Source organism: Budorcas taxicolor, chromosome 11 (assembly GCF_023091745.1).
Source record: "Budorcas taxicolor isolate Tak-1 chromosome 11, Takin1.1, whole genome shotgun sequence".
Classification (NCBI taxonomy): domain Eukaryota; kingdom Metazoa; phylum Chordata; class Mammalia; order Artiodactyla; family Bovidae; genus Budorcas; species Budorcas taxicolor.
Window position 1 is genome coordinate 152,787,281 of NC_068920.1, and position 72,089 is coordinate 152,859,369.

Sequence of the window (72,089 nt, forward strand, 5' to 3'; positions counted from 1 at the left end):
TATGCAGGGTGTGTAACACAGATGTACTTTTTCATATTTTTTGGTTGTGTTGACAATCTTCTTCTTGCAGTGATGGCCTGTCACCCTCTCCACTACACCACCATCATGTGAGGAAACCTGTGTATTTCACTAGTGGCTGTGTCCTGGATCTTCTCCTGTAGCAGTGCAATGTCCCACACTCTCAGCCTGGCCTGGCTGTCCTTCTGTGCTGATAACACAATCCCTCATTTCTTTTGTGATCTTGCTGCCCTGCTTGCTCCCCTGCTCAGACACCTCCCTCAATGAGTTGGTCATCTTCACTGTGGGGGCACTGGGAATCATCATACCACTAACTGGCATCCTAGTCTCATGTCCACATCGGGGTCTCCATCCTGAGAGTCCCCTCAACCAAAGGGATTCACAAAGCCTTGTCCACCTGTGGCTCCCACCTCTCTGTGGTTTTCCTATTCTATGGGACAATTATGGTTCTGTACATTTTCCCATCATCAAACAACTCCAATGACAAAGACATAATTGCTTCAGTGATGTACACAGTGGTCACGCCCATGCTGAACCCTTTCATCTATAGTCTGAGGCACAGAGACATGAAGGGGGCTCTTGGGAGATTTTCCAGGAGGGAGATCTTCTTCTCCAAGTAACAATACCTCACCTTCTCAGTTTCTCATTCTGAAGAACAAAATGGCACCAGTGTCAGAGATTCCCCTTTGGAAATCTGTGCCAAAGACCTTGCCTGTTGCTGGAACCCACCACACTTCCCTGTTTCCAGCCACTTGCTTTGCTTGTCTTTTTTTCTGTTTGCTTTTCCTGAAACCAGTGAGTTCCAGGCATGGACACAGCAAGTGCTATTTGTTGTAACCATCTGTGTTTTTTGAGCAAGCTTCTTTTTGCTTTAGCTTTATTTTATGTCTCTGTTTCATAAGCCTTGGGATTTGGTAATACACCAGAGGACCATCATCTTAGTTGTCTTCAAAGAGTCAAATGTCTCTTAAGTCATGAGTAGGAAGTATCATCTTTTACAATTACGCTATTGACTTATAGTTATGAATAGGCAGAAAGATCCCTTACTTTGATACATATGTTTCCTCTTTAAAGAAAAAGAAATTTTCACTGCAAATTTATTTGTTCTTTGAATGTATTAGAGCAAATAACAATTTTTGAATTTTATTTTTTGAATTTAATTTTTTATTTTAATTGGAGGCTAATTGGTTTTGCCATACATTAACATGAATCTGCCACGGGTGTACATGTGTTCCCCATCCTGAATCCCCCTCCCACCTCCCTCCCTGTACCATCCCTCTGGGTCATCCCAGTGCACCAGCCCCAAGCATCCTGTATCCTGCATTGAACCTGGACTGGCAATTCATTTCTTATATGATATTACACATGTTTCAATTCCATTCTCCCAAATCATCCCACCCTCTCCCTCTCCCACAGAGTCCAAAAGACTCTTCTATACATCTGTGTCTCTTTTGCTGTCTCGCATACAGGGTTATCGTTACCATCTTTCTAAATTTCATATATATGCATTAGTATACTGTATTGGTGTTTTTCTTTCTGGCTTACTTCACTCTGTATAATAGGCTCCAGTTTCATCCACCTCCTTAGAACTGATTCAAATGTATTCTTTTTAACGGCTGAGTAATACTCCATTGTGTATATGTACCACAGTTTTCTTATCCATTCATCTGCTGATGGACATCTAGGTTGCTTCCATGTGCTGGCTATTATAAACAGTGCTGCAATGAACACTGGGGTACATGTGTCTCTTTCAATTCTGGTTTCCTCGGTGTTTATGCCTAGCAGTGGGATTGCTGGGTCATAAGGCAGTTCTATTTCCAGTTTTTTAAGGAATCTCCACACTGTTCTCCATAGTGGCTGTACTAGTTTGCATTCCCACCAACAGTGTAAGAGGGTTCCCTTTTCTCCACACCCTCTCCAGCACTTATTGCTTGTAGACTTTTGGATCACAGCCATTCTGACTGGCGTGAAATGGTACCTCATTGTGGTATTGATTTACATTTCTCTTATAATGAGTGATGTTGAGCATCTTTTCATGTGTTTGTTAGCCGTCTGTGTGTCTTCTTTGGAGAAATGTCTATTTAGTTCTTTGGCCCATTTTTTGATTGGGTTGTTTATTTTTCTGGAATTGAGCTTCAGGAGTTGCTTATATATTTTTGAGATTAGTTGTTTGTCAGTTGTTTCATTTGCTATTATTTTCTCCCATTCCGAAGGCTGTCTTTTCACCTTGCTTATAGTTTTCTTTGTTGTGCAGAAGCTCTTAATTTTAATTAGGTCCCATTTGTAGATCTCAATTACAGGAGAAAAATTATTAAAAATTCCAACATATGGAGGCTGAACAACACGCTGCTGAATAACCAACAAATCACAGAAGAAATCAAAAAAGAAATCAAAATATGCATAGAAACGAATGTAAATGAAAACAACAACCCAAAACCAGTGGGACACTGTAAAAGCGGTGCTAAGGGGAAGGTTCATAGCAATACAGGCATACCTCAAGAAACAAGAAAAAAGTCAAATCAATAACCTAACTCTACACCTAAAGCAACTAGAAAAGGAAGAAATGAAGAACCCCAGGGTTAGTAGAAGGAAAGAAATCTTAAAAATTAGGGCAGAAATAAATGCAAAACAAAAACAAAAACAAAAAAAACACAAAAGAGACCATAGCAAAAATCAACAAAGCCAAAAGCTGGTTCTTTGAAAGGATAAATAAAATTGACAAACCATTAGCCAGACTCATCAAGAAACAAAGGGAGAAAAATCAAATCCATAGAATTAGAAATGAAAATGGTGAGATCACAACAGACAACACAGAAATACAAAGGATCAAAAGAGACTACTATCAGCAATTATATGCCAATAAAATGGACAATGTGGAAGAAATGGACAAATTCCTAGAAAAGTACAACTTTCTAAAACTGAACCAGGAAGAAATAGAAAATCTTAACAGACCCATCACAAGCACGGAAATTGAAACTGTCATCAGAAATCTTCCAGCAAACAAAAGCCCAGGTCCAGACGGCTTCACAGCTGAATTCTACCAAAAACTTAGAGAAGAGCTAACACCTATCCTATTCAAACTATTCCAGAAAATTGCAGAGGAAGGTAAACTTCCAAACTCATTCTATGAGGCCACTATCACCCTAATACCAAAACCTCACAAAGATGCCACAAAAAAAGAAAACTACAGGCCAATATCACTGATGAACATAGATGCAAAAATCCTTAACAAAATTCAAGCAATCAGAATCCAAGAACACACTAAAAAGATCATACACCATGACCAAGTGGGCTTTATCCCATGGATGCAAGTATTCTTCAATATCCACAAATCAATCAATGTAATACACCACATTAACAAATTGAAAAATAAAAGCCATATGATTATCTCAATAGATGCAGAGAAAGCCTTTGACAAAATTCAACATCCATTTATGACAAAAACTCTCCAGAAAGCCGGAATAGAAGGAACATACGTCAACATAATAAAAGCTATATATGACAAACCCACAGCAAACATTATCCTCAATGGTGAAAGATTGAAAGCATTTCCCCTAAAGTCAGGAACAAGACAAGGGTGCCTACTTTCACTGCTACTATTCAGCATAGTTTTGAAAGTTTTGGTCACAGCAATGAGAGCAAAAAAAGAAATAAAAGGAATCCAAATTGGAAAAGTAGTAAAACTCTCACTGTTTGCAGATGACATGATCCTCTACATAGAAAACCTTAAAGTCTCCACCAGAAAATTACTAGAGCTAATCAATGAATATACTAAAGTTACAGGATATAAAATCAACACACAGAGATTGCTTGCATTCCTATATACTAATACTTTGGAAGGAATGATGCTAAAGCTGAAACTTCAGTACTTTGGCCACCTCATGAGAAGAGTTGACTCATTGGAAAAGACTCTGATGCTGGGAGGGATTGGGGGCAGGAGGAGAAGGGGACGACCAAGGATGAGATGGCTGGATGGCATCACTGACTCAATGGACGTGAATCTGAGTGAACTCCGGGAGTTGGTGATGGACAGGGAGGCCTGGCATGCTGGAATTCATGGGGTCACAAAGAGTCGGACACGACTGAGTGACTGAACTGAACTGAACTGAATAATGAGAAAATAGAAAGAGAAATTAAGGAAACAATTCCATTCACCATTGCAATGAAAAAAATAAAATACTTAGGAATATATCTACCTAAAGAAACTGCTGCTGCTGCTGCTAAGTCGCTTCAGTTGGTGTCCGACTCTGTGCGACCCCATAGATGGCAGCCCATCAGGCTTCCCCCATCCCTGGGATTCTCCAGACAAGAACACTGGAGTGGGTTGCCATTTCCTTCTCCAGTGAAAGAAAGTGAAAAGTGAAAGTTATGTTGCTCAGTTGTGTCCAACTTTTAGCGACCCCATGGACTGCAGCCTACCAGGCTCCTCTGTACATAGGATTTTCCAGGCAAGAGTACTGAAGTGGGATGCCATTGCCTTCTCCACCTAAAAAAACTAAAGACCTATATATAGGAAACTATAAAACACTGGTGAGAGAAATAAAAGAGGACACTAATAGATGGAGAAATATGCCATGTTCATGGACCCAAAGAATCAATATAGTGAAAATGAGTACTACCCAAAGCAATCTATAGATTCAATGCAATTCCTATCAAGTATTTTTCACAGAGCTAGAACAAATAATTTCACAATTTGTATGGAAATCCAAAAACCTTGTATAGCCAAAGCAATCTTGAGAAAGAAGAATGGAACTGGAGGAATCAACCTGCCTGACTTCAGACTCTACTACAGTTTTTGAATTTTAGTTATTTTTTTAAATAATTTTTAAAGCTGTATCTTCTCAAAGTTTCTGATGCATATATCAAAAATACTAAAAATGTCAGAACTGGACAAAAGTACTAGAATGGCTTTATAGTTAGTAATAATATGTATTTTAGCCATCACTCCTTAGTTTCACTCTCAATATTTATAATAATTTTTTTCTAGAACTATAAATCCCAACTTCAAAGTTTAAGGTAAGGACATTCAAAATGCTGGCTAATCTAATGGAGAAGATGACAGAGAAATGCTTCTTATGGTTTTTCAAAATCTCAACACAATACCACACTTTTGGCAACTTATTCTAATGCACAGCCAAGACTGATGACACTTGGACTAAAGTGATTAAGAAAAGCACAGGGAACCGAATCAAGATACATATTCTAAAAATAAATGCTTGCAATTACACTGGGAATTCTATAGAGAATTTATATGGTAGAATCCAGAAGGAAATTTTTGCCAAAGTTTTGCCACAGTTGAAAGAACATCTTATCCTTGGGAGCCTTGTAGATAATGAAATGTGGACCAAAACCAAACACAAAGAATAACCGCTTGATGAGACATTACAATACAGCAGATATAACTGAACTCTTTAGATAGTTCAGTTCAGTTCAGTCGCTCAGTCATGTTCAACTTTTTGTGGCCCCATGGACTGCAGCACACCAGGCTTCCCTGTCCATTACCAACTCCCAGAGTTTACTCAAACTCATATCCATTGAGTCGGTGATGCCATCCAACCATCTCATCCTCTGTCGTCCCCTTCTCCTGCCCTCAATCCCTCCCAGCATCAGGATCTTTTCCAGTGAGTCAGTTCTTCGCATCGGGTGGCCAAAGTATTGGAGTTTCAGCTTCAGCATCAGTCCTTTCAATGAATATTCAGGAGTGATTTCCTTTAGGATGGACCGCTTGGATCTCCTTGCAGTCCAAGGGACTCTTAAGAGTCTTCTCCAACATCAGTTCTTCAGCGCTCAGCTTTCTTTATGGTCCAGCTCTCACATCCATACACGACTACTGGGAAAACCATAGCTTTGACTAGATGGCTGAGTGCAAAAGACAGGCTTCCAAAAGAATCTGCTTTGAGAAATGAAGATGGAAAAAAATACATTTCCATGTTTAATATTTTTGTATAATGTCTTTGTGGGGAAAGTATTCCCTACTGAGAAAATTATGTTAATTAAGATAATGGCAGGGGGAGTTCTCATTGGAAAATATTTCTGTTGTCTGGGGACTCTGGCTTATTTCTTATTTCTTCATTTTCATTTACAGTTTTATTGGGGTGTAATTGACATATAGTTTTTAAAAGTTCAATTGAAGATACTTTAACATACACATGAACAGATGGCACCTTGATCTTTTACTTCCTAGCCTTTAGACCTGTGACAAAGAGGGGTCTACCAAAGTGGCTGTACCAATTTGTGTTCCTACTAGCATTGAACCAGGGTTCTTGCTGTTTCACATCCTCACTGGCATTTAGCATTGTCAGTGTTTTGGATTTTGTCTTAGCTTTGTTACTCCTTTGTCTGTACAAAGGGAACTGATCTACTGATTATAACAACTACTGAGACCCTTCTATGTGGGCAGGCCTGTGTTAGGCAGCTGGACAAAGAAAAAACATCAACCAAAGGGTCTTTGGCATAAATACAACTTTTTATGGTCAGAATAAATGAACCTCATCCTATTTGAAGGCAAATATGTGTGCCTCAAGGCTGATGATTTGGGAAGCTTCTTAAATTGATACACAGCCTGATCAGGACCTAGAAAATAATGCATTTTTGAGAGATGGAGAACACTGGAGGCAGCCATCCCAACAATTATGTTGGTGGCAACGGTGACTGTGGGTTAATTGAGAATGGCAAGGCAAAATGTAGATTTAGTATATTAGTCTATTCTCTACAGATTTAATAAATTATTTGTTGGAGTGTGAAGTTTCCTCCTCAGAAAGAAGTTTCCTCTTCCTTTCCTTAAAGGTTATGAAAACATTCTCATTTGAATCAACTATTTTTTGTTCATATCTAACTTTCTCAGGACACCTACTCTGACCACTTTGCTTAAGTGTATTTATAGTCACTTCTCATATCCCTATCCTGATCTGTTAACACCATGATGCTTTTTACCAACTGCCAAGTCATAGACTGTACTATTTTGATTTTTTGTGTTATTGTTTTACTGTGTAGACTTGTTTTGTTTTGAGTTTTTGTTTGTTTTCTCCCCTTAAACTGTAAGCTATACCAGGTAACATGGACTTCCCTGGTGGCTCAGGTGGTAAAGAATCTGCCTGCAGTGCAGGAGACCTGTGTTCGATCCCTAGGTTGGGAAGATCCTCTGGAGATGGGAAAGGTTACCCACTCCAGTATGTTTGTATTTTATTCACTCTGTGTTCCACAGCCTAGCTTGTCACCTTTATAAAGTCTTTAGTCAATATGTATCAGAAAGAAGAAGTGAATACATGAAGTTGATTAAATGTCCTGAGATTTAAAAATTATTGCTGATATCCCCTAACAGTTACTACACATTTTCATGTACCAGGCTCTGCAATAAGAATGCTAATGTGTATTATCTCATTTTAATCTTCACAACAACCTCTTGAGGAAGGTATGATTCATAACCCCAAGTTACATTTCAGACTCAATACTGTAGAACTGAATTATATTGTTTAGGAGCTCACAGTAAGTGGCAGAGTCCAAAATCAATTCCAACAGTGTCTTTGTCATGACCTATGGGGTCCATTCGTCTGTTCAATCTTCTGAGCTAGGCTCAGCCCTTGCTCTATAGGAGCCTCTCCAGGCAGTGGAGACACCAGTGAACTCTAGGCATGGCTTGTGTCAGAGGTCCAGGAGCCTTGCTCTGACATGAGAGCAGGCTTACTTTATCTCCATGAATACTTATGAGGCCCAAGACTGACTTTGGTCCCTTTGCCACCTACCTGAAATAAGCAGATCAGACAGAAAGGAGACCAAGGTATCACTAGCATCAGAAACACTGTCCCTAGGGACTCCAGGGTTTCAGCCCCTCTGGCCCCTGCACAGGCTCCTCCCCTAGAGGCCAGCAGGAATGTTGTTCAATTAGCCCACACTGACTGTTTCTTTATTGATGATCCTGGGTGTTTTCCCCTCGTGTCTTCCTTCTGCTATAAAATAAAAGCCTCCTGCCAGTTGTTCTGTTACTGATAAACAGACATGCAAGTCTGTGACAGTCCCTGAACCACAGAGACTGTATCTTGTCCTTTGGCTCCTGGGTCTGTTGGAAAGAAAGCGAGGACTAAGGTAATATCCCAGAGCAGAAGGTATTTGAGCGTATTGATAACAAACATAGGTCAGAAGGGGCTCGTGTAAACTGATGTGTGTATGTGATTATGAGACTGGGTGTGCATGTTCTGTGTTTTCTATATGTGTGTTGCTGACTCATGTATGGAAAATCTCCACCTGGGATGTGCATTGACCAAGCATGGCTAGAAATCTATGAGCAGTATATGTGCTTTAGTGGTTAAGTCTGTGTTGCCTGTGTAGTGTTTGTGTGACTCTCTGTGTTGTTGTGATTTGAATATTTATGATTGTCTGGGAGTGCCTGTACATATGCATTTCTATTACATGTTTTTGGTCAGTTCTTTGTGGGACTCTTTGTATGTTATGTGTGCTTTGCCTCTATGAGAGAATGCTTATTTATGAACTTTCTGTGAAACAGATTTGGACCCTGATCATCTTCATCTATGGCATGCATATGTCAGAGAGAATACGAAATTATCATTTAACAGTATGTGTGTTTTGAAGTATATGTGTGGGAGAAAGAGAGAAATTACAGGTGTAGAGGTGTCTGTACTATATTTAACAAATTCACATCTCTACTAAATTCACCTAGAAGTGATAGGGGAAATGTGAGGGCTTAAATTCTAATAAAGCTGTGTGTGCGTGTGTGTAGATGTGTTTGTGTATACATGCACATGTGTGCCTGTGTATAGGACAGTCTTTCCAGTGTTCCTCTTGACTCAGACCAGAACCCACCAAGCCACTTTCAAATTGAATCCTCCTCAAGACCTATTGCTGCCATTGGACTTGGTGAGTTGACTTTTCCTATAATGTACCCAGAGCCCTAAACATGTCCCACTCTGGCCTTCCATAGTGTTCATATTGACACTTTAGAAGCGTGGTAACCTGGTTCAGTGTCCAGGTTCTGGTGCCCTAGGAATCTGGTGGTGCCATGCAATAGTTTTCTGGGCTTACATTTGATCTCTCTGAGGTCCAGAGCCTTAAGTGCAAAATAAGGTAATAATATGCTATGAAATATTGTCTGAATGTCAGGCATATAGTAAGACCTAGCCAGCTGTATATTATTTCCCAAATGGAGGCGAATGTCCCTGACTCTTCTTCAGGTAACTCTAACATGAGAGAATATGTCATGTCAGTTAAAACAGAAAGTTCATGCAAAGATCCTCTCCCAAACGTTAGGTTACAGCTTCAGTCCTGAGTATCTCTCACATTGCCATTTAAACACATGATGAACGCTTCCTTTCTTCTAGTTCACCTCTTGAGTCAGCTCTGTGCCTACTTCAGGCTTCCTGGTCACCCCATCCCTCACACTCCCTTCCAGAGAAGCCAGAGCTCTTGGTTGAGGTTTCACCCCAAAATTGTCAATAAGCATCCAGGCCCCATAGAGTGGGAGGTCACCTCCTTCCTCCTAGTGTCCTTGTGTTCCTGAGAATCACCTTGGTCTGAAATAAGAATCTACTACTATCAGATATGCAGTCCTGTGTGTTAATGTCACTTTCCTATTCTAGGCATGCATCATGCATGCTAAGTTGCAAAATGCATCAAGTTAAGTTCTGTCAGGAAATTAACCACAGGGTCTAGGGTGTGTATGCCCTGCATCTCCCTTGGGGCATTGGGAGACCATGTAGATTAACACAGCTTTGAGATCAGCTACCTGGTCTCCTCTCATTCCTGGTGTAATGAATGGGTTTCTGAAGATTAATTCAGGATGTATCTGGATACTCACACTGGTGTGAAGATATTAAATGACATATCTGTGCCCTTACTATGTTGTTCTAATATCATAACTCAAATTGAATCATTTAATTCTTCTACAATCCCTATGTGTAGGTGTTACTGTGAGTATTGGTAGAAGTTCAGAATGAAGCTGGGAGAGAGTAAGTTGATGCAAATAACTAGAAAGACTTGGAGTCAGAACCCACTAGAAGTCTCGTCACAAATATGACGAACTGAGCACGTTTCTGAAGAGGCTACTCCTGAGGATATGAACTCCCTGAAGGAAGGGTCTTTCTCTGTCTTTGGTTTCTCCAGCAAAGAGTACAGTGTCTCTCATATTGTTAAACGAGTAAATAAGTTTTCCCTGGTTTACACTGAAGGACAATTTTTGCTCATTGGAGTTTTGATAACTTCCTCCTGCTCCACTGGGGGAGGGTGGGGATTGAGGTGATAGCATGTGAGGAATATCCTGAGGAATTCCTCAGTGGAAAGTAGATAGTCCTACAGTGATTGTCATTATCATGATTTATCATCTGGGACATTTCTAATCTAAGCAGAGAGACAAGAAGCATGAGGAGAGAGAACCAGAGCAGCGTTTCTGAATTCCTCCTCCTGGGGCTCCCCATCTGGCCAGAACAGCAGGGTGTGTTCTTTGCCCTGTTCCTGGGCATGTACCTGACCACAGTGCTGGGCAACCTGCTCATCATCCTGCTCATCAGGCTGGACCCTCGCCTCCACACCCCCATGTACTTCTTCCTCAGCCACTTGGCCTTCACTGATGTCTCCTTCTCATCTGTCACCGTCCCTAAGATGCTCATCAACATGCAGACTCAGCATCAATCCATCTCCTATGTAGGGTGTGTAATACAGACATATTTCTTCCTCTTTTTTACTGATCTGGATGATTTCCTGCTCACCTCGATGGCCTATGATCGGTATGTGGCCATCTGCCACCCTCTCCACTACAGCACCGTCATGGGACAGGGGCTGTGCACCTTACTAGTAACTGCGTCCTGGATTCTCTCCTGTGCCAGTGCCCTGTGTCACACCCTCCTCCTGACCCGGCTGTCCTTTTGTGCTGACCACAGCATCCCCCATTTCTTCTGTGACCTTGATGCCCTGCTGAAGCTCTCCTGCTCAGACACATCTCTCAATGAGCTGGCCATTTTCACAGCAGGAGTGGCCGTCATCGTCCTCCCACTAGTATGCATCCTGATCTCTTATGGACGCATTGGGGCCACCATCCTGAAGGTCCCCTCCACCAAGGGGATCTGCAAAGCATTGTCCACATGTGGCTCCCACCTCTCTGTGGTTTTCCTATTTTATGGAACAATTATTGGACTGTATACTTTACCCTCATCCAGCACCGCTAATGACAAGAACATAATAGCTTCAGTGATGTACACAGTGGTCACACCCATGCTGAACCCTTTCATCTACAGCCTGAGGAACAGAGACATGAAAGGAGCTCTCAGGAGACTTTCCAGGAGAGAGATCTTCTCCAAGTAGCAGTACCTCACCGTGTCAGTTCTTCCTTCAACGAATGGCACCAGTGTCAGACATTCCTCCATGGAAAACCATGCCGAAGACCATCTCTGTTGCTGGTATCCACCCCGTTTCCCTGTTTCCAGCCACTTGCTTTGCTTTTTCTTTTCTGTTTGCTCCTCCTGAAACCAGTGAATTCCAGGAATAGACACACCAAGTGCTATTTGTTGTAATCATCTGTGTTCTTTGGAACCAACTTCTTTTTGTTTTAACTTTATTTTATGTCTCTATTTCATAAGCCTTGGGATCTGGCAACACTAGAGCACCATCATCTTAGTTGTCTTCAAAGAACCAAATGTCTTTTAAGTCATGAGTAGAAAATGTCATCCTTTACAACTACACTATTGACTTATAGTTATGGATAGACCAAAAAAATCCCTACTTCGATACATATGTTTCCTCTTTAAAGAAAAAGAAATTTTTGCCTGCTAATTTATCTGCTATTTAGATTTGTTAGGCATTTTAAATAGCTGTGTCTTCTGATTCTTTAAGTTTCTGATGCCTATGTTGAGAATATTAGAAATGTCAAATGTGCTGTGGTTGGAAATGGTTATCTTTTGTAGTGCTTATGTGAATCTCTTATATGAGTTTGTATCAATGTTTGTGAAACTTAGTCGTGTTGGTAATTAGATCACTCTTAAAATGGCTGTATAAAATTAATAATAATCTATATTTTAGCAATCAGTTCCTTAGTTTCACTCAATTTTTATCATATTTTTTTCTACAGCTGTCTCAACTTAACTTCAAAGTTTAAGAACATTCAAAGGTAAGAACATTCAAAATGCTGGTTTAGCTAAAGGATCAGCTGATCAATTAAATGCTTCTTATGGGTTTTCAAAGTCTAAACACAATACTAAACTTCTGGCAGTTGATTATAATGCACAGTAGAGGTTGAGGACACTTGGACTAAATGACTAAGAGAAGCACATAAAACTAAGTCAAGATTCATGTCTTAAAAACACCTGTACCTACACTGGACTTTCCTGGTGGCTCAGATGGTAAAGAATCTGCCTGCAATGCCAGAGACCTAGTTATGATCCCTGTGTCAGGAAGATTCCCTGGAGAAGGAAATGGCAACCCACTCCAGTATTCTTTTACATATATATATTTATATATATATTTAATTGGAGGCTAATTACTTTACAATATTGTGTTGGTTTTGCCATACATTGACATGAATCCACCACAGGTGTACATGTGTTCCCCATCTTGAACCCCTCTCCCACCTCCCCCCCCCCCCCCATCCCATCCCTCTGGGTCCTCCCAGTGCACCAGCCCTGAGCACCCTGTATCATGCATCAAACCTGGACTGACCAGTATTCTTGTCTGGAGAATTCCATGGACAGAGGATCCTGGTGGGCTACAGTTCATGGGGTCACAAAGAGTCAGACACGACTGAGCAACTAACACTTTCACTTTTGTACCTATACTTGGAACTGCTATAGAGAATGTATATGGTAGAACATGAGAGTAAAATTTTGCCAAAGTTTTGCAATTATCCTTGGGAGCCTTGTAGATAATGAAATGTGGACTGCCGGGGTCCAGCCCCAGTGGATCCAGGGTAATTCGAAGGTGGGGACGGAATCGGCGTCCTGGAAAAAACTTATTTAATTACAGATATAGAGGGAGATTAGAAACAGATAGTGTAGTAGGAGAATTAGTGGAGAAAAGAGGCTGAATAACTGGTTTACATGGAATACCAGTCACCACCTATGTAGGCCACAGGCGTCTTTCCATTCTCCCAAAGGAGAGGAGGCACTGAGGCCTCCCTGGTCTGATCTCAGAAGCCCAGGCAGAATTAGCAGGCTTGGTGAGTACCCACATTTCAGATGGGAATTCAGCCAGGAAAGCGGGGAGCAAGAAAGAAACGACACCGGGGAATCAGTCTTTCCAGAAACTGATCTGATTTTTTTATTTTTCAGGTTTGTTTATATACCTTTTTGTTATACATAGGGATGAATACAGAGTCACGTGGGGGTCAGCAGATCCGACCCTTGTCACAATCAGGTGCTTCATATAAAATTATACAAAGGTCTTATGAGTTTCATCATCTTCTGGCCATGAGGTCTGCTGACATTTTATGGCCCTTTCTGATATCGGTCAGTTAACCAGAAAACTTATTTTTCCAGGGGTGATTTTTTTTCTTAAATCAGGCACCACTCTCCAAACAAAGTTGCATTCCTATAGGGTGAGGGTGTAGTGAGTTACAATCAAGAAAGGAATTTACTTAACCTAAGGTTTAACATGATTAATCTTAAAGGTTAATACTTATTTCTCCTATATGCTGATTATATTCATTATAAGGGCAGGAATATGGAGATTTAGCAGCAAATATTGGCTCAACAAATGTAAACCCTTCACCAATGTTTCCCCTTAAGATCTATTTTGTCTTAAGATAGTGATAAAGCTACATTTTTGCATAGCAAGGATACAGTGATTTATAACAAAGTTTAGTGATCTATAACAAAAGAGAAAATTCATTAACTCAAAAAGTCTAGTATTGCTAACATCAAAAAACTACTATATTTCCTTTTCTATATTGCAAATACATTGATTAATATATTCCCAGGTGCCTAAGGATATGGAGGCCTGATGGCAATCATTGACTCATCAATGAAAAAAGCCCTATGCTAATACTCCAAACTCTCTGTGCTGTTTATGATTGAGAGGTTGTCACACAAGCTAGTCTGTCAACAGAGAGGTTTGACCTGAGACATCCTTGTCACACCCAGGGCAGGGAATTAGGAGTAATTATTGGCACGGCAAGTGAAGAAAAAACCCTTCACCAATATAGTTCCTAATCGACCCACTAATACTATACAAGTATTAGTGCATAGTGATCTTCTAACTTCTCAAAAGAGTCTGTATTTAGAAAGTTTTAAAACATCCCGTGCCTCTCACAGTTGGGAGGCTGTAAACAATCACATACGGCTGGACAAGCCTGATCAGGCAGGCCAGAGAACCTTCAGAGTTCGTAAGTTGAAACACTTTTGTCACGCCCAGGAATTTTTATTAACTTGGAGCTGCAAGTTAACTCCTTCTCTGAGAGAAATGGTTATGGGGGAGAGCTCCCCGTAAAGTACTCTGATTTTGGGGGTAGATGTTCGGGAACAGGGGGTTTCCTGAGGCTTGATCACGCCTTTGCATATGCCAAGCTTCCTTCCTCATGACCTTTGCCATGGGCAGAGTTCCTCACGCTGGCTCCCAACAGTGGACCAAAACCAAACACAAAGAATCATCCCTTGATGAGACATTACAATATGGCAGATGTAACTCTGATCTCCCATCCTTTAGACAGTTAGCTGGATGGAAAAAAAAAGCTTATTTTTTCCAAAGGAATCTTCTTGGAAAATGAAGATGAAGAAAAAGATATTTCCATGTTAATTTTTTTGTGAAACACATTTGTGTGAAAGTATTCCCTGATATGAAAATTGTGTTAATTAAAATAATGGGAGAGGGGGGTCTCAATGTAAAATTTCTCTGTTGTCCAAATAAGACTCCTGCATGTCTTATTTTTTCATTTTCATTTACAGTTTTATTGGGGTGTAATTGACATATAGTTTTTAAATGTTCAACTGAAGGTATCTTGACATCCACATGTGAAACAATTATCATAATCAAGATAACGATCCTATCTATAATCCTCAAAGGTCATCCTGAACAGTTTCCTCACATGCTTTTGTAAGCCTGCCCTCCCTTCACTTATACTTAATATTTTAATTTGTATCTTTTTTCTTAATCAGCTTGGTTGACAAACTATTATTTTCTTCAAAGAACCAATTTTTGGTTTTATTGTATTGTATATTGCCTTTTCTGTTTTCTCTTTCACATATTTCTGCTTTTTTATTATCATTTTCTTTGTTTTGCCTACTTTGGGTTTTGGATTCACAAAAGACCCTGAATAGGTGAAGTAATCTTGAAGGAAGAAAAACACTTGAAGCAGCACATATCATGATTTCTAACTATATTACAAAGGTATAGTAATCAAAACAGTATGACATTAGCTTAAAACAGATGCATAGATTAGTGAAACAGAATAGAGAGACTGGAAGTATTTATAAACTGACATGTATATGGTCAATTAAATTTACCAAAAAAGTACCAATAATATACAATGGGGAAGGGACAGTCTCTTCAATAAATAGTGTTAGGAAAACTGGACAGCCTCATGAAAAAGTGAAACTGGGCTAGTATCTTATACTCCTAAAACAAGTACAAAAATTAACTCAAAATGGATTAAAGACTTGAACATAGACTTGAAACCATAAAAATCCTAGAAAAAGACATAAGCAACAATCTCCTAGACACTGGTTTTGGTGGTGATTTTTAAAAAATTTTGACACCAAACGCAAAGGCAACCAAAGCAAAAGTAAGCAAGCAGTACTACATAAATGTATAAAGCTTCTGCACAGCAAAGGAAACCTCCACAAAATGAAAAGGCAACCTAACAATGGGAGAAAATATTTGCAAATAATGTATCTGATAAGGGATTAATATCCCCCCAAATTATAAAGAATTTATACAACTCGATGACAAACAATCAGACAATCCAATAAAAAAAATGAGCAGAGGATATGAAATGGATATTTTTCCAAAGAAGACATACAGGTGGCCAATAGGCACATGAAATGATGCTCAACATCACTAATCATTGGTTTCTTTGCTAAGTAGTGTCCAACTCTTGTGACCCCATGGACTGTAGCCCACCAGGATCCTCTGTCCATGGGATTTCCCAGGCAAGAATATTGGAGTGGGTTTCCATTTCCTTCTCCAGGGTATCTTCCTGACCCAGGGATAGAACCTGGATCACCTGCATTGCAGGTGGACATTGAGAAAATGCAAATCAAACCATAATGAGATATCTAATAGCCACTCCTATTAGAATGGCTATCATCAAAAAGACAACAGTAATAAGTGTTGGCAAGAATGTGGTGAAAAGGAAATGGTTGTGTACTGTTGGTGGGAGTATAAATTGGTGCAGCCACTGTGGAAATCAGTATGGAGGTTCCTCAAAAAATTAAAAATAAAGCTACCATATAATCCAGTAATTTCACATCTGGGGTGTTAGCCAAGTAATTTATTTGAAAAAAAATTATACAAATTTATTTCAGAGAAAATAAAAAACAGTAATTTATAAAGAGATATACGCATCCAAATATTCATTACAGCATTATTTACAATAGCCAAGATATGGAAGCAACCTAAGTGTCCATCAGTGAGTGAATGGATAAAGAAGATAATTGTGTATATATATATATATATATATATATATATATATATATATATATATATATGGGTGAAATGGGCAAAAGGAGTCCAAAGGTGTAATTTTCCAGTTTTAAAACAAAGAAGTCCTGAGGGTGTAATGTACAGCATGGTGACTATAGTTATTAATAATAATACTATATTGCATATTCAAAAGTTGCTAAGACTGTAGATCTTAAATGTCCACATCACAAGAAAAAAATATATATATACAAGAAAAAATATTTTTAGAACTATGTATGAGGACAAATGTTAACTAGACTTATTGTGGTGATTATTTTATAATATATAAATATCAAATATCAAATCATTATGTTGTACACCTAAAGCCAATATAATATTACATGTCATTATACCCTAATTCTAAAAACTCTTATAAAAGAATAAAACAGTTCTGATAAAGATCATCTCTTTTTAAAAACCTAAAAAGCATATTATATTTCATGGTAACATTTTTAAGCTTGCCTTGAGAACCCCATGAACAGTATGAAAAGGCAAAAAGATAGGACACTGAAAGATGAACTCCCCAGGTTAGTAGGTGCCCAATGCTGGGAAAGATTGAGGGCAGGAGGAGAAGGGGACGACAGAGGATGAGATGGTTGGATGGCATCATTGACTCGACGGACATGGATTTGGGTGGACTCCAGGAGTTGGTGATGGACACGGAGGCCTGGCTTACTGTGGTTCATGGGGTTGCAAAGAGTCAGACACAACTGAGCGACTGAACTGAACTGAGATTTTTAATGAGACAAAGATTAATAATTTTTACTCTACTTTCCAACCAGAGCCTCTATACTAGTATGATAAAACTGGCAGTATTAAGAACTTAATCTATGAACGTTACAATCTTTACAACATAGCTTTGGTCAGATTCTCAGTCACGGCTAATCTGCAAACACCCGAGGTAAACAGAAATGCTTCTATTTAGGGTGCTCTAGGGGCACTCTGATGCTTGTACTTATATTTAGGTCTGTGGGTTTTTTGCTTGCTTGTACATACTCTTTGGGTAGTCAGAATTGGCCATCCCAGACCACAAATATTGTGATTATTGCGTTACATTAATGACTCTATGCCATAGTGACTTGATCTCCCAATGTTTTGTCCTCCATCTCTATTATGTATCCGGCCACCACCAGTGATAATTTGAGCAATCTGGATGCTACCATATCCCAAAGGTTATCTACCACTCATTGTCATGAAGGTGACTCAGGTGCTTTTCAAATATATGAGCAACCCAGTCTCAGAATTTGGGTTTTAGTCTGTCTGTCCTTTAGCAAGGACAATGCCTGCTATCAATTACTATTTTATGTAGGGTCCTGACAACAAACAATTATACAGTCAGATGGTGAGAAGAAGATACCATTCATAGTTATGAACACAGAAGACATGAAAGCACTGTCAGCATAGTTAACATGCTCAGTCATATCCGACTCTTCATGACCCCATGAACTGTAACCTGTCAGGCTCCTCTATCCATGGAATTTTCCAGCAAGAATACTGGAGTGGGTAGCCATTTCCTACCCAGGGATCTCCCTTACCCGGGGATTGAACCTGTATCTCTTGTATCTCCTGCATTGGCAGGCAGATTCTTTACTACAACACCACTCAGTATAAGCATGAGTAGTCTAGCTGTGAGCAAGAGGCTACTTGAGATGAACTACAGCCTATAGGTACAGGGACAAAGGCAAAACAAACCCTAGTCTGGCAGAGAAGAGGAAATCTCGACCTCAAATCTCCTCCCATGGCTTAACCCTACAAGAAGTCAGAGGCCCAAGAATATCAGAAACAAAAAAAACCTAGGTTTGAAATAACACTGAGGAAACAATCCTAAATGTTATTGTTTTGAAAAATATAGAAAATAACCTTCAAATATATATCCAAAAACTCAGAGAAAAGAAAAATAGGTAAGTCACCTTGGGGCATGCATACTAAGTAGCTTCAGTTGTATCTGACTCTTTGCAACACTATGGACTGTAGCCCGCTAGGTTCCTTTGTCTATGGAATTCTCCAAGCAAGAATACTGGAGTGGTTTGCCATGCCCTCCTCCAGCGAATCTTCCCAATCCAGGATTTAAACCTGTATCTCCCATGACTCCTGCATTGCAGGCGGATTCCTTACCGCTGAGCCACCTGGGAAGCCCCAAGTCACTTTGGTAGCAGTGCTAAATAGTTTAACTTGACTTGGAAAACCAGTAAAAGCAAGTGAAATAAAGTGAAATGTTCAGAGGGAATTGTTACAATGTACTGCATAAAGTGAAAGTCGCTCAGTTGTATCTGACTCTTTGCAACCCCATGGACTATACAGTTCATGGAATTCTCTAGGTCAGAATGCTGGAATGGGTAGCCTTTCCCTTCTCCAGGGGAATCTTACAAACCCAGGGGTCCAACTCAGGTCTCCTGCATTGCAGGTGGATTCTTTACCAGCTGAGCCACAAGGGAATGCCCAGTTGTGGTGGCTTAGACGGTAAAGCATCTGCCTACAGTGCGGGAGACCTGGGTTCGATCCCTGCACCAGGAAGATCCTCTGGAGAAGGAAATGGCAACCTACTCCAGTACTCTTGCCTGGAAAATCCCATGGACGGAGGAGCATAGTAGGCTACAGTCCATGGGGGTCACAAAGAGTCAGACACAAGTGAGTGACTTCACTTCTTCACTGTATAAAGAAAGGCAATGCCAAAGAATGCTCAAACTACCACACAATTGCACTCATCTCACATGCTAGTAAAGTAATGCTCAAAATTCTCCAAGCCAGGCTTCAGCAGTACATAAACCGTGAACTTCCAGATGTTCAAGCTGGTTTTAGAAAAGGCAGAGGAACCAGAGATCAAATTGCAAACATCCGCTGGATCATGGAAAAAGCAAGAGAGTTCCAGAAAAACATCTATTTCTGCTTTATTGACTATGCCAAAGCCTTTGACTGTGTGGATCACAATGAACTGTGGAAAATTCTGAAAGAGATGGGAATACCAGACCACCTGACTTGACTCTTGAGAAATTTGTATGCAGGTCAAGAAGCAACAGTTAGAACTGGACATGGAACAACAGACTGGTTCCAAATAGGAAAAGCAGTACATCTAGGCTGTATATTGTCACCCTACTTATTATGTTTTTTTTAATTTTTATTTTTACTTTATTTTGCTTTACAATACTGTATTGGTTTTGCCATACATTGACATGAATCAGCCCCGGGTGTACATGAGTTCCCAATCCTGAACCCCCCTCCCACCTCCCACCCCATATCATCTCTCTGGATCTTGATGCAGAGTACATCATGAGAAATGCTAGACTGGAAGAAACACAAGCTGGAATCACGATTGCCGGGAGAAATATCAATAACCTCTGATATGCAGATGACACCACCCTTATGGCAGAAAGTGAAGAAGAACTAAAGAGCCTCTTGATGAAAGTGAAAGAGGAGAGTGAAAATGTTGGCTTAAAGCTCAACATTCAGAAAACGAAAATCATGGCATCCGGTCCCATCACTTCATGGGAAATAGATAGGGAAACAGTGGAAACAGTGTCAGACTTTATTTTGGGGGGCTCCAAAATCACTGCAGATGGTGACTGCAGTCATGAAATTAGAAGACGCTTACTCCTTGGAAGGAAAGTTATGACCAACCTAGACAGCATATTCAAAAGCAGAGAAATTACTTTGCCAACAAAGGTCCATCTAGTCAAGGCTATGGTTTTTCCAGTAGTCATGTATGGATGTGAAAGTTGAACTATAAAGAAAGCTGAGCGCAGAAGAATTGATGCTTTTGAACTGTGGTGTTTGAGAAGAGTCTTGAGAGTCCCTTGGACTCCAAGGAGATCCAACCACACCATCCTAAAGGAGATCAGTCCTGAGTGTTCATTGGAAGGACTGATGTTGAAGCTGAAACTCCAATACTTTGGCCACCTGATGTGAAGAACTGACTCATTTGAAAAGACCCTGTTGTTGGGAAAGATTGAAGGCAGGAGGAGAAGGGGACGACAAAGGATGAGATAGTTGGATGGCATCACTGACTCAATGGACATGAGTTTGGGTAAACTGCGGGAGTTGGTGATGGACAGGGAGGCCTGGCCTGCTGTGGTTCATGAGGTTGCAAAGAGGACACGACTGAGCAACTGAACTGACTGACTGACTGCATAATTAGTATTTACTTGTGTCCCTCCAAAATTCATACATTGAAACCTATTCCTCAGTATGATGGTATTTAATGTTAATTAGGTTATGAGGGTGGAGCCCTCATGAATGGTATCAGTGCCCTGAAAAAGAGACCCCAGAGAGCTCCCTTGCCCCCTCTGCCCAGTCAGGACACAGCAAAAAGATGACTGTTTATGAACTAGGAAGCAGGCTCTCACCAGACACCAAGTCTGTTAGCATCTTGGTCTTGAACTCCCCAGCCTCCAGGACTATGAAAAAACAATGTTTGTTGCTTACGCTACCCAGTCTTTGGTATTCTGTTATAGTAGCCCAAACAGATTAAGATATGCTCTTATCTACAAAAAGAAGAAATAAAGATGCAAAGTGGCCAAGATGGCAGAGTAAGAAGACCCTGAGCTCCTCGTCTCCCACAAGCACACCAAAATTACAGCTATTTACAGAGCAACTATCTAAGATAATGACCTGAAGACTAGCAGGAAAGATTTTCCACAACTAAATATATAAAGAAGGAAACAGTGAGACAAGTAGGAGGGGTAGACATGTGATACTGTCAAAATCCATACCCCTGGAAAGGTGACCCACAAAAGGAAGGATAATCACAATTGAAGAAGTTCTTGCCTAAAAGCCAGGAGTCCAAGCACCACATCAGGCTTCCCAGCCTGGAGGTTCTGCACAGGGAAGACAGGCTTCCAGAATGTCTGGCTTTGAAAGCCAGCAGGGCTTGCATGTGGGAGAGGGCTGTAGGAAACAGAGACTCTACTTTGAAAGGGCACATGCTAAATCTCACATGCTCTGAGTCCCCATGCAGAGACAATAATTTGAAAGGAGCCCCTCAGATTCACTCGCTGATCTTGGAGAACCTTCCAGAGAGACAGGAGCCAACGAACTAGGACTCCATCTGGGAGCATAGATGCTGGCAGCAGCCATTTGTAGAAGCTTGTTCTACCATAAAAAGACTGCTGCTGGCAAGTGCCATGTGGGGGTTCTCCCTCTGGTCCATTAGCACCAGAGGTTTACCCAACCTCCAGTCCCAGGTCCCTCAACAGCCAGTGACCTAGTTACCCCCACCAGTGGGCTAGCATCAACCTAGGGATGACTTAGTAGTCACACCAGACCTGGCCCCCACCCAGCCCCACCCAATTGAAGCCAGCAGCCAACATATGAAGTAGAGCCAGGCAGCCAACTGGGTAAAGGACCAGTCTTACCCACAAGTTCCCTACAATAGCCAGTCCTTCCATAGCAGAAGGACTCACACAGCCCACATAGGGGGCATCCCTAGAACATATAGCTTAGATGGCTTAGATGGGGTAGCATGCTGTTAGGTACATAGTCCTATGTAGGGTTACTTCTCCAATACTGGGAAACATAACCAATGTACCTAATACATAGAAATAAACACAGAGAAGTAGGCAGAAGAGGAGACAGAAGAACATATTCCAGAAAAGGAATAAGACAAAGCCCCAGAAGAAGAACTAAGGAAAGTGGAGATAAGCAATCTAACAGATAGGGTTCAAGGCAATGGTCACTGTCATTTAATTGCTAAGTCATGTCCAACTCTTTGCAACCCCATGGACTGCAGCATGCCAGGCTTCCCTGTCCTTCACCATCTCCCAGAGTTTGCTTAAACTCATGTCCATTGAGTCAGTGATACCATCCAACCATCTCATCCTTTGTCACCCCCTTCTCCTCCTGTCCTTAATCTTTCCTGGCATCAGGATCTTTTCACATCAGATGGCCAAAGTATTGGAGCTTCAGCATCAGTCTTTCCAATGAATATTCAGGGTTGATTTACTTGAGGATTGACTGGTTTGATCTCCTTGCAGTCCAAGAGACTCTCAAGAGTCTTCTCTTAACACCACAGTTCAAAAGCATCAGTTTTTAGGCACTCAGACTTCTTAATGGCCCAACTCTCACATCCATACCTGACTACTGGAAGTGCCATAGCTTTGACTGGATGGGCCTTGTCAGCAAAATGATGTCTTTGTTTTTTAATACACAGTCTGGGTTTGTCATACTTTTCCTCCAAGGAGCAAGCATCTTTTAGTTTTGTGGCTGCAGTCATCATTGACAGTGATTTTGGAGCCCAAGAAAATAAAGTCTGTCACTGTTTCCTTTTCCCGCATCTATTGGCCATAAAGTGATGGGACTGGATGCCATGATCTTAGTTTTTTGAATGTTGAGTCTTAAGCCTCCTTTTTCACTTTCCTCTTTCACCTTCATCAAGAGGTTTTTTAGTTCTTCTTTGCTTTATGCCATTAGGGTGGTATCATCTGCGTATCTGAGGTTGTTGATATTTCTTCCAGGAATCTTAAAGATGCTCAATGAAATTAAGAAAAGAATAGATGAACATAGTGAGATGCTTATGAGTTAGAAAATATAAAGAAGAGATAAAAGAATACAAAACAGATCTCAAGAACACAAAAACTGAAATAAAAATACACTAGAAGAAATCAATATATTAATAGATTAGATAATACAAGAAAGTGGAAATCACCAAAGTGAACAGAAAAAAAAGAAAAAGAATTTTTCTTTAAATATGGATGAGTTAAGAGATTTCTGGAACAACTTAATGTTCACATTATAGGGGTCCCAGAAGGAAAAGAGAGAGAGAAAGAGTCGAGAATTTATTTAAAAAAAATAATTTCTCTGAAAACTTCTTTTTTCCTGGGGAAGTAAACAGATATCTAGATCCAGGAAGTACAGAGACTCTATACAAAGACACATTATAATTAAAGTGACAAGAATAAAAGGTAATGAGAGAATGCAAAAAACAATAAGAGAGGGCTTCCCTGGTGGTCCAGTTAAGAATCCACCTTGCAATGCAAGTGACACCAGTTCGATCCCTGGTGCGGGAAGATCCCACATGCCTCAGAGGAACTAAGCCAATGCACCACCACTACTGAGCCTGTGCACTAGAGCCCATGCTCTGCAATAAGAGAAGCCACCGCAATGAGACCTGTGTACTGCAACGAATAGTAGCCTCCCCCAACGAAACCAGAGAAAGCCTGTGTGCAGCAATGGAGAACCACTTACAGTCAAAAATAACAAAATAAATAAATCTTGGTTAAAAAAGCAGTAAGAGAAAAGCAGCTAGTTATGTATATAAGACTAGCAGCTGATTTGTCAGCAGGAACTCTGCAGACCAAAAGGAAGTAACATGACATATTCAGAGTTCTGAAAGGGAAAACTGCAACCAACAATACTATATTCAACAAGTCTATCATTCAGATTTGAAGGAGAGCAGACAAGCAAAAGCTAAAAGACTAAAAGGGCTTCTAAGAAATGATAAAGGGACTTCTCTAAGCAGGAAAGCCCATAACTGGAAAAATGAAAATGACAAAAAGAAAAATCTTGTTGGTAAGAGCAAACATAAAGTAAAAAAAAAAATTATATGTAAAATGGGCAGCTGGTGACAACCTGTCATTGAGCACAGGAAGCTCATCTCAGTGTTCTGTAGGTGGGTGGGAGGGAGGCCCAAGAGGGAGAGGATATATACAAGTAGCTGATTCACTTCCTTGTACAGCAGAGGCTAGCACAACATTGTAATGCAATTCTACTCCAATAAAAATAATAAAATCACCAGACATAAAGCTGGTAGAAAGAGTAAAGGAAAAAACAATAGAATCATCTATAGTCACAATAGGTAGTTCAGGGATGCACAAAATAAAAGGATGTAAAATATGATGCAAAAAAATTAACTGTAGTTGGAGGGAGTAAGAATACAGGGTTGTTAGACTGTATTCAAACTTAAGAGATCATCAACTTAATCATAATATGTAAACAAACTGTAGTCCATTCCCCAGGATCCAGTTGTGGTGATGAGACATAAAATCCCTCAATCTTTTGTTCAGAGAACAAGAGTATTAAAGTGTTTCTGGTGTTCTTGAAATAACATGGAATCCAGAAACAAGAGACTTTAGATAACTCACTCAAGCTCCAGTTTGGTTTGTTATAGACTCTGAAACACATTTTCCCCAATGTCAACTGAGAAAGCAAAAAGCTTTGTGAATCACCAAGTTCTTAAAAGTTGCTTTGTGGTTATTATCCATTATTCCTGTGGGGTGAACTCTCCTATTTCCTGCTGTCAACAGACAGTTCTTCCCTCAAGGGAACCAAAGACAATGAAGGACTTATTTCCCATTCGTCTCTAACCTGGAACTAGCAGGGGGGGTTCCCCTGCCACCCCCAATCTGGTCCTCTCCATTATTCATAAATTTCAAAGCCACTCCCATTGCTCAGGGGTTATAAGAAAATGTATGTCAGTATATCTATCTTATTTGGTTTTGAACTCTAATTCTCCCCTCTGCAAGGCTTCTTCGATGTCCTTAGAGCCTCCACTGTTTCAGTATACTCTTTGTCTTCTAGAGAGAAATGGAAGGACATTCCCATGCCTTGTAGCTGAAGGTATACGTGCTCACCACCTAACAGGCAAGAGTGGGAGTAGAATTTATGCAGTGCTGTGATACATATGTTTGTGTGTGCGTGTCCAGTGTGTATTATTGATCCCTCTTGTGGTTCTACCACTTTTCTCACCAGCATATAACAGACAGTTCCATGTAATTTATCTCAAACTGATCCTCTAGCCAATCTTTGAGAGGATAGGGAAAACTGTATCTCTTCTTACTTATCTTTCTTCCTCATTGTTGTCTTTTTGGCTTTTCCTCTAAATTTTATCCTAAATCTGTGATGATCTTCATCTCTGCTGTTATGATCCAGGTGTAAGCAGGTATTCTTTTGTACCTGAACTACTGCAATAAATAGCCTCCTATTACAATTCTTGCTAACACTCTTGCCTTGCTATTAATGTAACCTATTCTCTATCCAGTAGCCAGCATACAAATTAGAATTTTTCATTCACTCCTTAACTTAAATATTTTCATAGGTGTCTACTGCTCTGAGAATACAATCAAAGCTTTCAATTACAGCAGAAAAGGTCTTAAATAAGCTGATTCCTAGATAATTCTCCAACCATGTAAGTTTCCTGTGCCTACATTGCTCCTGAATTTTACCTATTCCTCAAACACCATAGTCCTGTATTATCCAACATAACTACAAAGCCTGTTTTTATAAGCTTTACTCAACAGGATTTTTATTATCTAGAATTCACTTTAAAGAACCCGTAAGAACAGACTTCCTTACCACCTCAGCTTGTAATTTAACAAAATCACTGCAGATGGTGATTGCAGCCATGAAATTAAAAGATGCTTACTGCTTGGAAGGAAAGGTATGACCAACCTAGATAGCACATTCAAAAGCAGAGACATTACTTTGCCAACAAAGTTCCATCTAGTCAAGGCTATGGTTTTTCCAGTAGTCATGTATGGATGTGAGAGTTGGACTGTGAAGAAAGCTGAGCGCCGAAGAATTGATGCTTTTGAACTGTGGTGTTGGAGAAGACTCTTGAGAGTCCCTTGGACTGCAAGGAGATCCAACCAGTCCATTCTAAAGGAGATCAGTCCTGGGTATTCTTTGGAAGGAATGATGCTAAAGCTGAAACTCCAGTACTCTGGCCACCTCATGCAAAGTGTTGACTCATTGGAAAAGACTCTGATGTTGGGAGGGATTGGGGGCAGGAAGAGAAGGGGATGACAGAGGATGAGATGACTGGATGGCATCACTGACTCGATGGACGTGAGTCTGAGTGAACTCCGGGAGTTGGTGATGGACAGGGAGGCCTGGCATGCTGCGATTCATGGGGTCGCAAAGAGTCGGACATGACTGAGTGACTGAACTGAACTGATTACTATCATGAATTTATATAGCCTCCAATAGCATTTCTAGGAATTTATCCTACAGATATATAAGCTAATGTGAAAAAGGCATTTGAACAATGTTACTAGTGAGGTATCATTGGAAATGGTAAAATATTAGAAACAATCTAAATGCCCATAGACAGCTAGTTGGCACTTTTATTGTGATAAACTGATTAGTATTAGCATAGTAATAATTAGCAACACTGAATGTGTAATTCATCTCAGGTAATAATATTAAGTAAATAGGATTTTTAAATGCAGTAAATTGGGGAATATAGAAATTGTAGAGATAACTTGAGTCAAATTGGGAGAATTGGTAGATAATGCAAACTTCAGTTAACCCCCAGCAGGAAAGATGAGTTCTGTTGTGAGATACTTTCTCAGCTTCCAAAGAGACAGAGAGCTTTAGAGTAAATGTGCTTATATAGTATGTGAATTTTATTTTTTAGTTAACAGACCACCATGTTCTCTTGCTCTATTATTTCATGAACATTCCCATGAGCAAATCTAATTGACATGAAGAAGAAAGAAAAATAATAATGTCAGCAAAGTGTTAGACTACAACAAGGAAATATCAGTTATGAATCACTGGCATAAAACCTAGGTTAGGACTATGAAAGTTATTCAGTAAATTATATCTGCCAGATACTTAAGATGAGCTTTTTTTTTTCTTTTTCTTTTTGGCAGATCCAGGACATGATTGGAAAAAGCCAAAGCGTTTACTGATTTTTTAAATTAAATTAAATTAAATTAATTTATTTATTTACTGGTGTTTTGAAAACTTGAATAAAATGATCTGGTTAGAATTGAGGGAATAAGTTTGGAATTTAAAAGGGAAACTGTTTTTTTTCCTCCATGTCCCATGAAAATCTCTCTACAAAGAATGATGGCAGATTGAAAATGCTGAGGAATGGGAAGCCATTCTCTTAAGAGAAGAACTGATCATATTACATGGTATGTCACTAGATCTTTTATGTTATTGACAAAGACTCCTGTCTTTAGTGCCTTCATTTGATCAGTTACATGTTTTCACCAAGTCTCCAAATCCCAGTTTCTGGGGGACACAGAGCAGTCCATTGGGTTGTCTCATCTTGATCCAATCCACAAAACAAAGTATAAGCTAAAGTGTGTGAGAGGCATGCAGAAGGTTAAGAAAGGCCAGCAGATCAATTGTAGAGTCTCTGCTAGTATTTCTAATGACTGGTTACTGACATAGCCATGCAGCCTAATATTCTATTAATAATCTCCGATTTCTGTTATAAACTCCTGAACTCCTCAGGTTTGAGCCTGATTTGATATAATAATAATTCTAATGTTACATGGTTTCTCCAAAAGAAATAGTGCTGGTTTCTAGGTGGACATTTTTATCCAGACCATCACTAGTCCATTAGTGGAGCAAAGAGCATGAGCCATTCAGGCTAAGATTCATGTACTAACTTGTTCAAAAGTATGTTTCATTATGTGATAGTCATAATGATTTCTCATGCTTCCACATTTTCATCTCTTTTTTTTTCATCTCCAGCAAAAGAGACCATGGGGAGGGAAAATCAAAGCAGCGTGTCTGAGTTCCTCCTCCTGGGGCTCCCCATCCGGCCAGAGCAGCAGGGCATGTTCTTTGCCCTGTTCCTGGGCATGTACCTGATCACGGTGCTGGGCAACCTGCTCATCCTCCTGGTCATCAGGCTGGACCCTCACCTTCACACCCCCATGTACTTCTTCCTCAGCCACTTGGCCTTCACTGACATCACTTTTTCATCAGTCACAACTCCAAAGATGCTCGTGAATATGCAGACACAGAGTCAATCCATCTCGTATGCTGGGTGCATTTCCCAGGTGTATTTTTTCTTAATGCTTGGGTGTCTTGACAGCTTTCTTCTCACCTCAATGGCCTACGACAGGTACGTGGCCATCTGTCACCCCCTCCACTACATCACAATTATGAGTCAGAGCCTGTGTTTCCTGTTAGTAATTGTGTCCTGGGTCCTATCCTCTGCTAGTGCCATCTTACACACCCTCCTCCTGGCCCGTCTCTCTTTCTGTGGAGACAACCTTCTCCCTCACTTCTTCTGCGACCTTGCTACCTTACTTAAACTGTCAACCTCAGATACCACAGTCAATGAGCTGTTTATCCTCACTGTGGGAGTGGTAGTCATTACCCTCCCATTTGCATGCATATTGGTCTCTTATGGTTGCATTGGGGCCACCATCCTTAGGGTCCCCTCTACCAAGGGACTCTACAAAGCCTTGTCTACATGTGGGTCCCACCTCTCTGTAGTGGCTCTGTACTATGGAACAATTATTGGACTGTACTTTTTTCCCTCATCTAATAACTCCAATGACCAGGATGTTATTGTGGCCATATTGTACATTCTGATCACTCCCATGCTAAATCCTTTTATCTACAGTCTGAGAAATCAGGATATGAAAGGAGCTCTGGGAAATATACTTAGTAGAGGAACATTTTCATAAGGATAACCTTTGTTTCCCTATTAATTGAATCCCACACAGACAATGTGAGTATCCTTTCCTCTCTGATTAGTTACTTCTAAGTGAGTCTCGATGTGCCCTTCTATCTTCAGTCTCTGCTTCAGCTTGGACATAGCTTTCTTCTCTGTTTAATTTTTTGCTCATTATAGAGAGGGAGAGATTTTACAAATATACCTGCACAACTACCATTTCCTTCCCCCCTCCTTTTTTCTGTGATATTCATTGTTCCACAAACACTGAAGAAAAGTTTTTGTAGTCACAACTCTCACTGTTTTGGTGAGGGGGTGTGGATAATTTACAGACCTTATGTAACAAAGCATTTTTCCCTTCTCAAGATAACAAAAATATTATTTCTGGTTGGCTTATGATTTTATTTTTTAGTTTAATTCCATAATACATTTAAAAGTTATCTTTTGAGTGACCTTAATTAGAAATCTATTATTAATTCTATCTGTAATTTCTTCTCAAAATATTATATATTTTTACTTTTAAAACAACCTCCTGTTGCATTTTTTAAATCCCTATCTTTTAAGCTTTCATTGAAACATTTCTTTTTCTGTGGCTATCTTTTTTTCACAAATATAATTGTATATATTTAAAGTGTACAATGTGAAAATTTGATAAACCAGACAACAATAAATGCTATATGGTATCACTTATATGTGGAAACTTTTTTAAAATGCTGATTTCATAGGAACAGAGAATAGAATGGTGGTTACCAGGGGCAGGTTGTAGTGGGAAGTGGGTAATGTAGGTCAAATGGTTCAGTTTTAGTTGGAAGAAGAATAAGTTCTGAGGACCAAGCGTAGTGTGATGGCTAGTTAATAACATGGTATTGCATACTTGAAAGTTTCTGAAGATGGTTCACAAGCATTATCACTACACACATGAAAAGATTAACTAAAGAAAGTGATAGATGTGTTAGTTATCTTAATCTTTTTCACAATATATATGTATTTTAAATCATCACCTCCAATTAAAATAAATAAATTTATATTAAAAAAAATCATCACATTGTATACTTTTGTTTATAATCTTTTATAAAAGAAACACTAATCTGTTTTATTCTCTATGGCTTTTTTGTTTATTTTCAGCATTATGTTATTATGAAATTATAGTGACAAATATTTTTGTGCATTACTTATTATGTACAAGCAAGAGATTATGTAAATTATATACCCAGAAAAAGAATTATTGGACTGTAGATGTGTATGTTCAATTTAATTATCACTGCTAAATCTTCTGAAATAGTTGTACCAAGAAGTCAATTTGAAAAGACTACATACTGTAGGATTCCAACTATATAAGATGCTGGAAAAGGCAAACTGTAGAGAAGAGAAAAATTTCAGTGGTTATCAGGGGTCCAGAGTTTGAGGTGGGAGAAAAATAAACAGAAGAGAGGGGATTTTTAGGGCAGTGAAACTATTCCGTATGATAATATAACAGTGAATACGTGTCATGATGTATTTGTCAAAAATTTTAAAACTGTACAACACAAAGAGTGAATTCTAAATATAACTATGGACTTTAATAAAATATATCGATGATGGTTCACTCATACCAAATGTACCAAATGGATGTAAGATGTTTATAGCTGGGGAGCCTAGGTAAGGGTCGGGGAGAAGTTCCTGGACATTTTCTGCTCAATTCTTCTTAAACCAAAAACTACTCTAAGAAATACTCTATTAATTTTTAAAAAATCAGCTTTAAATCAGTATAATTTAATTATTATTGTCTGGTAATCTTTAAATGTCAAATATTTTCCATTAGAGCTTTTTTTTTCCATTTCTATAACTTTATTTATTTATTTATTTTTGTTGTTGTTTTAAATTTCCTTTATTGCAATCTCTTTATTTTATTTTTTTGATATAAATTTATTTATTTTAATTGGAGGTTAATTACTTTACAATATTGCATTGGTTTTGCCATACATCAACATGAATCTGCCACAGGTATACACGTGTTCCCCATCCTGAACCCCACTCCCTCCTCCCTCCTCGTTGTCTGAGTATGAGAGCTCCTATTATTTTACTTCTTCAACAATACTTGATACTAATAAATTTCTAAAGTTTTTACAATTCTGGTGAGTAGAAAATTGTATCTCATTGTAGTTTTATTTTCTATTTTCCTGGTAATTGATGACATAGAACATCTTATCCAATGCTTATGGGATGTTTGTGGCAGAGATGGTTAGCTGTCCACCAGAATTTATGATCTCTTTCCCAAGTGTGAAGCTGGCTCTGGGAGACAGCTGCCACATTTCCTGCTAATCTAGGTGTGGCTCTGTGGCATGTCCTCCCCAAGGGAAAAGAATGTGTGCTATTTTCTGGCTGGAATTTTAAAGAGGGTTGTGTGTTTTCTCTATTGTCTGGAAGCAGATTTATCTGCAGTCCTGAGAGATCACTGGTCTTGGTCCCTCATTTACCACATAGTGAAATGCCATCTACCCACTAGAAAACCCACTCTGAAACATTTGCAGCCATCATTGTTCCTACTGGTACAAGATTTTCTTCTGTGAAATAAATGATTATGTCTTTTCCCCACTCTTCTATTGAGTCATTTCTCTTTTTTTATTGCAGTACAGATAGACTTCATATAATCTTGAAATTAATCCTTTGTCATATTTGTATATATTGTAAATGTTGCCCATTATCGGAAGCTTGCTACTTTTGCTTCTTACTTTCTATTGATGTCTTAATTTTAAAGTGATTAAAGTTATTAATGTATCATTTTATGATTTGCGTTATTGACTTTAAAGTGCTTCCTTGAGAAAGTCACCGTGAAAATGGCAAACATTGTATTTTACAGACAACAAGAAAGGGATGTGACATCAGAAAAAGTGTAGGATCTGAAGAAAGGTAGACTCAGATTTCTTCTCAGCATCATGAACGTGCATAAACAGTAGGAATACTCCGGTGTAATATCCTCTAATACAATTTACTATAGGTGAGTTCAACATTAGGTGGGTCTACCTTGTACAGGGTAGAGTTGTTTAGCAAAATAATCTACAGCGAAACAGTTATGGTATGTGGGTTAACTGACTGTCACAAACATCACTCCGGTGGGGGATGGTGAAAGTCGGGGGGGGGGGGGGGTGCTGTGGATGTGCTGTGACAGGGGTATATAGGAACTCCATGCTTTACACTCAATTTTGCTATAAAACTAAAACTTTAAGATCTATAATTTAAACAGTAAGATCTATAATTTAAACAGTAATATCTATAATTTTAAAAAAGACAGATATGGCACTGTAGTGTCAGTGTCAAGTCTTTCAAACTCAAACATCAATTAGTATCAACCAAACACACACAAACAGCGTATGACGAACAGCTGTTATGTGCAAGGCATTGTCCAAAGTCCAGGGGAGGTTCATGACTTTGGAAAATAGCAGCGATTGAGCATCTAGAGTAAAACCATGCCCCTGAGCTGTTAGTACAGCGTAAGAACCTGAGCTGGGGGTCATCAGAAATAGAATAATAGAATATCAGTAGTATATCTCTTTTTTTTAATGTAAATTTATTTTAATTGGAGGTTAATTACTTTATAATATTGTATTGCTTTTGCCATACATCAACATGAATCCGCCATAGGTATACACGTGTTCCCCATCCTGAACCCCACTCCCTCCTCCCTCCCTGTACTATCCCTCTGGATTGTCTCAGTGCACCAGACCCAATCATCCAGTATCAGGCATTGAACCTGGACTGGCGTTTCGTTTCACATATGATATTATACATGTTTCAATGCCATTCCCCCAAATCATCCCACCCTCTCCCTCTCCCACAGAGTCCAAAAGACTGTTCTATACATCTGTGTCTCTTTTGCTGTCTCGGATACATACACACAGAGGAAACCAGAATTGAAAGAGACACGTGTACCCCAGTGTTCATCGCAGCACTGTTTATAATAGCCAGGACATGGACGCAACCTAGATGTCCATCAGCAGATGAATGGATAAGAAAGCTGTGGTACATATACACAATGGAATATTACTCAGCCATTAAAAAGAATACATTTGAATCAGTTCTAATGTGGTGGATGAAACTGGAGTAGTATATCTCTTGCTAACAATTGAACAGGCTTCAGTTTTTGTAACACTTTGGACATCTATGTCTCAGTAGGGTTTTGTTCTAGCATTTGGTAGTATATTGTGTGATTTTCAGTGTGGTTTGTATGAAATATATCTGAATTTTTAAAAAGCAAAAAAGTATTTCCCTGACTCATGTACATAAAGATAGTGTGACATTTATGTAAAAATTAAAAACTTTGCCTCTGGTTCTTGTTATGTTTTGGCTATACCACGTGGTTCGTGGGATCTTAGTTCCCTGACAGAGATCAAACTCTGGTCCTGGGCAGTGAGAGTATGGAGCCCTAACTACTGGGCAGCCAGGGAATTCCCTGCCTTTAGTTCTTAAAACACATGGAGCTGTTTTTAATGCAGTAGGAAATAAAGATTTCGTATAATGTTTCTTCATAGTAATAAGGAACTTCTAAAATTTAATTTTTAAAGAGTTCGTCCTTTCTTCACCACTCTACAATAGATGCCCCTGACTAAAATTGAAAGTATCAATCTGACAATTTCATCTCTATACCAAAAAATAGACTCAGAAAAATGATGGGCAATTTTGATGTGGAAGTATTCCATAAGGATTTGCTCAGAAGAGTTGAACAAAGGTGCTTGCTTAGCCAACTATTGCAAGAGCTGGAGAATGAAGGTCAGAGGAGTGGCCCTTGAAGGTTAAAATAGCAACAACTGAAGATTTCAGCCTAAAACGTGAACTAGATGGTTTTAAAAGTTTGATGGTTAGTAGCTGAAAAATCTCAAGAAATACTGACAGACTCCTAAAAACATCTCAACCTGCTGCAGCCATGCAGGCAGCTCTTAGAAGCCCACCAGGAAATTTCTGTGAACTTCACTTTTGCCTGTTTCTGCCTGTAATGTAATTACCTCCAGAAAGTAACGCCTTCTCCTTTTCTGGCTTGTAAATTTCTCATGAGTTCTCATTGCAAAGCATTAAGCTTGAACAATACAAAAAGGAAAAATCTGGAAATGTTTCCAGCCTCACTGCTACAAGGAGGGGAAGACTTAGCAGCGGGTGATGATGGTGCTAAATTCGCAATAGTCTAGTAGTGCATAAGGACAAGAAAGGTGGGGTGGGGTAGAAGTCTGCAAGTCCTAGGAAGAAGGTGAGGGATGTGTGATTCAAAACCACCCCAAATGAGCCCATTTAGATCAGCTAACCTTGTGTCTCGATGGCACCCCACTCCAGTACTCTTGCCTGGAAAATCCCATGGACAGAGGAGCCTGGTAGGCTGCAGTCCAGGGGGTCGCGAAGAGTCGGACATGACTGAGTGACTTCACTTTCACTTTTCACTTTCATGCATTGGAGAAGGAAATGGCAACCCACTCTAGTGTTCTTGCCTGGAGAATCCCAGGGATGGCGGAGCCTGGTGGGCTGCCGTCTATGGGGTCGCACAGAGTTGGACACGACTGAAATGACTTAGCAGCAACCGTGTGTCTCAGCTGGTAAACAATCCCCCTGCAATGCAGGAGACCTGGGTTCGATCCCTGGGTTGGAAAGATCCCTGGAGAAGGGAAAGGCTACTCACGCCAGTATTCTGGCCTGGAGAATTCCATGGACTAAACATGTCTCAAAAAGTCGGACACGACTGAGCGACTTTCACTTTCACTTTTCAAACTGCAGCTGGCCACAGAAGCATGAGCAAGACCAGCCACATCCCGAAAAACCACCATCCTGAACTGAATCAGCCAGGCCTCAACCAACCCTCAGAATTGTAAGTAACCTAAACATTTTTTTCCAAAAGAAACACTTTACAAAAACCTCTCATGTCCTCCTCTTAGCATTTTTTAGATCTAACAATCTAGATCTTTAGCCTTCCTCTAGTTTGGGAGTCTCAGGAGTTATGGAATTGATTATTGGACATTTCCTATAAACATCTTCACTTTATGTCTTACAACACACTTTGGTACCTGGTGTCTATCAGATCTTGGTTTCTCAGTTGAAACAGCCAGTTTGTTGTCCTGAAACATACTGCCCCCTCTACTAGTGATCATCAGGGTGAGATAGAATGTGTATGTCTGGATAATTTGGATTTGTTAAGTCTCAAGTAAAGAGACATCTTCTCTAGGAAGCTTTTCATGTATCCTCTGCCACTAGGCTGAGCTAACTATTCCTCCCCGGGACACAGTGTTCCGCATACATGACTATAGGCCTTGGCAATGCCAATGCAGGAGATGCAGACTCGATCCCTGAATTGGGAAGATCCCCTGGAGAAGGAAATGGCAACCCACTCCAGTATTCTTGCCTGGAGAATTCCACGGACAGAGAAGCCTGGTGGGCTACAGTTCATGGGGTTGCAGAGTTGGACATGACTGAGCTACTAAACAATAACAAAAACCACTCTGGAGTCAGACAGCCAAGATTCAATCCTTCTTTTCACTAACTGTGATCCTAAAGCATTCTCCACCTCTTTGAGCCTGAGTTTCTCAACATATCTCTGAGGGTTGTTGTCAGGATTAAAGTAGAAAATTTTATCACATAGTAAATTTTTTTTTTTACTTTACAATATTGTATTGGTTTTGCCATACATCAACATGAATCTGCCATGGGTGTACACATGTTCCCCATCCTGAACCCCCCCTCCCACCTCCTTCCCTGTACCATCCCTCTGGGTCATCCCAGTGCACCAGCCCTGAGCATCCTGTGTCATGCATCGAACCTGGACTGGTGATTTGTTTCACATATGATGTTACATATGTTTCAATGCCATTCTCCCAATCATCCCACCCTCTCCCTCTCCCACAGAGTCCAAAAGACTGTTTTATACATTTGTGTCTGCTGTCTCACATACAGGGTTATCGTTACCATCTTTCCAAATTCCATATATATGCTTTAGTATACTGTACATAGTAAACTCTTTGACTGGCACCTGAAACAATAGATGTGATATTTATTTTGTTATTGATTATCTGCAAGGGTCTTGGGAGAAAGTAAATCTGGGTTATATTCCTGAAGGACAAGAGAAGTACATTTATTATGTGGGAAGAGAAATATGTTCTGGGGAACTTCCCTGGTGGTTCCACTGAGAGGGATGTAGGTTCGATTTCTGGTTGGGAAACTTAAAAGATCCCGCATGCCTTGCAGTGTGGCCAATAAAATAAAATAAAATAAAATTATTTTTCTTTCCCTGAACGATCTAACAGGACTCAGGGTCTCTGGATGCCTAGGTGTCTGGGTGCAGGAGGAACCATATTCTCACCAAAATGGAAAATTCTTTAGATACAGGGATGTGAACATTCAAGCACATTTTATAAAACTTTAAAATCTGGGGAAGGGCCAGCCCTGACAGCTTCCATTTAATGGCACCAGCCAAAGTGACATAGCATCCTCAAAGTATTTTCCAATCCCCATTATCCAAGAAAAGAGCAAATTAAGTTCTATAAAGCATATCCCACCTTATTATTCCCCCAACGAGGGTAAGAACACTGTCAATAAAGATTTCTGAGTGACAGCTAAGAAAGGGAGACAAGGGAGCCATATTTTCAATAATTTGTATTTACCTGTAATTGAGGAAATAGAATCACAGGGACTGTTTTTAAAGGAAAGGTAAATATCAGTTGGAAGAATATGTTCTCTTGCTCAAGAGTTTTCTCAAGCCCCCTTTCATGTCTTTATTTCTCAGGCTATAAATAAAGGGGTTCAACATGGGAGTGACCACAGTGTACATCACTGAAGCAATTATGTTACTGTCATTGGTGCTGTTGGATGGTGGAAGAAAATATACACCAATAATTGCCCCGTAGTAGAGAGTCACTACTGAGAGATGAGAGCCACATGTGGACAAGGCTTTGCAGATGCCCTTGGCAGAGGGTGCCTGGAGGATAGTGGCCCCAATGTGGCCATAAGAAACCAGGATGCAAACAAATGGAAGCATAATGGCTGTTAACCCTGCAGTGAAGATTACCAACTGGTTGAGGGAAGTGTCTGAGCAGGACAATTTGAGCAGGGCAGCAAGATCACAGAAGAAGTAGGGGATAGTGTTGTCAGCACAGAATGACAGCCGGGCTAGGAGAAGGGTGTGCAAAAGAGCACAAGCACAAGCAGTGACCCAGGATCCAAGCACCAGCTTGACACAGACACTCTGGCTCATGATGGTGGTATAATGCAGAGGGTGGCAGATGGCCACATACCTGTCATAGGCCATCGAAGTGATCAGGAAGCTGTCCAGATCAGCAAGGAGTATGAAAAAATATGTCTGTGAAAGGCATCCTGCATAGGGGATGGATTTGCGCTTAGTCTGCATGATCATAAGCATCTTAGGGACAGTGACTGATGAGAAAGTAATATCAGTGAGGGCCAAGTGGCTGAGGAAGAAGTACATGGGGGTGTGGAGGCGAGAGTCTAGCCTGATGAGCAGAATGATGAGCAGGTTGCCCAGCACCGTGGTCAGGTACATGCCCAGGAACAAGGCGAAAAACACACCCTGCTGCTCTGGCCAGATGGGGAGCCCCAGGAGGAGGAACTCGGACACACTGCTCTGGTTCTCCACGGTCATCAGCTGGAGGGGATTAGTAGGGAAAGTTGAAGGGAAAAGGTGAATGTCTTGGGATAATAAGGTGATCATCGTGGCAGAGCATGATAAAGATGTTCTTTTGATTTAGGGAAGGTCTTCATCGATATTATCTTACATTTGTACCATATTTTGCTGTATAAATGTAGCAAAAGTGTAGGTTTCTTTCTCAATCTGGTGCCAGACTCTGCAAATGACAATATTAACAGTTAATTTTTGTTAAATACTATCCTTATTCACTGTTCCTATAGCTTCTGTGTAGTAACTGACGTAATATTCTTCAGAATGGGAGCTAGGTAGGCACTATTAATATTATTATTTCCACTTTCCAGATGGGGTACCTGAGGCAGACAATCTCCAGACCCTGAAGTAAGAAGGGAAGCTGGGATTTGGACCCAAGCACGTTGACTCCAGAATTTGTTCTCTGGAAGCAAAACAAATTATTTGACATCAGAAATCTCTTTGCCCTTCACAATTTTGTGTGTAATAATGTTTAATTCTGCATCCTCTTCTTCTGTATACCCTCCATGATTATTTCTAATTTGTTCATTGGTTGTAGACCCAGAATCTATCAAAGACAATTAATGCATACACACTGTAAGTTTGTTGATCAAATACAAGATGTCATATCCAATTAAAATCATTATGGCGGCCTCTTTAAGAAACTTACATCAAGGATCATTGGAGTGCATGTGTCTTTTTGAATTATGGTTTTTCTCAGGGTATATGCCAGTAGTGGGATTGCTGAGTTACATGGTAGTTCTATTACTAGTTTCTTAAGGAATCCCCACACTGTCTTCCATAGTGGTTGGATCAATTCATTTTCCCACCAACAGTGCAGGAGTGTTCCCTTTTCCCCCACATCCTCTCCAGCACTTATTGTTTGTAGATTTTTTGATGATGGCCATTCTGACCAATGTGAGATGCAGATATAGAGAACGGACTTGCAAACACAGCAGGAGAGGGAGAGGGTGGGATGAAACTGAGAGACTAGAACTGACATGTATACATTAGCATGTGCAAAATAGATGGCTAGTGGGAAGCTGCTATACGGCACAGGGAGCTCAGCTTGGTACTCCATGATAGAGAGATGGAATGGGGGTGTGGGAGGAGGCTCAGGAAGGACGGGATATATGTACACTTACAAGTGATTCATATCGTTGTAGAGCAGAAACTAACACAACATTTTAAAGCAGTTATCCTTCAATTAAAAAATAATAAATACATTTTAAAATGCTAGTGTGAAGGAAGAAATAGATCAGCAATAGGGCTGCCACTGTTGGGGAACTGGGTGAGGAGTGTGCTGTGATAGGGGAAGAATAAACAGTGGTTTGGGAACAACAAGCAGGCTATTAAAAGGTTAGACAAGAAAAAAAACCAGAAACTTACATCAGGTCTTGTCCAAGACCCAGGCTAAATCCTAATCATCCAGGGGCCCCATGTTATTTATTTGCTATACAGTATGACAATCAAATAAGAACAATCTAAAAGCCAAATGGATGAATGGATGGATGGATAAAAAAGTTGTGGTATATATACACAATGGAATATTACTCAGCCATAAAAAGGAACACATTTGAGTCAGTTCTGATGAAGTAGATGAACCTAGAACCTATTATACAGAGTGAAGTGAGTCAGAAAGAGAAAGATAAATATTGTATTCTAATGCATATATACAGAATCTAGAAAAATGGTACTGAAGAATTTATTTACAGGGCAGCAATGGATAAACAGACATAGAGAATAGTCTTATGGACATGGGGAGAGGGGAGGAAAGGGTGAGATGAATGGAAAAAGTAACATGGAAACTTACATTACCATATGTAAAATAGATAGCCAACTGGAATTTGCTGTATGGCTCAGGAAATTCAAACACGTGCTCTGTATCAATCTAGAGGTGTGGAATGGGGCAGGAGATGGGAGGGAGGTTCAAAAGGGAGACGATATATGTATACCTATGTCTGATTCATGTTGAGGTTTGACAGAAAACAACAAAATTCTGTAAAGCAATCACCCTTCAATTTAAAAAAATTTTTAAAAGCCAAATGTAATTTTTAAAGGAATTCTAATCTTTTTCAGTGTCTCTAAAATAGCCTATGAGATATTTATCTCCTTACCCAAATCAGTATTTATCCAAATTTCTATAAATATTTTAAAAAGAGGAGGTAAGAAATCACTAGAACCTATCAAACTTTATTATAAAGCAATACCAGTTACAACAAATGATATACTTTCAGAAGCACAGACCAATAAGGCAGTGGAGAGGAACAGAGAGTCTAGAAACAAAGACACATTTCTAATGAGGACTTGGCCTCACCATCACTCTGTCAACTGGATTCCAGAGGACACCATGTACCGCCATGAAGTAAGAGACCCTGAAGTATACTAATGTATATATATGGAATTTAGAAAGACGGTAATGATAACCCTGTATGAGAGACAGCAAAAGAGACACAGATGTATAGAACAGTCTTTTGGACTCTGTGGGAGAGGGAGAGGGTGGGATGATTTGGGAGAATGGCATTGAAATATGTATAATATCATATATGAAATCAATTGCCAGTCCAGGTTCGATGAATGATACTGGATGCTTGGAGCTGGTGCACTGGGACGACCCAGAGGGATGGTACAGGGAGGGAGGAGGGAGGGGGGTTCAGGATGGGGAACACGTGTATACCTGTGGTGGATTCATGTTAATGTATGGCAAAACCAATACAATATTGTAAAGTAATTAACCTCCAATTAAAATAAATAAATTTATATAAAAAATGTGGGAATCAGATATCAGATTAGCATATCTATGAATTCGTTACCTTTAAGTCTCTCGAGAAACCTATATGCAGGTCAGGAAGCAACAGTTAGAACTGGACATGGAAAAACAGACTGGTTCCAAATAGGAAAAGGAGTACATCAGGACTGTATGTTATCACCCTGTTTATTTAACTTATATGCAGAGTACATCATGAGAAATGCGAGGCTGGAAAAAGCACAAGCTGGAATCAAGATTGCCAGGAGAAATATCAAAAACCTCAGATATGCAGATGACACCACCCTTATGGCAGAAAATGAAGAGGAACTAAAAAGCCTCTTGATGAAAGTGAAAGAAGAGAGTGAAAAAGTTGGCTTAAAGCTCAATATTCAGAAAACGAAGATCATGGCATCTGGTCCCATCACTTCGTGGGAAATAGATGGGGAAACAGTGGAAACAGTGTCACACTTTATTTCTGGGGACTCCAAAATCATTGCAGATGGTGACTGCAGCCATGAAATTAAAAGACGCTTACTGCTTGGAAGGAAAGTTATGACCAACCTAGATAGCATATTCAAAAGCAGAAATATTACTTTGCCAACAAAGGTCTGTCTAGTCAAGGCTGTGGTTTTTCCTGTGGTCATGTATGGATGTGAGAGTTGGACTGTGAAGGCAGCTGAGTGCCAAAGAATTGATGCTTTTGAACTGTGGTGTTGGAGAAGACTCTTGAGAGTCCCTTGGACTGCAAGGAGATCCAACCAGTCCATCCTAAAGGAGATCAGTCCTGGGTGTTCATTGGAAGGACTGATGCTGAACCTGAAACTCCAATACTTTGGCCACCTCATGCGAAGAGTTGACTCATTGGAAAAGACTCTGCTGCTGGGAGGGATTGGGGGCAGGAGGAGAAGGGGACGACAGAGGATGATGGCATATGAGTTTGAGTGAACTCTGGGAGTTGGTGATGGACAGGGAGGCCTGGCATGCTGTGATTCCTGGGATTGCAAAGAGTCGGACACGACTGAGCGATTGAACAGAACTGAACTGAAGTCTCCCAGAAACAGATGAAAGATAGTTTGCTACTTAGTCCTAGAGGCAGAAGCTTTTCTGGCCAGATTTCTAGCACCTCAGACCCAACCCCTACCCCCAACTCTTCATGGAGTGTGGGAAATGAGCAATGCAATACTCTCTTCTAATATTCCCAAGATTCAGATATTGGGGGACAGCTTTTCTTGGGGGAACATGCAGAGTTATGCCTGTGTAGTGTGATTTGCAGATCCACATTGAACCTCCTGTATCTCTACCCAGAATTCCACCCTCCACAGGCTGCTGGTACCAAAAATTCTTTCAGTTAGATAAAAACTTAAAGGTTCCAATTATAGATTAGGTTTAGGAATAAGTAATCCTGGGAGAGAGAGCCATAGGGATTCACTGAGGCAGAATGACTGGGAACTGTTCATATTTGGGGGCCAGATTTGAGTGGCTGAAAAAGGGCACTGACCTCTTCAGACAAAGCAAGGAGGGACAAAGTGGGGAAGTATAGGAAGAAGAAGAGTGGAGGCTGTAGACGCTGAGGGTCAGTTTACTATCTTTCCAGTTTGGCTGAATGACTACGATAGGGCTAGAAATAGACACGTTGTTAACAAAATCTTATTTGGCACTTGATCTGCACCAGGTGATTTTCAAATACTCTTTACTTCTTCCCTAAACTTTTCAAAATAGTTATTCAGATCCTCATTAGGGAGGTGAGCATTGAGACTCAGTGGCAAAACTTGCCCAATCTTATAGTACTAGTATATGGTGACCCTGGGATTTGATCCCACGTCTACCTGGCTTCAAAGATCATATTCTTCCCACTGTATTACATGCCCTCATTAACTATATCCTCAGATAAGACAGTACTTGCTGCCTCAGTTCAGTTCAGTCGCTCAGTCATGTCCGACTCTTTGCGACCCCATGAATCGCAGCACGCCAGGCCTCCCCGTCCATCACCAACTCCCGGAGTTCACTCAGACTCATGTCCATCGAGTCGGTGATGCCATCCAGCCATCTCATCCTCTGTCGTCCCCTTCTCCTCCTGCCCCCAATCCCTCCCAGCAGCAGAGTCTTTTCCAATGAGTCAACTCTCCACATGAGGTGGCCAAAGTATTGGAGTTTCAGCTTTAGCATCATTCCTTCCAAAGAACACCCAGGACTGATCTCCTTTAGGATGGACTGGTTGGATCTCCTTGCAGTCCAAGGGACTCTCAAGAGTCTTCTCCAACACCACAGTTCAAAAGCATCAATTCTTTGGCACTCAGCTGCCTTCACAGTCCAACTCTCACATCCATACATGACTACTGGAAAAACCATAGCCTTGACTATACAGAACTTTGTTGGCAAAGTAATGTCTCTGCTTTTGAATATGCTATCTAGGTTGGTCATAACTTTCCTTCCAAGCAGTAAGCGTCTTTTAATTTCATGGCTGCAGTCACCATCTGCAATGATTTTGGAGCCTAAGAACATTCAGAAATACAGGGAAGGAAATCAGAAAGTTTGAGGATGAGTGGAAAATTTGTGGTTTCAAAATAAGTGCCTAGATGATCATGTCAATGATACTGATAATAAAATTATAATAACAATCATCTTTTAGCCACATATCTATTGTTTGAATAACATGGGTCAGCTGCTGCGATGTACTTAATATCATATTATATCTAAAAGGACCACAAAAAAGCATCATTCTCACTTAAACAGTTGGAAAGTTGGACTTACAAGTGTAAATAATTTGCCCTAAATCATTCAGCAAGAAAATGATGAACAGATCATTCGATTCCATATTTATCTGATTTCAAGCACATGTTCCCAGTCACCATGCTACACTGACTCCAGAAAAGTCAACTGACAGAAAGGAGACATCGGTTACATATTCCTCAGTAAAGAGAAAAATGTGAGATCTGTTATTTCCCCCAAAGCTTTTGGGTGGATGTACTGCATCAGTCCTTAAATAAATAATCAGAAGTGAATAGAGAGACTAGGAGACCAGCTACTGAATTTATAAAGACAACTGCTTACAAAATGAATTTCTCAGGGCCCCAGTACAAAAGGAGATCAAACTCTGATCAGTATTTTTCATAGACTACCTAATTTCTATCAATAAGTGAAAGGTTAAGGCAATTATGGTACACATCTATTGGAAGTAACATCGCGTAGCTGATAAAATGAATTCATTAAGCTTATAATATGATTTTTGAAGGAACATAATAGAAAGCTTCCCAGGTGGCACGGTGGTAAAGAATTCATCTGCCAGTGCAAGAGACACAGGACACTTGAGTTTGATCCCTGGGTTGGGAAGATCCCTTGGAGTAGGAAATGATAACCCACTCCAGTATTCTTGCCTGGAAAATTCCATGGACAGAGGAGTCTGGCAAGGTACTGTCCATAGGGTCACAAAGAGTCAGACATGAATGAGTAACTGAGCACACACACATGTTTACTACTATTTGCAAAAAAAAATACAGATTATATTATTATTATTAAACCTAGAAGGTTTTGCTCTCAGCTTGCATGCATGCCAGATACCCATTGTGAAAAAGAGAACAATTTATTAAATGGGAAGGTATAAATGCCAAGAAATTATGGTTATTATGTCTAACTAAGTTATTGAGATGACACAACAAAATTATAAAAGTGCTAAGCACAGTATAATCATCTTCCAGATTTTGTACCAGACCATTCATTCATTCACACACACACACACACACACACACACACACACACACCTGAGTGAAATCTATAAATACCACCCTTACCTAACTCAGGAGTGATGAATTCAGATACTCTGAGCTCAAAGTTATGACATGACTGAAGTGACCTAGCATGCAGCATGCAAGGGTATGAATATGAACTAATTTTTCATTTTCTGTCCAAAACACTTTGATCTGGAAAAAGAAAAAAAGTCACGCACTCAGTCTTGAAGTGGGAGGAGGTACACTCTTCTTTTCACCAGATCCAAGGCAATGACAATGGTATCCATTTTTAGCAGCTAGGTTGGGACCCAGGAGACCAAGGGTACCAATTTCTGGCAAGGAACAACTTGGGAGTGATAAATGCACTTCCCTTAACCATTCCCAGTAGATGTATCTTCTCCAGATACCACAGATAGTCGATTCCTTTGGGAATACAAATGAGGACTCATTATTTCAGATTCTTTTAAATAATGTTTGCTTCTAGGAATTCATTTAACCTTCTCAATCACTTTTGAGGTAGATAGTAGCTTTCCCATTTTATCACAATGCATACGTTCTCAGTCGCTCAGTCATTTCTGACTCTGTGTGGCCCCATGGGCTGTAGTCCACCAGGCTTCTCTGCCCATGAGATTTTCCAGACAAGAATACTGGAGTGGGTTTCCATTTCTTCCTCCAGGGGATCTTCCCGACCCAGGGATCTAACCCGCATCTCTTATGTCTCCTGCATTGGCAGGTGGATTCTTTACCACTGAGCCACATGGGTAGCCCTTTATTGCAATAAGAGTGGCTCAAAAGAAAATGGTCAGATGAGGATTCAAACACAAACACGCTAACTTCACGTCTAAAGCCCTGCTCCATTGCACCATGATGCCTGTCTTTTCACAGTGGGCTCTGAATAGTGTGAATTTCTTCCTTCCACATTCAGTCTGGAACTGGGAGGAAAGTTGCTATTAATTCAGTCTTGAACTGGGAGGAAAGTTGCTATTAATACTTGTCCCTGGGGAATAAAGACATTTAACAAGGAATCATTTGGTTTCTTCTTCTCAGAAATAGAATTTTCTCCTTCTTACAGAAATAATTGAATCTATACAGGGATTTTTCGGTGGTCAGTTGTGACAAAAACAGTAGCTGGCACATAATTAGAGCTTAAAATATATTCTTTAGCCGTAAGTAGGAGTGTGAGAAGCCATCAGTGTCAGAAATCTACTCCATTTTGACTGGCAAAATTTAAAAAAAAGAGATACAGAATCAAGTGGAGGAGATAGCATTTTACTCAATATTTTCCAAGAGTGTCTATTTAGTCATTCATAAAAATATTGTTTAACTACTATGTGGCAAGGGTTTTGTGAGGGATTTTGAATAAAGATTTGAAAACATTTGTTTTCTCTAAAAGAGCTCCCCATATAGTGAGCAGGAAAGACAAAACAGTGCGTGTCAAGTGTTGTAACAAAGGCAAGTGGTGAGAGTTATGGGAGCACAGAGGAAGGGTGCCAAATCCAAATTCAAGGAGTCAAGTAAGGTAGGTTTTAGGAAGTTACAGATAAGCAGAGACCTAAGACAAAAAAGAAAAGGGGATGACAGAGGATGAGATGGCTGGATGGCATCACCAACTCGAAGGACGTGAGCCTGAGTGAACTCCAGGAGTTGGTGATGGACAGGGAGGCCTGGTGTGCTGCGATTCATGGAGTTGCAAAGAGTCAGACACGACTGAGCGACTGAACTGAAGACAAAAAACAAGTCAAAGGTGACATGGAGAGTGTGAAGACAGAGCACTTGAAAGAGAGAAAAACAGAGGAACAGGAAAAGGCATGGGAAAGAGAAAAGGCAAGAAATTCAGGGAACTATTCAGGAAAACTGAAGGGCTGAAATGTACACTTCATCAGGGGAAGAAGTTCAGGATGTGGCAAGAGAAATTAGCAGGAATGAATGGTGCAGAACCTTGGAAGTCATGTTGAATTATTTTCACTTTTCTACTGTTTGCCTTGTACTGAAAAAAGCTTTCTTTAGAATTATAGTTAGGAAAATATCTAATTGTGGTATAGTTTTTTAAAAGATAATAAGTAGTTATAGCTTAGTTTCTATCAACGAGGGAGGGGTAAAAGTCACTGTGGTATACTCCCATTGGAATATTATGTAACTGTTAAACTGATGTTTATGTAAAGCTTATGTATAATTTTTGAAATAACATAATAGAAAATTTGTATATAGGCATATTTACAGCAATTTGCAAAGATACAGATTATGATTTTCTTAAAACCTAGAATCATGTGCTCCAAAATGTTAAAGAGAGTATTTTGTTGTTGAGAGCAGAGACATAAATGTATTTTTTAAAAACTTCTGGCTGTAATATTTATATAACCCTGCCTTTCCAGTGTTCTTGCCTGGAGAATCCCAGGGACAGGGGAGCCTGGTGGGCTGCCGTCTATGAGGTCGCACAGAGTCGGACACGACTGAAGCGACTTAGCAGCAGCAGCAGCAGCAGCCTTTCCTTTATAAGTATTGAAAGTATTAATTCTGTGAACTGTTGCTGAGTCATGGGAAAGGGAGAGTCCAGGAAGAAAAATCGATGGGTTGACAAACTTTAAGAAGAGGATAAGGACTTCCCTGGTGGTCCAGTGGTTAAGAATCTACCTGCCAATACAGGGCACACAGGTTCAATCCCTGGTGCAGGAAGACTTAACATGCAATTAAGTCTGAGAGTCACAACTACTGAAGCCCGAGTACTCTAGAGCCCATGCTCTGCAACAAGAGAAGCCGCTGCCATGAAAAGCCCAGGCACGGCAACTAGAGGGTAGCCCTTGCTCACCACAACTAGCGAGAGCCCATATGCAGCAATGAGGACCCAGAAGAGCCAAAAATAAATTAGTTAAAATTTTCTTTTAAAAAAGAAGAGAAATGTAGGTTGAAAAAAAGACCGTCAAAGATTATCTCAAGCTGTAAACACCACTTTGTCCTGTGTACCTCACTCCTAACAATCACTAGTGGCACAACAAACGATCATTTTCTTCAAAAAGTCAATTTTAAAGAATCTGAAGCTGTTAAATTTTGAGTCAACTTTTCTGGGTCATGTGTGTCAACATCCTTTCCCATTTCCAAGTTTGTTTCCTTGTGGGTTATTTTTCATCTATTTTCTTTCCTTCCCGTCCTTCCTTCTTTCTTCCCTTCTTTTTTTCCTTCCTTGAGAATTGTTTTCATTTGATGTAACCAAACCCACGTTTGTCAATAAAGCAATAAAATCTCTAAACAAAAAACTGCCTCTTGCCAGTTTGCATTGCATGATGACCACCAGAGAGATAAAACACAAAATCATTTCCTTTGGGTTACCTGGTGGGTATGGCCCAATAAAAGTCTTTTGAGTGGGATAGAGTTCTACCTAAATTCTCAGACACCACTTGGTCATTTGGCTACCTGGACCTCACTGGAAATAGTAAATTTTAAAAAATAACTCTCTGGAGTTAATCTTACGCCAAAATGTGAATAAACCTGGGAAACAGAACCTGAAACAGAGGGAAGATTGAGGGTGCCTGAGATTCTTTCTCCGTGGGCTCATTCCATAAGGTTCCAACACAAACATCCTTCCCATAGGACAGATTTCCTAGAGGAATCAAGGGGGAAATTGGGCAATTAACCCAAGTCTGATGGACATCTTTAAACTGTAAATTACAAGTTCTTTTCCCTATCCCCTAGGGTTTCTTCCTTGGCTGGTTATACTCCTCCATTCATAGATGTGGGGCTGGTAGATAGGAGTGAGAGTCTGAGCTTGTAGCTTTTCTTTTTGATGCTCAAGAAACGTTGATGACCTTGGAAGCTAATATTCAGGTCCCCTAAAGACAATCTCAGGACATATTTACCACCACACACTGAGTCATAAATGCTCTTAAGGTCAGTATTGGGGATGGAATGGATTTTTTTTTTTCTCAGCAATATATAAGTTAAAGTAGGGTATGCTGCTGCTGCTGCTGCTGCTAAGTCGCTTCAGTCGTGTCCGACTCTGTGCAACCCCGTAGACGGCAGCCCACCAGGCTCCGCCATCCCTGGGATTCTCCAGGCAAGAACGCTGGAGTGGGCTGCCATTTCCTTCTCCAATGCATGAAAGTGAAAAGTGAAAGTGAAGTCGCTCAGTCGTGTCCTACTCTTCACGACCCCTTGGACTGCTGCCTACCAGGCTCCTCTGTCCATGGGATTTTCCAGGCAAGAGTACTGGAGTGGGGTGCCATTGCCTTTTCTGAAAATAGGGTATGGAAGAGGAAAAATCAGAAAGCTGATTTTGGCATGGAAAAGGGAGAAGTAAAAAGAGAAAATAAGAAAGAGTAGGGAGAAGGAATAGAGGCGTAGAGGGACAAAGAATGGAGATGCGGAGGCAGAGAGAATGAGGACTGAGAGAGAAAGTAGGAGGAAATGAGAGAAAAATAAAGTGAAGGTGGGAACAGGAAGAGAGAAAAAAGCAAAAAGAGAGAAAAGTGAACCAGGAGATAAAACAGAGATTCAGAGAAGCAGTCTTTCAGGAGGAATTCTACTTGCTTTGGGTTCCGACAGAGTCCAATTGCTGAATGCAGAAGGGATATTTTTGAATCACCGTTGTGACCAATAGCAAATGCTTCCAATGGGTAGTAACCTCATGTCCTTACGTATTAGGTAGGAGTTTGCTCTGGGAAGCTATTGTTTTTTTGTGGTATAGAAGGTGTAAGTTAAGGGAGGACCCAGGGATTTTGTTGCACATTGGTGCCCAAATAACCAAAGTATTTGAATATGCCTGAAATCCCCCCCATTATTGGTATATCCGTTTCTTATTGCCACTCTAACAAATTGCACAAACTTAGTAACTTTAAAAAAAACCCCACATATTTATTGTGTTACAGCTCTGAAGGTCAGAAGTCTGACTTGTTGGCATTTCTCCTGAAGACTATAAAGGAGAATTGTCTCCGTGCCTTTTCCAGCTTCCAGAAGACACTTGCACTCATTGCTTGTAGCCCTTCCTCCATCGTCTATGCCAGGAGCATAATGTCTTAAAATCTCTCTCTAACAAACTTCTGCTCTCCACTTCTACATTTAAAGACACCTGTGATTACACTGGGCCCACCAAGATAGTCCAAGGTAATCTCATATTAAAGTCAGATGATTAGCAGCCTCAATTCCACCTGTAGCTTAATTCCTCTCCTGCCATATCCACAGGTTCTGGGTATCAGAACATGGACATCTTTGCAGGTTACTATTTCTGCTTACCGTAACCAACTAGCAGGTGTATTAAAAGGTAGGATCCAATAAGGAGATGAAAGTTCGGGATAGAGCTAAAATTTCACTTATTTTGGCATCTTTTGATAACAGTCCTTATTTTTTTTAATGAGATGTTATTATGTTGCATAGAGAGGAAAGAGAATGTATTAAAAATGATATACTTTGAATATATAGGGCTTCCTTTATAGCTCAGTTGGTAAAGAATCCACCTACAATGCAGGAGACCCTGTTTAATTCCTGGGTCGGGAAGATCTGCTGGAGAAGGGATAGGCTACCCACTCCAGTATTCTTGGGCTTCCCGTGTGGCTCAGCTGGTAAAGAATCCACCTGCAATGTGGGGGACATGGGTTTGATCCCTGGGTTGGGAAGATCCCCTGGAGAAGGGAAAGGCTACCCATTTCAGTTTTCTGGCCTGGAGAATTCCATGGACTGTACTTTGTATGTATAAGATGTTACATCATCTCTTAGCCTTCTATGTACAAAATGAACCATAAATAAATTTGCATGAAATATTTGCTGGGAGTCAGATTGGTCTTTGTTTCTTAACATAACATAGGATCCCAGAGAACGTACAACCACCAAAGAGAAGGGAGTCTAAATAACATCAAATGGAAATCTGTCTTTCCAGGAAAGTTGGAACAGAGATGTCAGCAAGATTGAGGACGGTGGGGATGAGGAAGAAGAGATTGGAAACATAGGAGACACACACAGATTTCTTAGGGTCTTTAAACCATATTAAGGTTGTTTCACTTCATCTTAAGATTCATGGGAATCCTTTGAGAATTTTTAAACAGGGGAAGTCATTTAGGTTTTCAAAAAAGAAATACAGGTTTTTAAAAGAATCTCTCTTTGGCTGCAGGAGGGAGAATGGATTAACATAATCCAGAGTCTCTTAAGGACCCTCTGTGAATTGAAAAAAAATGCAAAATATGTGTATATGATGAGTGCTCTTTAGCAAATACTTTTTTTATCGTTTCATATGAAAAGTATAACTGTCATACAAAATCTAACAGCGGTTGTTGAAATCAACTCTTCTAAAGGTTGCTGTGCAATGGTTGATGATCCTCACCACAGAGCACTCATGGGGCAGTAAAATAAATGGCTGCGTCATCATGTACTCACCCTCGGCGACACAGATACACGAATGCTATTTTGCTAGTGAATCAAGAAAAGGTGGTTCTCTTTCACAGTCCCTAGCTGATAATTTTTTCTAATTCCCTTATGTGTCAACATATAAGGAGTATATAAGAAATACGTTGTTTCCCACTTCCCAAAATCAAATATATATTTTTTACATGACTGCTAAAATTATTTCAGAAACCTTCATATTCTCAATCATTCTTCATCCGCAGCAGACAGGAGAGAAGAATGAGGAGGGAGAACCAGAGCAGCGTGTCCGAGTTCCTCCTCCTGGGGCTCCCCATCCGGCCAGAGCAGCAGGGCGCGTTCTTCGCCCTGTTCCTGGGCATGTACCTGACCACAGTGCTGGGCAACCTGCTCATCATCCTGCTCATCAGGCTGGACCCTCGCCTCCACACCCCCATGTACTTCTTCCTCAGCCACTTGGCCCTCACTGACGTCTCCTTCTCATCTGTCACCGTCCCTAAGATGCTAGTGAGCATGCATACCCAGGACCAATCCATCCCCTATGGAGGGTGCATAGCACAGATGTATTTTTTTATATTTTTTACTGATCTGGACAGCTTCCTTATTACCTCCATGGCATATGACCGCTATGTTGCTGTATGTCGCCCCCTTCACTACACCACCATCATGAGGCAGGAGCTGTGTGTCTTCCTAGTGGCTGGATCCTGGATCCTGTCTGGTGCCAGCTCCCTTTCTCACACTCTCCTCCTGACCCAGCTATCCTTCTGTGCTGACCACACCATCCCCCATTTCTTCTGTGACCTTGGTGCTCTGCTCAAATTGTCCTGCTCAGACGTCTTCCTCAATGAGTTGGTCATGTTTACAGTAGGCGTGGTGGTCATTACTCTGCCATTCACATGCATCCTGGTATCTTATGGGTACATCGGGGCCACCGTTCTAAGGGTCCCTTCAACCAAAGGAATCTGCAAAGCATTGTCCACGTGTAGCTCCCATCTCTCTGTAGTGACTCTATACTATGGGTCAATATTTGGGCAGTACCTCTTCCCAACACTGAGCGATTTCATTGACAAGGACATCATTGTGGCTGTCATGTACACGGTGGTCACACCCATGTTGAATCCCTTTATCTACAGCCTTAGGAACAAGGACATAAAAGGGGCCCTGGGGAAACTCTGCAGTAGAGCAATGATTTTCTTCCAGTGACACCCAACTTTTATTTAAATCAGAACCTCATTTTGATTCATCTCTTGTATTTGATCTTTCCATTTGAATATAACTCAAAACTTTAATGTCTCCAAACCCTAAGAAAAATGATGGCATGTTGCATTTACTTGACAAATGTTCATTGACCAGAATTTCATTCCCTTATTAGCAGTACTCTCCTGGTGTGGATAAAAAGGAACCCTCTGAACTGTTGGTAGAAATGTAAGTTGGTTCAGTAACTATGGAAAACAGGATGGAGGTTTCCCAGAATTTCCATATGATTTAGCAATCCCTCTCCTGGGCATATATCCAAACAAAACTGTAATTCAAAAAGATATATGCACCCCTATTATGTTCATAGCAACACTATTTACAATAGCCAAGACATAGAAACAACCTAAATGTCCACCAACATTTAGATGAAGGGATAAAGAAGATATGGTATATATATATACAATGGAGTACTACTCAGCCATAAAAAAGAATGAAATAACACCAGTAACAGCAACATGGATGGACCTAGGGGTTATCAATTGTACTTACATGAAGTAACTCAGAGAAAGGCAAATACATATGCTATCTCTTATACATGAAATCTAAAATATAACACAAATGAACTTATTTATGAAACAGATACAGACTCACAGACATAGAGAACAGACTTGTGGTTGTCAAGGAGAAGAGAAATGGGGGAGGGATGGACAAGAGGGTTAGCAGATGTAAACTATTATATATAGAATGGAGAAACAGCCATGTCCTATTGTACAGCACAGAGAACTATGTTCAGTACCCTATGACATACCATATAGTAAAGAATATTTTTAAAATGAATGCAAACTAGTACAGCCACTATGGAGAACAGTGTGGAGAGTCCTTTAAAAAATGGAAATAGAACTGCCTTATGACCCAGCAATCCCACTGCTGGGCATACACACTGAGGAAACCAGAATTGAAAGAGACACGTGTACCCCAGTGTTCATCACAGCACTGTTTATAACAGCCAGTACGTGGAAGCAACCTAGATGTCCATCAGCAGATGAATGGATAAGAAAGCTGTGGTACATATGCACAACGGAGTATTACTCAGCCATTAAAAAGAACACATTTGAATCCGTTCTAATGAGTTGGATGAAACTGGAGCCTATTATACAGAGTGAAGTAAGCCAGGAAGAAAAACACCAATACAGTATACTAATGCATATATATGGAATTTAGAAAGATGGTAATGAGAACCCTCTATGCGAGACAGCAAAAGAGACACAGATGTATAGAACAGGCTTTTGGACTCTGGGAGAGGGAGAGGGTGGGATGATTTGGGAGAATGGCATTGAAACATGTATACTATCAGGTAAGAAACAAATTGCCAGTCCAGGTTCAATGCAGGATACAGGATGCTTGGGGCTGGTGCACTGGGATGACCCAGAGGGATGGTATGGGGAGGGAGGTGGGAGGGGGGTTCAGGATGGGGAACACGTGTACACCTGTGGCAGATTCATGTTGATGTATGGCAAAACCAATACAATATTGTAAAGTAATTAGCCTCCAATTAAAATAAATAAATTTATATCAAAAATAAAAATAAAATAAATAAATTTAAATTAAAAAATTTTAAAATGTGTATCTATGTATAACTGAATTACTTTGCTATACAGCAGGGATTAACATGACATTGTAAATCAACTATACTTCAATAAAAACTTAAAAAAAAAACAGTGCTCTCCTTTGGAAACAACTTTTGATCAGAAAATGCTAAATTAATTTTATTACTTATTTCTACAACTTGAGGGCATTAATACAAAAATATACAGGTCATTTAGTTATCTTTTATTTGAGGAGAATTTTGGAAACCGATATATTTTAGGCCCATAATCTCAGACTTTCACACCCCGAGAATCTAAAGAATTGCCTATATTATTACACTACACTCTTATGCAGACAATGCAGGATTTTCTTTTTGTCTTTATGGGTCTATTAAATCATAGAATCCAAACTGTCACTTAAATAAAAGGAAACGCATAACTTTCTGCCTGTGGTATAAAATGTTACAAAAACAGCTCTGACGATAGGAGAACCTGGAGGAGATCCAGACTGGCCAAGTATTTCCCCTTTGCCAGCACAGTGTGCTTGACATTGATTAGCCCCCAACACAGTCAGCAGTGAAAGCACACTGAGTGCTGGCCTCCTTTGTATGTATAATGAAATGCACTAGATGATTCCAGTGCATAATCTCTGAAAATGTCATTGATTTTTGTTAATATCACTGCAGATTCAGCACTCTCTCTCCTTCCTGGACTTCTTGCTTTCCCAAATAAAGAATGAAAGCAAGGCTTTTCAGACCTTAACACGCCTAAGAATTCCTGGAAAGCTTGTTAAAACAGAGATTCCTGAATCTATCTCTATGAATTTCAATTCTGTAGTTGTGGGACAAGATCCAAGAATTTGCATTTCTAACAAGCTCCCACACGATGTGGACACTGCAGATTTGTGAACAATGATTTGAAGATCAGTGGAAAATTAAACTATGGAAGTGGTGGGATGCAGGTTTATAACACCTTCCAAGAATTCTGGGAGAGTGGGTAGAGTGAAACCAGAGAACACTTGGATTATTTAGGGAATAGAGTAATCAGTGGTTCATGGTGATATTTTCAGATTAATTCTAGCTAAAGTAAATTCCTTTTTTCAATTTCTAATAGAAGAGGATCTTTCCTGAGCTATCAGATTCTCTTCTCTCTTTCACACACACTACAGACATATCAGACACTGCTGACTGTATATTCAATGAAAAAAACCCAAAGCTTTGAAAAAAATGGCATCGTATGTTCACTGGTAGCTTCTTGTTTACATTAAGCTATATGGAATTTCAGTGTGACTTGCAGTTTTGCTAACGTCACTCAAAAACATTTTAATATTTTATTTTTTAATTTATTTTTCATTTGGAGGGAAATTGCTTTACAAGGTTGTGTTGGTTTCTGCTGTACAACAATGCTAATCAGCCATAATTATACATGTATCCCTTCCTTCCCCTCCCCCATTTTAATATTTTAAACTAACAGTTATTTCACATATGCTGCCCAAAACTGTACATCTGTTATAAAGAATTAGTTGATCTCAGAGCATCTGTACCTCCACAAAGGGACCTTTGAGTTCTTTTTAAATAATTAATTATTTTTGGCTATGCTGGGTCTTCGTTGCTTTGCATGGGCTTTCTCTAGGCGCAGCAATCAGGGGCTACACTGTAGTTGTGGTGTGCAGGTTTCTCACTGTGGTAACTTCTCTTGTTGCAAAGTACAGGCTCTACACACATGGGCTTCAGCAGTTGTGGCTCAGGTGCTTAGTGGCTCAGGAGCTTAGCTGCTCCAGGGCAGGTGGAATCTTCCCGGACTAGGGATCAAACTAGTGTCCCCTGTATTGGCAGGCAGATTCTTATCCACTGGACCACCAGGGAAGTCCCACTTGAGTTCTTGACGGGACACTAAAAACGTTTTGTTGTATGATGCTATTTATGTCTAAAAGTCCTCATCTACCTTGCCATGTTTCTTGACACAGCACAAAGGATAGAACTTGTCTTAAATCCAATATTATGGGCATTGTGGCTACTTTACCCATCTTTTCCTTTTCTCTTTGTGTGTGTGTGTCTGCCCTATGTAAAATGCAATATGTTATCTAACTTTGTACATAAATATAGGACTAATTAGTATGCAGCCAGCATCTGGAGTGACATTTAAGGCTAAGGTGATGTCCCCAACTCTAGTCTGTTTGAGGTATGAAGATGGAAGTTAGAAATTTTGGTAGAAGCTTATTATTTGATACACATGTAGAATATTTTGGTAGCAACTTTCTTTTATTATTCATTTATTTCATTCTTTAAGCTCTGACTTAGGCAATCCCTTAGGTGAATGAAGACAATCTGGCTGTGTTGTCTCTCTTTCCATGGGGTTCAACCTAGACTTCCATTCTTCATGTATTTTTATGGGTATTTTCAAAGTTCATGCTTCTTTTTTCAAAGGAGCAAGCTACAGGCCCTGGGGAACTAAGACAATGGAGCTCTTTAAAACAGATGCTTTGGAGATGTGAAAGTAACCTTGATCAGACAACTGACACAAGACATTTCAAGTGTAGTATAATTGTTAATAAAGTTTCACAATGAATCATTGTGTTAATTCAATAAGAGATCAACTAAAACTCAAAAACTTTAAGTGGATTGATGTATTGATGCTGAGTACATTCTATGTATATGTATAGAAGCAGAAATGTAGATATTACAATACAATGAAACTTAGTTATTATAGAAAAGGAAAGCTATAAAATACCATGTAAAATAAATCCCATTTATGTAAACATAAAATTTTATGAATAAAAACCATTTTAGAAGGATAAAAAATGAATAACAGAAGTGTGAAGTACTTTGACTGTATCCTTTGTTTTCGTGTCTATGTTAACATATTTGGATTTCCATCATAAAGTAGATTTCATTTTAAAAGCAGCAAATCAAAAAGGAATTTCCACTTAGGAGAAAAATCCCTCTTCACTTCCCAAGCTGTGACTTAACTAGGAGAAGCAGTAAGCTGGAATAAATACTCAGAAAATACATGATAGCTTGAATTGCATGTGTTTCTAGTTATCCTCTTGTCCTAGTAATTCTTTATATAAACTGTGAATTCTATTTACTATTAATGATAGCTCTTGTGTATTAAATTGAGAAATTAACATCACTAGTAGAACTTAAGTCTCTAGTCTTATTTCCTGAGAAACTATTAGTTCATTTTTAAACAGCTTTATTGAGGTATATTTAACATATAAACATTGTATGTATTTAAATATTATGAAAAAAAATGTACAGCTTGATATTTTGGTACGTATATGTTGTGAAATTATCCCCATAGTCAAGTTAACTAATGTATTTATCACCTCCATATAATGGCCATTTTATTTTTGTGTGTTTGGTGAGAAGACTTAATTCAAGAGACACCTTCATAGTACATGACAAGCACACAATACAGTGTCATTCACTATAGTCATCTTGCCAAATATTTGATCTCAAAAAACTCATTAATCTTGCATAACTGGAACTTTGTACATTATGCTAGGTGACATAAGTCAGACACGGAAAGACAAATAGTGTATGATTTCACTTACTTGTGGCATCTAACACGGTCAAATCATAGAAGCAGAGAATAGAATGATGGTTGCCAGGGGCCCAGTGAAAGAATGGAAATGGCTTCTTTGTTAAACACCTAATTTTTTAATGTCTTGATAACTTTTCCTTAAATCAGTCTGAGAATAATGGAGTCATTCAAATGATGGAGAGCAGGGATTAATTCAGATACTAAGATTGGCCATCACTGTCACGGTATAAAGATGGTTTTCCCACTGCCGAAGAGTTTACTCAAAGCCTCATTCATATCTTTATTCCTCAAGCTGTATATGAAAGGGTTCAGCATGGGAATAATCACCATATACAGAATGGCAGCCCTGCTCTCCCTCTCTGCAGAGTGAGTTGATGGAGGAAGTAAATACACACCCATAAGAGACCCATAGAAGAGCAGGACCACTGTGAGGTGAGATCCACATGTCGAGAAGGCCTTCCACCGCCCTCCAGGAGATGAGATGCCAAACACAGCCCAGGAAATGCAGACATAGGAGAGGACAATCAGCAGGAGGGGAGCAGTGAGGAACATCAGGCCCATGGTGATGATCATCAGCTCGTTAAGGCGGGTGTCTGAGCAGGCAAGCTTCAGGAGAGCACTGGGATCACAGAAGAAGTGGGGAATGGCCTTGTGGGCACAGAAGGCCACACGGGTCAGCAACAGTGTGTGTGTCAGTGCAGGACAGTTGGTTAGCACCCAGCATATGCTCAACATTAATGCACAGAGTTGGGGACTCATAGCTGTGCTGTAATGAAGTGGCTGACAGATGGCCACATAGCGGTCATATGCCATCACTGCCAGAAGTAAGTTGTCAAGGCCACCAAACACAAGGAGAAAATACAGCTGTGCAAAGCACCCAGAATAGGAGATGGTCTGGCTCTGAGTATGCATGTTGACCAGCATTTTGGGGATGGAGGCAGAAGTGAAGCAGGCATCTGTTATTGATAGGTTGGCCAGAAAGAAGTACATGGGAGTATGGAGGTGAGGGTCAGAGGTGATGGCCAGGATGATGAGTAGGTTTCCCATCATAGTGACCAGGTACATGCCCAGGAAGATGACAAACAGGAGAGTTTGCTCCTCTGGCCGCTCAGAGATCCCTAGAAGGAGGAAGTCTGAAAAGGTGGTTTGGTTCACTCTGCTTCGTTTTCCCATCCTTTGTAGTTTTGCTGTCTATGCAGATAAAATACTTCCACGTGTCAATATTTAAGTATTAGATCAATTCACAGATAATATCTGTGTAGCCCAAACTGTTCCAGGAAAAAAAGAAGTGGACCTTGCCCGTGAGAATCTCTGGATGTCATTATGATGTGAGAAAATACACATGGAACTTTAGAGAACAGGCAAACCAATACCCATGCAAACTGAACCATGTCTTCATAGCTGTATATAGTAGGGTCCTCAGGAAAGTGATCAGTTTGACCAGAGAAGTCCATGTTGGCAATTGGAGGAGATAAGAATTGAGCATATCCTTAAAGGCAAGGTTGGAAAAGTCACTTTTGCTCACCAAGTAGAAGGGAAATACATGATCTTCCTTGCTGCCCCTCCCCCAACACCCACCCCTTGACATACACCATAGACAAGATAATCTATTTCTACTTGCCTCCTCAATCCCTAGAACTTGACCTCACCTATTTAGCTCCACTTCCTGTACTCTTACCTTACTAGGAACATGGATATATGGGCTGAGGCCAGGGAGCGTCATTCTCTGCATCCACAGTAGCCAAACAGGATAGGGCTGCCAACCCTTGACCCCCATCACTCTCTCTCCTTTTTCCCTGAACTCTTCCCCTATTGCACATCTAGACATTTGAAAACTGATATTTCTCTCCCCCTAGTCTCTTGGACATGAGCATGATCAGTACCTCTTTGTAGATGCTTGCTATGTTCCAGAAAACTTGATGGCACTCTTTTGTTTTTTCAAGTCTGGTAGGTATTATTCTCCTCCACAATTCTGCAAATGGTGCCATTGAGTCTTAGAAATAGTCGATGTACTCAAGATCAGAAAGCGAATGAATGTGACTCAGCAGCAGGTGTGTCTGACTCCAATGTCTGTGCCTTCCCTCCACACTTGTAGTCTAACTCTCTGATGTTTCTTTTCTTCAAAGGGAAGGTAGAAGGAATCAGTGTCTGGCTCTCTGGGCTTGAAAATGGCCACTCTGACCTTCAGTTCTCCTAGGATTTAGAGCAAGCTTGTATAAGATGTCATTTCGTGTCCTCCCTAACCTTAATAGATTTTGCCACTGTATTAGTACTCCATTTGTTCTTGGTTTATAGAGAGGCTTCTAATCTTAGGCAGACATTCAGATCGGCTACCCTAGAAACTTTTGCCTGGTCCTTGGGCTGGGAAGGAAGGTGTTTGTACAAGTATGTGTGTTTGTCCCCTACCCATCCAGATTCTCTCACCTATCAGAGCATGGATTGGTTTCAAGCATATTCAGATTCTCCAGTTCCCTCTTGTGTGTGGGAAGTTCACAATAAGGAACTCCCTGAGATCTTTCTGACCTTGTAAAGCTGGGGTCTATTGAGTCCAGTGGTCATCAGGAATACCTAGAGTGTATAATGAATTTTTCAGACCTGGGAAGACAGGAGCCTTTCTTAGGGTTTTAAAGATCCCTAGAACATCATCCCCAAAGTGCTCATTAGAGCCAATCTCAGTGTCCCTTCGCAGCCTATTCTCTAGCCATCCCTGCCAGGGTCCTGAGAGAATAGAGGGCATCTCTTTCCAAGGGGTTAAGTTCTCAGATGGGGAACTTGGGGGTGAGAATCTGAGGCCTTTAGCTGGGATGCTGTACACTCCAGCCTGACCAGCAGTCCTCCTGGGAACTCTTGCCTCTGCCCTGGACCATTTAATGCCAGTTTAACCAGGTTCTAGGTTAAACTGGATTGAGGGAGACATTAAGAGCTTAAAGTATAATGGTCCTGCTGGTGATTTCTCTAAATGGACTGTAGCCTGCCAGGCTCCTCTGACCATGGGATTATCTAGGCAAGAACACTGTAGTGGGTTGCCATGCCCTCCTCCAGGGGATCTTCCCAATCCAGGGATGGAATCTGCATCTCTTATGTCTCCTGGATTGGGAGGCAGGTTCTTTACCACTAGTGACACCTAGGCATTACCTCTCTAAACAGAGTAATGCTAAGAAGCAGCTCCCCCAAGTCCTAAACTCTCAGTTACATAAGGCAGCCTATGTAGAACACACCAGCCATAATATCTGATCCATAACCACAGCAAAGATGTAACATCTTCAGTATTTTCATTAATACTAGTAGTACTGAGACTTCCCTGGTGATTCAGTGATTAAAACTTCACCTTCCAGTGCAGGAGGCATGGGTTTCTCCCTGGATGGGGAGTTAAGATCCCACAAGCCTCGGGGTCAAAAAACCAAAGCATGAAACAGAAACAATATCGTAAAAAATTCTATAAAGACTTTAAAAATCATCCATATAAAATATCTTTAAAAAAATACTGTCGTACTTACTGCACACTTTCATTAAATGATCTCAAGGTAATACAAGTTTATTAGGATAAAGAAACTATTATTATCCCTATTTTACAGATGAGAAAACTGAGGCCCAGTGAAGCTAATGACTTGACCAACTAAATGGAGAGGATGGAATTCCAGTCTAGGTCTCCACGACGCTAGAGTCCACTTTTTTTTTTTTTTGAGGCAGATAGTGTGGGGTGTAGTGTTGGCAGACTGGAAAGGAGACAGAAGTAGAAAATCAGAACTTGGGTGGAGACCTAGAGATGAAGAATGTACACAGGGGAAGGAAAAAAGGAAGAAAGGATGGAGTGGCTTGAGTCCATGCTCTTAACCACCGTAATTTGTCCCAGTATCACTGTTGATTTTAATCATCAGCAATATCATTGGTACAGAATAATCTCATTTTCTATGTGAAAATCTCATTTTCTCTGTGTGTGCCTTTGGTTACTAGCAAGATCAACTACTTTTTTTTTTCATTTGATTTTTAACCATGAGTAATTATTCTTCAAATTATCCTGTTAATGTATTTGTCTTTTTCCTATTGGGGCGTTTGTGGTTTTAAAATGGATATTAGATACAATAAAACAAAATTAAAACATTTTATTTGGGGTGTTTTTTATGTCCTTGCCATTGAATGTTTATAGAAGTTTTTTTAAAAATTAATTAATTTATTTTAATTGGAGGCTAATTACTTTACAATATTCTGGTGTTTTTTTGCCATACATTGACATGAATCAGCCATGGGTGTACATGTGTCCCCCATCCTGAACTCCCCTCCCAGCTCCCTCTTCATCCCATACCTCTGAGTTGGCCCAGTGCACTGGCTTTGAGTTCCTGTTTCATGCATCAAACTTGGACTGTTCATCTATTTTTTTAATATAAATTTTTATCTTAATTGGAGGTTAATTACTTTACAATATTGTATTGGTTTTGCCATACATCAACATGAATCCACCACAGGTATACACGTGTTCCCCATCCTGAACCCCCCTCCCTCCTCCCTCCCTGTACCATCCCTCTGGGTCATCCCAGTGCACCAGCCCCAAGAATCCAGTGTCATGCATTGAACCTGGACTGGCGATTCATTTCATATATGATATTATACATGTTTCAATGCCATTCTCCCAAATCATCCCACCCTCTCCCTCTGCCACATTGAAAGAGACACGTATACCCCAATGTTCATCACAGCACTGTTTATAATAGCCAGGACATGGAAGCAACCTAGATGTCCATCAGCAGATGAATGGATAAGAAAGCTGAGGTACATATACACAATGGAGTATTACTCTCAGCCATTAAAAAGAATACATTTGAATCAGTTCTAGTGAGGTGGATGAAACTGTAGCCTATTATACAGAGTGAAGTAAGCCAGAAAGAAAAACACCAATACAGTATACTAACGCATATATATGGAATTTAGAAAGATGGTAACGATAACCCTGTATGCAAAACAGCAAAAAAGACACAGATGTATAGAACAGTCTTTTGTTCATCCATTTTTATAGAAGATTTTAAAGTTATTTTTTAGTCAAAATTGACAGATATTTAGCTTTGTATTGTTCCCCATTGCTTTTATACTAAAAAGTCCTTTCCATCCTGTAGATCAAGGAAATTCCATTTAGTTCTTTCTTCTAGTTTTAAACACTACACTACATTTTTCATTTACTTGCAATTTATGTTGCTGTGGGGTGAGAAAAAAGTACCTAGCTTTACTTTTAATTTTTCACATGTGGCTAATTTGATTGAGGGCATGAGAAGCAGGTGACAGAGGATGAGATTGGATGGCATCATCGATTCAATGGACATGAGTTTGAGCAAACTCAGGGAGATAGTGAAGGACAGGGAAGCCTGGTGGGCTGCAGTTCATGGGGTCACAAAGAGTCAGCAGACATGACTGAGTGACTAATAGCAGCAGCAGTTTTATCAGTACCACTTTTTAGTAACTCATACATTCTCCATTTGTTTGTTAGGTCTGAACACCTATACCTGGCCTTTCCATATGTATCTGGGCTACTTACAGCACAGCAGCTGGCTTCAGAAATGGGGCATTTTGAGAACAAACCACCTAAGAAGTTGTGATGGAAGCTGCAAGGTCTTCATAAAACCTAGCTTTGGAAATCTGAGAATCTCGCTTTCACTGTCTTCTAGAGAGCAATCAATCACTAAGGCCAGCCCAGTGACTAAGGGAAAGAAGTTAAGCTTTATCCCTCCATAGGAAGAATAGGAAAGAATTTGGGATCCTCTTTCATTTAGCACAGCCTGATCTCTTGACTCAAATTATTTATATTCTTCCCAAATTCAGAATAGACTTGTTCCTTCTGAAAAGCCTCAGAATCCACATGGACTACAGACTTGTCTAACTCAATGAAACTATGAGCCATGCAGTGTAGGGCCACCCATGACGGACAGCCACCCAAGACGGATGGTCATGGTGGAGAGTTCTGATAAAACATGGCCCACAGGAGAAGGGAATGGAAAGGCACTTCAGTATTCTTGCCTTGAGAATCCCATGAACAGTAAGAAAAGGCAAAAAGATAGGAACTGAAAGATGAACTCCCCAGGTCGGTAGTTGCCCAATATGCTACTGGAGAACAGTAGAGAAATAACTCTGAAAAGAATGAAGAGATGGAGCCAAAGCAAAACAATGCCTAGTTTTGCATATGACTGGTGATGGAAGTAAAGTCCTATGCTGTAAACAACAATATTGCATAGGAACCTGGAATGTAGATCCATGAATCAAGGTAAATTGGAAGTGGTCAAGCAGGAGATGGCAAGAGTGAACACTGACATTTTAGTAAAGTGAACTAAATCAACTGGAAAGGGTGAATTTAACTCAGATGACTATTATATCTACTACTGTGGAAAAACTCTTTCTTCCCCTTAGAAGCCCTCATAGTCAACAAGAGTCCAAAATACAGTACTTGAGTGTAACCTGAAAAACGACAGAATGATCTCTGTTCGTTTCCAAGGCAAACCATTCAATATCACAGTAATCCACACCTATGACCCAACCAGTAATGCTGAAGAAGCTGAGGTTGAACAGTTCTATGAAGACCGGCAAGACCTTCTAGAACTAACACACATAAAAGATGTCCTTTTCATCATAGTGGACTGGAATGCAAAAGTAGGAAGTCAAGAGATACCTGGAGTAACAAGCAAATTTGGCCTTGGAATACAAAAGGAAGCAAGGCAAAGGTTAACAGAGTGTTGCCAAGAGAACACACTGGTCATAGCAAACACCCTCTTCCTACAGCACAAGAGAAGACTCTACACATGGACATCACCAGATGGTCAATACTGAAATCAGATTGATTGCATTCTTTGCAGCCAAAGATGGAGAAGCTCTATACAGTGAGCAAAAACAAGATCGGGAGATAACTGTGGCTCAGGTCATGAACTCCTTATGCCAAATTCAGACTTAAATTGAAGAAAGTGGGGAAAATCACTAGACCATTCAGGTATGACCTAAATCAAATCCCTGATGATTATACAGTGGAAGTGAGAAGTACATTCAAGGGATTAGATCTGATAGAGTGCCTGAAAAACTGTGGACAGAGGTTCATGACATTGTACAAGAGGCAGTGATCAAGACCATTCCCAAGAAAAAGAAATGCAAAAAGGCAAAATGGTTGTCTGAGGAGGCCTTACAAATAGCTGAGAGAAGAAGAGAAGTGAAAAGCAAAGGAGAAAAGGAAAGATATAAGCATCTGAATGCAGAGTTCCAAAGAAGAGCAAGGACAGATAAGAAAGCCTTCCTCAGGGATCAGTGCAAAGAAGTAGAGGAAAACAATAGAATGGGAAAGTCTAGAGATCTCTTCAAGAAAATTAGAGATACCAAGGGAACATTTCATGCAAAGATGGGCACAATAAAGGACAGAAATGGTCTGGACCTAATCGAAGCAGATGTTAAGAAGAGGTAACAAGAATACACAGAAAAACTATACAAAAAAGATCTTCATGACCGTGATAACCATGATGGTGTGATCACTCACCTATAGCCAGATGTCCTGGAATGCAAAGCCAAGTGGGACTTAGGAAGCAGTCCTATGAACAAAGCTAGTGGAGGTGATGGAATTCCAGTTGAGTGATTTCAAATCCTAAAAAATGATGCTGTGAAAGTGCTACACTCAATATGTCAGCAAATGTTGAAAACTCAGCAGTGGCCACAGGACTGGAAAAGGTCAGTTTTCATTCCAGTCCCAAAGAAAGGCGATGCCAAGTAATGCTCAGACTATCACACAATTGCACTCATCTCACACACTAGCAAATAAATACTCAAAATTCTCCAAGCCAGACTTCAACAGTACGTGAACCATGAACTTCCAGATGTACAAGCTGGCTTTTTTAATATAAATTTATTTATTTTAATTGGAGGTTAATTACTTTATAATATTGTATTGGTTTTGCCATACATCAAGCTGGTTTTAGAAAAGGCAGAGGAACCAGAGATCAGATTGCCAACATCTGTTGGATCATGGAAAAAGCACGAGAGTTCCAGAAAAACATCTACTTCTGCTTTATTGACTATGCCAAAGACTTTGACTATGTGGATCACAACAAACTGTGTAAAATTCTTCAAGAGATGGGAATACCAGACCATCTCATCTGCCTTCTGAGAAATCTGTATGCAGCTCAAGAAGCCACAGTGAGAACTGGACATGGGACAACAGACTGGCTCCAAATCGGGAAAGGAGTACATCAAGGCTATATACTGTCACCCTGCTTATTTAACTTATATGCAGAGCACATCATGTGAAATGCTGGATAGATGAAGCATAAGCTGGAATCAAGATTGCTGGGAGAAATATCAATAACCTTAGATATGCAGATGACATCACCCTTATGGCAGAAAGCAAAGAAGAACTAAAGAGCCTCTTGATGAAAGTGGAAGAGGAGAGGGAAAAGGTTGGCTTAAAACTCAACATTTAGAAAATGAAGATCATAGCATCCGGAAACATCACTTCATGGCAAATAGATGGGGAAACAATGGAAACAGTGACAGACTATTTTCTTGGGTTCCATAATCACTGCAGATGGTGATTGCAGCCATGAAATTAAAAGATGCTTGTTCCTTGGAAGAAAAGCTATGACCAACCTAGATAGCATATTCAAAAGCAGAGACATTACTTTGCCAACAAAGACCCATTGCCAGGAGCCAGCATGGGGAATCCCACCTGTGGCAAAGGTCATGAGGAAGGGGTCCTGACAAACGCAAAGGCAGGATCAGGCCTCAGGGGTCCCCCTGGATTTTCTTGAGCATCTACCCCCCAAAACCAGAGTCTGCCTGCTTTACTGTGTTATGCTTTCCACCTACTCTTCTGACATTACAGAGGGGCTGTCCCCCACCACCTTTCTCTGAAAGGAGTTAACTTAGAGCTCCAGTTAATAAGTCTCCTGGGTGTAACAAGAGTGTTTCAGTCCAAAAACTCCCCTGATGGCTCTCTAGCCTGCCTGACAAGTTTGTCCAGCCTCTTACAACCACACATGTGATTGTTCACAGCCTCCCAACCGTGAGAGGCACGAGACGCTCTAAAACTTTCTAAATACAGAGTCTTATGAGAAGTTAGAAATTATTAGTGTAGTATTAGGGGGTTGTTAGAAATATACTGGTGGAGGGTTTCATTGTTGAGCCAATATTTGCTGCTAAGTCTCCATATCCCTTATCCCTTATATACATTGATATAACTCGCATATAGGAGGAGAAGGCAATGGCACCCCACTCCAGTACTCTTGCCTGGAAAATCCCATGGATGGAGGAGCCTGGTAGGCTGCAGTCCATGGGGTCGCTAAGTGTCAGACATGACTTAGCGACTTCACTTTTACTTTTCACTTTTCACTTTCATGCATTGGAGAAGGAAACGGCAACCCACTCCAGTGTTCTTGCCTGGAGAATCCCAGGGACGGGGGAGCCTGGTGGGCTGCCATCTCTGGGGTCGCACAGAGTCGGACATGACTGAAGCGACTTAGCAGCAGCATATAGGAAAAATAAGTAATAATCTTTGATAGTAATCACATTAAACCTTAGGCTAGTATATTTTTTTCTTGATTATACCCTTACCCTATAGGAATGTAACCTTATCTAGTACTCTCGGAGAGTGGCACCTAACTTAAGAAAAATCACCTTTGGAGAAAATAAGTTTTCTGGTTGACTAATCATCATCAGAAAGGGTCATAAAATGTTAGCAGGCCTCTTGGCCAAAAGATGATGTAAATCACCTGAGAACTTTGTATATCGGAAGGAATGCAGAAAGAAAGTGTGGTTTCAATAAGGGTCAGGACTGCTGACCCTGCATGACTTTGTATTATCCATTGATCTCTATGTACAACTTAAGTATAAAAGCTCTCCTGAAAAATAAAGAGATGGACCAGTTCCTGGAAAGACTGGTTTCCCCTGCGTCATCTTTTCTTGTTCTCTCCTTTTCAGGCTGAATTCCTGTCTGGAGAACAGAGGCTCTCCATGTCTACTTATTTGCCCTGGCTTCTAAGACCCACGTGAGAGGGAGCCCAAGGTGGGGCACCCTCCGCTATTCAAGCGGGCGCCGGTGGCCTATGTAGACGGTGCTAGCCCCTTGTCTCAGGGCTTTATTTGTCTCCTGTGTAAACCAAGGAATACAGCCTCTTTTTCTCCTCTATTAATATAGCCTCTTTTTCTCCTCTATTTTCTCCACTACACTATTCTTTCCTAATCTTTCTTTATATCTCTAACTAAATAATTCTTTCCTAATAGCCAACTCCATCCCCGGTTTGAATTACCCTGGATCCACCGGGGCTGGACCCCAACAACCCATCTAGTCAAAGCTATGATTTTTCTAGTAATCATGTATGGATCTGAGGGTTGGACTATAAAGAAAGCTGACACCAAAGAATTGATGCTTTTGAACTGTGGTGTTGGAGTAGACTCTTGAGAGTCCCTTGGACTGCAAGGAGATCAAACCAGTCAATCCTAAAGGAAATCAGTTCTGAATATTCATTGGAAGGACTGACGCTGGAACTGAAGCTTCAATACTTTGGCCATCTGATGTGAAGAACTGACTCATTGGAAAAGACTCTGATGCTGGGAAAGATTGAAGGCAGGAGGAGAAGGGGACGACAGAGATGAGATGGTTGGATGGCATCACTGACTCAATGGACATGAGTTTGAGCAAGCTTTGGAGTTGCTGATGGACATGAACACCTGGCGTGCTGCAGTCGATGGGGTTGCAAAGAGTCAGACATGACTGAGTGACTGAACTGAACTGAAAAAGCTTCAGAATCTCATTCCATTGAAACATGAGGTCAAGGTCCAAGATCTTGTCATCTAAATGAGGTCCAAGTGGAAAAATGTCTCCTTAGATGCACCCCTCTATGTATTGTTCCTTTCAGTCTGAAGACCTTGGATTTTATTTCCTTTACACATATACCCAATACAAGAGTGATACAGACATGGGATAACTACAATGGAAATCATCTGGAAGTGGGAGAGTAGACAGGGAAGCAAGCGGGAAACTCAAACCTGTGTTTCATTCATTCTCATTGCTGCTGACATTCATTAATGGAAATTACCATAATTCATCTAATCTATTGTTGATAGCTATTTAGGTGATTTTCAGTTTGGTATTTTATAAATAGTGCTGGTATAAACATTTTTATCCAGACCTCTTGAGGAATGTGTATACACATTTTAGTTGGATATATGTTTAATAGTAGAATTTGGGAATCCTATGTTTTGCATGGTTCAGCTTTAGTTTTTCAGAGTGATTGTTCTATGGTGTTGACAGTGGTTATGAGATTCTGGTTGCTCCAATCTCACTAACATTTGGTACAGTCTTTTTCATTTTAGCTATTCTGATAGATGTGTAGTAGTAACACATTGTAGGTTAAATTTAAGCTGTCCTGATGACCAATGAGGTTGAAAACATTTTCATGTGTTTTAAAAAATATTTGATATTACATTCTGATATATTTTTAAATGTGTTTTGGAGTTTCTTTCTATTCCTTGATTTGAAAAGGGTCTTATATATACATACTGGTATACAATATTTCGTGAAACGCATGCATGACACATGTCTCCTTCTTGCCTGTGCATTGACTTTTCACTCTCTTACTGGTGCCTTTTGAAAAATAGAAGTTCTTAATTTTATTTTAATTTTTTTATTATTTTTTTTAGAAGTTCTTAATTTTAATATGGTCCCACTTATTTATTTACTTTCAGTTATTCTGTTTGTGTCCTATTTAAGAGATAGCTGCATACTTCTTGATTAGGAAGATATTTGTGTTTTCATAAAAAATTTTGTTGTTTTGTCTTTTATTTGTATATGAATCTAGTTGGAACTGATTTTTTATACAGCATGAGGTCAGGATCAAATTAATTATTTTTCATTTGAATATCATATTAACTGATAATTTTGTGAAAAGCATATAAATTTGAAGTGCTAACTACAATGAATTTTGTACTGGAACTGCCTGGAAGCCCTGTGTTTATAGAAGGAGCTGTCGATTTTGAGTTTCACTGTAGGATTATCTGGCTGGGAAAACTTTCAGGGGAAGGCCAATGCCAGTATCCTTAGTTCTTTCCTGCTCAGCTACTTGAATGTCTTAGAAATTTTTACACTATTCTGTATTCACAATATAGGTCATTAGGTTTCAGGATTCATCATTTGGTATTATATATAGTCATGTATATATTTTTCTGGGCTTTATTTTTCTGGGCTCTAAAATCACTGCAGATGGTGATTGCAGCCATGAAATTAAAAGATGCTTACTCCTTGGAAGGAATGTTATTAAAAAGCAGAGACATTACTTTGTCAACAAAGGTCCATATAATCAAGGCTATGGTTTTTCCAGTGGTCATGTATGGATGTGAGAGTTGGACTATAAAGAAAACTGAGCACCAAAGAACTGATGTTTTTGAACTATGATGTTGGAGAAGACTCTTGAGAGTCCCTTGGACTGCAAGGAGATCCAACCAGTCCATCCTAAAGATCAGTCCTGGGTGTTCATTGGAAGGACTGATGTTGAAGCTGAAACTCTGATACTTTGGCCACCTGATGTGAAGAGCTGACTCATTGGAAAAGACCCTGATGCTGGGAAAGATTGAGGGCAGGAGGAGAAGGGGACAACAGAGGATGAGATGGTTGGATGGCATCACTGACTCGATGGACATGGGTTTGGGTGGACTTCAAGAGCTGGTGATGGACAGGGAGGCCTGGCGTGCTGCAGTTCATGGGGTTCAAAGAGTCCGACATGACTGAGAGACTGAACTGAACTGATAGTCATGTAAGGGCTTCCCAAGTGGTGCTAGTGGTAAAACACTCGCCTGCCAATGCAGGATAGGTGGGTTCCCTCCCTGGATCAAGAAGATCCCTTGGGGAAGGAAATGGCAACCCACTCCAGTATCCTTGCCTGGGGAATCCTATGGACGGAGGAGCCTGGCAGGCTATGTCCATAGGGTTGCAAACAGTCGATCATGACTGAAGGACTTAGCACGCACACGCACATGTGCATATACGCATGCACACACACACACACACACACACACACACACACACACACAGAGTCATGCAAAAGGCTTCCCTGGTGGTGCTAGTGGAAAAGAACCCATCTGCCAAAGCCTGGTGGCTCAGATGGTAAAGAATCCGCCTGCAATGTGGGAGACCTGGGTTCGATCTCTGGGTTGGGACGATCCCCTGGAGGTGGGCATGGCAACCCACTCCAGTATTCTTGCCTGAAAATCCCTATGGACAGAAGAGCCTAGTGGGTGCAGCCCATGGGGTCGCAAAGAGTAGGACACGACTGAGCAACTAAGCACAGCACAGCCAATTCAGGAGACACAAGAGAGTTGGGTTTATCCCTGGGTGGGGGAGATCCCCTGGAGGAGGGCATGGCAACTCACTCCAGATTCTTGCCTGGAGAATCCCCACAGACAGAGGAGCCTGGAGGGCTACAGTCCATAGGGTTGCACAGAGTTGGACATGACTGAACTTAGCACACATGCACATAGTCATATAATTCTTGTTTTTGTATATGATTCACTATTCTGAATTTTATGTGACAACTCCTAGTCACAACTTCTCCAGAAAATAAAACTACCAACTTCTGCTGGGATAGAAGAAGAGAGTATTCCAGTAGTGAGGAGTGAAAACTAGAATCTAGAGATTTAGTTTCTGAAATAGCTATCACCTCTGAGGTTATTTCATATATCCAGAGCTCCCAGTTTCTGATTTTTTGTGGATTCTTCAGTATTAACAAAATTGATTATTTTATTTCATCTACCACCAGCTTAGTATCTAGCTTCTTCATGTCTGTTAACCCACTCACCATTGTCAAAGATAAATTATACATGTGGAGTTAAAGAAGCAAGGAAGACTTTATTCAAGAATACTGCAATTGGAGAGACAGACTGAAGTCAATTCTGCTGAAACAAAAGGCAGGGGGATTTATAAGAGCTGGGATTAGCTAATGGAAAAGTATTGGAGGATGTTATAAAGAAGGTAGGTCAGAGATATAAGCCATCTATTAATATACTTGCTAATTGGCATCTATTGAAGTTAGGTTCCTACCCTTTCACAGAGACTGGAAGACAGGGGTGTTATCTTCATTGATAATTACATTTCAAAGAGATAGCTCCCAGAACCTTGAGAAAGACATTCTTAAGGTATAAGAACTAGTATAACAGACAAGAGCCTGGAAGATTTACAGCCCAAAAGGGCAAAGAAAGAATTTTAAAACACAATTTTTCTAAAGTAGATGTTCTAAAAAATGGGAGGTCAGCAGTTTATAGTCAGGAAAAAACTGTCTAACATTTAGTCAAGTTGAGGAAAGAAAGAGCATTTTGATCACCACTCACTCATCCCTTTGCTTTCCAACTTTTGAAATTTTACTGTTGCTTGCTTTCCACTCTTCTCTGCCCTCATGGGTTTATGTCTTTTTTAAAAAGTCACTTTACTTTTAGTAGGTTTGAGGGGACCATAAGATTGAATGCATGGCTCTAATATAACATCTTTAACCAGAAGTTCAAGAATTCTTTAAGTATGTCGTATGCCACTAAACTGCACATGTGAATACAGGCAGTTTCTGGATTTCTTTAAAGGAGGAGCTTCAGTTCAGTTCAGTTCAGTCACTCAGTAGTGTCCAGCTCTTTGCGACCCCATGAATCGCAGCACGCCAGGCCTCCCTGTCCAGCACCAACTCCCGGAGTTCATTCAGACCCGTGTCCATCGAGTCAGTGATGCCATCCAGCCATCTCATCCTCTGTCGTCCCCTTCTCCTCCTGCCCCCAATCCCTCCCAGCATCCAAGTCTTTTCCAATGAGTCAACTCTTCACATGAGGTGGCCAAAGTACCGGAGTTTCAGCTTTAGCATCATTCCTTCCAAAGAAATCCCAGGGCTGATCTCCTTCAGAATGGACTGGTTGGATCTCCTTGCAGTCCAAGGGACTCTCAAGAGTCTTCTCCAACACCACAGTTCAAAAGTATCAATTCTTTGGCGCTCAGCCTTCTTCACAGTCCAACTCTCACATCCACACATGACTACTGTAAAAACCATAGCCTTGACCAGACGGACCTTAGTCGGCAAAGTAATGTCTCTGCTTTTGAAAGGAGGAGCTTAGGGGCAGGAATCTTGTTGCAAGGGGGCAGCTAGGAGACTTCTTTACATAGAAAGTGGCATTTTTGTCGTGAACTGCTATTACATATCAATACAAATAACACCAATCCTTAATGCTACCATTTAACAAGAGAAAGAAGTAAAGCTTCCAAGTTGTTTTAATGAAGCCAACACTGTACTAATTTGATCTATTATATGAGATACAGAGGAGAAACTGGGGAATTATGAGTGTTCTAACAAGGCTCTGGGGA

The 72,089-nt window shown here is 40.3% G+C and overlaps 2 protein-coding genes and 1 pseudogene across 2 annotated transcripts; 2 read left to right on the plus strand and 1 right to left on the minus strand.

The window, feature by feature from the left end:
- The window catches only part of LOC128056865 (olfactory receptor 1J4-like), an 11,604-nt pseudogene extending 279 nt beyond the window's left edge, over positions 1-11,325 (plus strand).
- Positions 11,326-28,058: 16,733 nt separating this feature from the next.
- LOC128056266 (olfactory receptor 1J2-like) lies at positions 28,059-51,623 on the plus strand. The gene is made up of 3 exons (XM_052648978.1): positions 28,059-28,551; positions 48,990-49,002; positions 50,690-51,623. The coding sequence occupies exons 1-3, from the start codon at positions 28,059-28,061 to the stop codon at positions 51,621-51,623; spliced, it is 1,440 nt and encodes a 479-aa protein (XP_052504938.1).
- A 5,345-nt stretch (positions 51,624-56,968) lies between these two features.
- LOC128055739 (olfactory receptor 1N2) lies at positions 56,969-57,957 on the minus strand. Its single transcript, XM_052648275.1, has one exon. The coding sequence runs from the start codon at positions 57,920-57,922 to the stop codon at positions 56,969-56,971; it is 954 nt and encodes a 317-aa protein (XP_052504235.1). The 5' UTR covers positions 57,923-57,957.
- Between the last annotated feature and the right edge of the window lie 14,132 nt (positions 57,958-72,089).

What these genes read in the sequence shown, in the direction of transcription:
- LOC128055739 (XM_052648275.1), bottom strand. Translation starts at nt 57,922, where the DNA reads ATGGGAAAACGAAGCAGAGTGAACCAAACCACCTTTTCAGACTTCCTC.
- LOC128056266 (XM_052648978.1), top strand. Translation starts at nt 28,059, where the DNA reads ATGGGGAGGGAAAATCAAAGCAGCGTGTCTGAGTTCCTCCTCCTGGGG.